Here is a 71,855-nt window from a genome sequence, read left to right on the forward strand (position 1 = left end):
CCGTTGAAGACCACAACACTTCTGTTCAGTGTTTCAGCTCAAACTATATGAAAACAGTAAATGAGACACTTATCCTCATCAGAAAAGATGAAGGTAAAAACACATACTGTATATTTGAATTACGATAAGCCTATTTTGAAGCATTTGTAGACATTTCATTTGAGCCAATGTCTTTTATGAACAAACTGTAATACCTGAGACAAACACAGTGTTGAGATTAGAGAACAATATTCTCACACGTATCTCTCTTCCCTCTAGGTGAAGATGAGGGATTTGTCAGTATTTCTGCAACAGTGAAATTCATCATTGTGGCTCTGATGTGCATTGTTTTTACCATTTACTGTTTGGCGAGTACATTTAACAGGTACAGTATGACATTATCTTGTTTAAAGTTTCATTTGAATAGGGGAAAAATATATTGCATTTATTAATAATTTACCTTCACGATGGTAACTTATGTCTCTCTCAAAATGTCTACTCAGATGCAGAGGGAAGAATTCCACAGCTGAGCTCAGTTCCTCAGTATAGTGAAGTAAGGATGGACACAGACCAGTGGAGGGCAGCAGAGAGGTGGAAGGATGGTCAAGGCCAGTATTGATCTGAAGAAGCAAGAGGTGTATAAGGCAAAGGACCAGTGATGGAATAGTACAGTCATACAGCATACTTAAAGGACCACTTCACCACTTTTCAACCTATCTTCATATAATTGGTCCTCACTAATGTTCAAGATAAAATGTCTACGTCTCATGGGAGGACTGTGGTCTGTGGGCAGTTCAGAAACCTGTCCACCAGTGACATCATCAATGGGGAATCCAAGCTAATAGAAACTGCAGGCTTTCTATTCCTGAAAGGTTGCAATGCAATAATGGAAGCCATCATTCTCAGGATAATAAAAATCAAAAACATATAGGCTATATATAAAAAGATATCTGTCTAACGATGATGTCACTGGTGGACGGGTTTCTGAACTTCCCAGAGCCCTCCTATGAGACAGAGTAGAACAAAATTAACATTAGTGAGTACCAATTAGTAATGAGACAGGAAAAAGACAGCAAGACAATGTTAAAAGTGTTGTAAGCTATGTGTATTTATTAATTGTAAAAATAAGCATTACATAGCTCTATATACCCATAGTAATCACTGTTAAGTGTGTTTGTTCAGTACCAGGGTCCTCCCATTGAGAAATGTAGACCCTGCCGTCGAGTAGACATTACTAGTTGACAGTGACGAATCGAGTAGTACTGCCTGAAGCCAATAACCCTGAAGCACCATATCCCTGGTCAAGTGGGGATTGCCTCTTGGCATTTCATACTTTTTGAATGTCAGTTGCTTCGACATGTGTGATCTCAAAACAAATTGTATTACTATTTACATACCATTGCCGTCGGGAGGAAATCACCCAACTCCATTTTATGTCTGTGTTGGTTAAAAAAAATATTGAACCAATGACAAGTAGTAAAAATTGTTTTGGACAAAACCTCTTAACTCCATTGGACCTTCAAACTGTCTGCTAAAGCAGCTAACTCCACCACCGCTCATGGAATTAATTTACAATATATAAAGTCACAATACCAGCTTTGATGAGGCAGTAACTTTGATGAAGCAAGCAGTATTGCTTTATTCTCAAAATCAGGGGCTTGTGTTATGCACCCTCAGAATGGGATATACAGTATTGCAGAATGCTTAAAAATGTGAATTATTAAGAGACAGATTACTTTATCAAATGTTTTAATTTATCTAGTTATTTAATGACTCGTACTGTAGAAATATTTATTTAAATGTTTTGTTTGTAATTGTGTATTGCTGCTGCCTTTCGTAGCCAGGTCACGCTCCTAAAAGGTGATGTTAAATCTCAATGTTAACTATAAATAAAACACAATTATTCCCCTGCCTCATATTGTAATCACTGCGTGTCTATCTATAAACAAAATAACTCGGAATAGGAATGATGACCATTTTACTTGTTTTAACTTTATTAACAAAATTATTATTCAAACTCAAAGATATAAAAAGTTAACAAATATACTGTATTATAAATGTCCCCTTTTGTTTACATAACATATATAAAAATGTAAAATGTATCAAACAAATAACATACCTTAAATGAATTCTGAACGTTTTTTCGAACTGTGAAATGTCGACAACACAAAACACTTCAATAACTCAATACCTCTCGGTGGTACTAAAACGTCTCATTGTATCCGTTTGCTCCAAACAATAACAAAAATGGACTCCGGATACAGAATGAGAATACAAATCAAAAGGAGCCTAGAAGTCCATGACAGCTGTCTCCTGTCATGGACATGTACGTGTCCAGCTCTCTGTCCAGCTGTCTCTTGTCTCTGGACATGTAGTTCTCCAGGTCTTTGTCAAGGTCCTCCTTAGTGGTGACCTCTGACTTCCACCTGGGGACCTTGGTCCTAAAGCTCACCCCTCCTCCACCTGTAAGCGCAACAGGGCTGCAATTAGCCAATGCTAACCAAGTTAACAACTGCACATGACATTACACAAAATAACTACTAACATAATTAACAGCTCACCAACAGTTCAACCCAGACATACAGGTCCATCTCAATGAATTAGAATATTGTGTAAAAGTTCATCTTCTTCCGTAATATAATTAAAAAATTGAAACTTTCAAATATTCTCAATTCATTGTGCATAAAGTGAATTTAAAACCTTTTTTGTTTGAATCTTGATGATTATGGCGTACAGCTCATGGAAATCAAAAAATCCTATCTCAATAAATTAGAAAATTTTACGAGACCACTAAAAAAAACGTTTAGATTTTTTACGAGAACTGTCGACCATCATCATGTTTGCTTTGATAACAGCCGTAAATGTATTTGTATTGTCTTATGTCTTACACCTTCCTCTTACAATACAACCTAGATTCTCTGTGGGGTTCACGTCAGGCCAGTTGGCTGGTCAGTTAAGCACAGTAATACCATGGTCAGTACACCAGTAACTAGTAGTTTTGGCTCTGTGGGCAGGTGCCAAATCGAGCTGGAAAGGAAAATTTGCATCTCCATGAAGCTTTAAAAAGCTCTAAAAAGTTGGCTGTGATGAAACCACTGTTATATCAGATCCTGTGTCCAGGTGAGACATGACCTTTGACACCACCTGAATGTATAATAATAGGCCTACAATGTCTAATACAACCACCCTAATTGTATACTGTAAATTGGATTAACATACTCTACCATACAGATTGGACAAAGTGACAATTTATTAATTAAAAAAAAGTTACATATGGCCACTTTAAACCATATGTTTCAATGTCTCACCCACTACTCGCCCAAAATGTTTCCTCATGGTGGTGCTATACAATTGAAAATAGTGCATTTATATAGTGCCTTTATCCAAGGCACTTTACATAGATTGTGCATTACAAACACCCATTCAATTTCACACACATTCCTACATGGCGGAGGAAACCATGAAAGGCACCAACCTGCTCATCTGGAGCAATTAGGGGTTCATTGTCTGGCTCAAGGACACAGTAACTCTGGGGGAGCCTGAGATAGAACTGGGAAATTGCCAGTTCCCAAGTGGCCAATACCCCTGACTGGGCCACTGCCACCTTCTTTACATTTCGGCAGATGACTTTGGAAGTTGTAGTTTTCCCTGGATACCCTGGCTCATTCAGAGTCCCATCCTTATCTCCATCTAAGTCTTTGATTAAAATCGAAGTGTGGGTTTTGAAAAAATATAAATTGAAGCCACAGTGATTTATGTCTTACTGTAGTACTGTACTGTATGTACTGTACTGTGTGCCCAAAACATTTACAAACTTGCCCAGTGTTTGGCATGCCTTCTACTGGGATGCCTTTGAGGTGTACTTCTACTCTACTTAGTCACTTTGTAGATTTGTATTATTACAAAACATGCATTAACCACTTTATCCCTATATACTTTGACGCGTTGTGAGCTTGTAAATCTCCTTATTTTCAAAAGATCTTTGATTCTGATCACTTGTGAAATAATACATTTATGAACTTACCCGAGTTGAACTTTGCGTCCTGTCTTGTCTCTGTTCTCTCTGCCCATGGTTTCTGGACTCTCTGGTATCTCTTGTCTAAATAAAGTGAGAAAAAAATTAAGAACTTAAATGATCAAGTTGGATGGAAATATTTTAGTATTATAGTAAAACACTGCACTAAATTAACCACATTGACCCTAGCGTCCCTATGCTGGGCATTGGCAAACATTCTCAGAACACCGCAGAATTACAAGCTCACAACATGCCAACTCAGCGTATGAGCCGCATGGCTTGGGGGCCGCAAGTCGTCCGGTAAGCAACCAATCCCAGGGGTCTATCTAGCGCACTGTAAAGGTGATAGACTCCCGCGTTTTCGTCCGATACCGACAATAAGTCTCCAAATCTTTGTGTGATAGGCACTTAAATCCTAGCATGAGGGGAACTATACTAGTCAAATATAGCAGATCTACAAGCTCACAACGCCTCGCTGCAAGGGGCTGTGAGCTTGTAGAAGGTCAAGTTAACTAAGTATTGAGGGTTTAAGTAGTAAAATGTCAGAAAATATATATTACAGTACATGAACTCAACATACACCGATGACTAAATATATATTACAGTACATGAACTCAACATACTGGATACATAGATGACTGGTGCTGTCAAAGAAGTCTATGAAGATATATATGAAATCTATGAAAAGGTTTAATCTGCAACAGAATTGTATATAACATGTAATGTAGTGAGTGTGTCCCTGCTTCATCTCGGCTAAGGGGTCCTTGGTCCCTGACTCTTTATCATACTTGATAAAGACCTCACGGTCGAAACGTTGTATATTTGTTTGCTGCTGTGTTGCTAATAAATATCTCCGGAGCATTCAAAAGTGAGTTGCGAGGCCCCGCTTTATTCTGTAATAGATTGTACACACATACACCATTATGGAAACTTACTGCGGTGCGTAGAGTTGCCATACCCAGCTCCCTTCCACCACAGACCCCCCAGAGAGAACACGCGGCCCCTCAGCCAGGAGCACTGGAGCCAGGGCCTGAACCAGGACTTGGACCCCCCCGGGTAGCCCAGTCTGGTCCACACCGGACCGCGGCCTCTGGACCACGCCGAATGGCCAAGTCTGGTCCACACTGGTCGGCGGTGTCTAGGGCACACTGGCTTGCCCAGCCTGGACCGTACGCCGGTCCTCCCCAGGCGCTGTGTCACACTCTGGAATAGGGTTGTCACAATGATTACATAATCGGCCAATCGCAATTGTTTGAGATATTAGCAATTATTTTTGTAATAATCGTGTCCATGTCCAAAAATGTCATACATAAAGCAATAAACGCAGATCTACAAGCTCACAAGTTATAAGCTTGTAGATCAGCCATTTCCGCCAATTTAAATCATTAACCGCAATTTTTTGTGTGACAATTAATTCAACTTAAGTGTAATCTTGACAGCCCTACTCTGGAAGAGACAGAAAAAAGGGAAAGTACTGCAGATTGCATACTGGATGAGAGCCCAGGTGTGTGTAGCCTATGCATCAGGTATTGTATCTAATTCACCATTTTCAAAGGTCTCTGTGTAAATGTTTGTTTTTCGTTTTCTTTCTGAATAATGTTGCTGTGTTATGATAGTGTGTTATGTGAACAGACACGGAGTCAGTCTGTTGATACTAAGGCTGGCCAGTAGGAGGTGCCACATTATCACACAGAGCCAAAACCAGTGTCAAATCAAAGCAAAAACAGGCCACATTGAAATAGGGAACAAGTGATACAAGGAATGATCAATGCTAGAGGGTGAGGTGGAGTCTGAAGAGCTGTGATGAGAAGTGAGTCTGCAGCTCAGACCAGTCTATAAAATAACTTTGAGCTGCATGTATTTTTATTGAAAGTGCTTCACAAATAATAGGACTGTACAGTTATAAATCAGTGCTATTGGACATCTTTATGTCTGTGTGAGGGTTTTACAAATATTTAACAAATGAAAAGTATTTAAAAAGCGCTTCTGACAAAACCTATTAACTCCATTGGATCCTTGGGTAGTGATGCAAATATAAGGACACCGGTATCTGACAATGTATGAAGTCACCATACCGACTTTGATGAGGCAGTACTGTGACAGCAGAGATATATATCTATACATTAGTATGATATGAGCACACACACACACACACACACACACACACACACACACACACACACACACACACACACACACACACACACACCTTCTTCCTGGGTTGAACAAAACGTCCAGGGTTCATGTTGAAGACCGGGTGTTCACAGTAAGGGTCAGAGGTCATGGGTGAGTAGGCCTGCAGCAGCTCAGAGAACCTACAGTGGATTCAAGCAAAATAACATCTCACAACTGAAAACACACTAGCGCTCGCCGCTGTGTTTCATAAACAGTTAGCACAATGTGTAGAAGTAAGATGTTTTGGAAGCTATATTGACGCTAAAGTCATCCAGACCAGCCCTGACAAAAAAGGATAGTAATTTATTTGCTTTCATGAAATATCTGAGATCATTGGGATTTTCTGGAAGATCGAACATGCATTCTATTGCTTTGTTTGACCACTTCAAATACTCTTTAATCTTGAAATAACGAAGAACTGAAAATAGGTTACACACAGGCATTCCGAAGCCCGCTATTCCGATGCACCGCCATTCCGACACGCTCATTAACCCTGTCCCAAACCCCAACCAGTAACCCGCACGCGGAAGCCACGTAGTCAGAATGGCGGTGCGTCGGAATGCCACTCTGTTCCCCCGAAAATTGGCCATCTACAAGCTTACAACATGTGGCAGTGCGACGTGTTGTAAGCTAGCGTGTACATAGCCTATTTTCGGTGCATGGCATGCTTCCATAGAAGACTTGCTGGCCTCTATGGAATCCAGATGACTGAAATCAGTCGTGGCGACTGAGAACTTAAATCCATGAGCCTACAGGACATGTCAACAGCCAGCACAAACACTAGTGTAAATAAATACATATACTAACAGTCACCAGCTGACACTAGAACCTACAGCACGTCAGCTGTTAGTCGTTAAGTGTATCGCTCAGGGACACTTATCACTGGGTGGGCTGGGATGCGACCAAGCAACTTCTCTATGCACTGACTAAGCTATATACTCAGCTTATTGGGTATGCTTTCATTATTACTGTGCAAACAGACTGAAATGCTCTCTCTGAACCACATGAAGTCTAGCGTTCCTATTCTGGGTAGTAGGCCATTCTGCATAAAGAACAGATCTACAAGCTCAAAACGTGTTGTCTTGAGCTTGTAGAGCAGCTGGTTTTGGCAAAGAGATTCGGTGTAGAGGGAAACGAGGTGACCATGTATAGACACCTGGGGGACCTCAACTTAAGTATGCAGTGCTTAAGGGGTTAAAAACTAAACTCAAAGTCCCCTTGAGTAAGTATTCTGCCTGTGTGTGTGTGTGTGTGTGTGTGTGTGTGTGTGTGTGTGTGTGTGTGTGTGTTTGTGTGTGTCTCACCGATCATTTAGTGGCACACTCGAAGAACCTCTGATGACTATATCTTTTGGTTGGGCCATCGTTTAGCTCGGCTCCCCCAGTGACACTGTGGGATAGGTGACATTGGTGTTACAACAAATGATACGTAGCTTGCGGAGTTAGTTCAGTCAGATATACTCGAGGGGTTTCATGCTGTGCTCAAGGGTGCATACATATACTCAAGGGGTTAATATGCTGCATTACTATGGGGGTGTATTCAGTGTGTGCAAGCATAGATATAAAAAAATATAGATGACTCAAAATCTCTAACAGTCATGACAATACAAAACAAGAAACAAACAAACACAAACAACAAAGTTATTAATACAACATCAGCGCATCAGATACTAACTGAAAACATTAGAGAGTGAAAACAAAGCAACAGCAACGTGGGTCTTCACAAGGAATCTCGTGAAATCTTTGCCCTCCCTTGAGCACATACGCTCCAGAGCCTATGTAGCAAAAATCACACCCGTGTGAAGTAAGTGGTGCAACTCTGTATGGGGGTCCCCGGGGGGGGGGTACCCTCCACTGTACTGTACTGTACTGGCACACCCAAAATCACCATATATACAGTTAATATGTGCATGTGTTTGTTTGTGTGTTAGGTTGCACACAGGTGGTGAAAAACAACCATGCTGTTTCCGTGCTCAGACCCACCCACCCACACACAGTCACTTAAGGAAGTGGTTGCACCACTTAAAAATGTAGCAGAGCCGAACGCCAAGATAAAATATGATATGCACATATTGTATTCTCCTTCTATAATAAATATTGGTTAAATCTATTCGTGATTTATCTGACTGAAAAGGTGTTACGTGTCAAATTGCCCGACTCCAGAATGTCGCTGTCGGGATCGAGGATGCTTAAGCATACAGTATCTCACTTAAACTGGCACAGATATTATACACTACTACAGTATTTACAGATATTATACACTACATCAGCCAAGAACCTGGAATAACTGTGAAATATCTATTTAATGAAACAATAAACAATTAACAATTATTTGAGCAAAAGGCTCAACTTTGTTGCCCACCGGCACTGGGTGGGCAGTGACCGAGGGTCACAGAAGTTATAGAGACCGGGACAAAACTCCTAGGAATAAACATTGCTGTAGGGTGGAAACCTTGTACGTCCAAAACCTTACTTTTTTTATATATATTTTAGAAACATTCTGAAAACAGACAATCTACTTGTAAGCTCACAACCATTTTCACAACTTTTCTGTGACACTCAGTCTATTGTATGATGAAGTAAGGCATTAATAAACAAGATTTATGCTTGACAGCAACTAAATGTACCTTCAAATGAGCCAACAACAAAGACACGTGAGGGTCAAAGGTGTTCATTTCAAAGACACCAAATTGATATGAATTATTATTACTATTAGGCCAGTGGTTCTCAACTTGTGGTCCATGGCTTGAATGTGTATTTTGGTAAGAGATAATTACCTATATGTACAAGAATTCTGGACCAAATGTTAGACAGGCTATAATTTGATTAAACATCGATTATTATTATTTTTCAATTGATTAAATCGATTAGTTAATTGCCTGTTGACCCTATGCATTAGGAGGAAGATTAATAATCAATGCTTTAGCAGCGTAAACCCCCTCAAGTATGCATGCATAGTAGGCACTGCAGTAGCACATGGCGTGTAAATAATAAATATCGTTCATCTCTACATTAATCCAAATCATTCATTACAGACATTCGTGTGGCTCACATATACATACCTTCAATAGGACGTGATGGATACAGCAGGTGCGACGTGATTACAGCTTGTACTGTAGATTATCTGTTCCTTGGCAAAGCATATGTGATAGAGAGTGTAAATAATTAAGCTAAATACTGACAGCTGGTCTGGAGACACGGGAGTTGGACGACAACATTAATCATTATTAATAGTAAGTAATCATCAAGTTACATTTAGTATTATTAGCTCCATAAAGTGCACGAGTTAAGCTAACCACCTGTGACTGAATGCTAATGCTGGAATGTCGTCCGTCTGATATTACATCAAAATCAAATTACACCTAATATAACGTGACAAATCACGTTCATTCAAACTAAACACGTTCAGCTCGACGGATAAAACTTGTTAAAACCAGAATTCAACTTGAATGACTTTAATTCCAAACGTAGGCCTACTTACTTTGAACAATTTGTGGCGATATATGCTGCACTTTTACCTGACTTCAGTGGTCCGTCTCCTAATGTGGTCCTGTCCTGTTGTGTTGATTAACGTCATGACGTCATAACTCAGGCATTCTCCTCCCGTCTGCAAGATCCATGCTGCTTTGAAGTATATAGCCTACTGTACATTTATCATCATATCTAAACAGTGGTTCTCAACCAGTGGTCCAGGGACCATGTGGTCCTTGAGGGGGTTCTAGGTGGTCCCCAGCTAACTGATGATACTGATAGCTGATGATGGAGATTGCTAACCAAATTGATCCTTATCAGCTGACCCATCACCTGACTGTGAGCTGTACACAACCCGTTAAGAAGAATGTTCATAAGTTTATCTTCATACACAATTAAAATGCAAAGTAAAATGAAGCCAAATGGACCCATTTGATTTCATTTTACGCTCTCAAGAGTTCAATTATTAATTAGAGAATGTAAAAAGAATTGTTGTTTTGTTCAACGTGTGCCTGTTATCTCTCCTATAATAATGGCACCACATCGATCCAGCATGGAATTGTGGAAAAAGCGATAACAAGGCTATGCATCAATCAAAACAGTGCAACAAAGCCAACGTGACACAGGGAGAAAGGTAGTGGAGGTATTGATGGCCCGTCTTAGGACCAAACAACAGTCCATGCATGGTGAAGTTTTGTTTAACAGTGATTAGGAAGGTTTATTTAGCAGATTTTATTTTTGGCTCTGGTCTTAACGAGGTGGTTTACCACAAGCTGTCCTGGCCTGCCAATCAACCACAAAGCACAGCCATATACACACACACACCCGCACCCGCGCCCACGCGCACGCACACGCGCACACACACACACGCACACACACACACACACGCGCACGCATGTACGCAAGCCCACGCACGCACACACACACACACACACACACACACACGCGCACACACACACACACACACACACACACACACACACACACACACACACACACACTGTATCTATCTCATACACACAAACTCAAACTATCTCTCTCCTTCAATCTCCAGCTATTTCACTCACTCTCCCTTCTCTCTCTCTCCTTCAATGTCTCTTTTGCTACACTTATATCTTTCTTTCACTCTCACTCAGTGTCCCTTTCTCTCTCTCACTCTCAGCTACACACCCACACACACACACACACGCACGCACACACACACACACACACACACACACACACACACACACACACACACACACACACACACACACACACACACACACACACACACACACACACACAGGCAGACGCGCGTCATAGTTGGCTCCGATGGCAGACAGCCATTGGCTCTCCCTTGGCCCAGACAACTTACAAACACTGTCTCTCTCTCTGTCTGTCACTCCCACCCTCTCTCTCTCTCTCTCTCTCTCTCTCTCTCTCTCTTTCTCTCTCTCTCTCTTGCTCTCTCCCTCTCCCTCCCTCCCTCTCTCTCCCTCTCTCTGTCTGTCTCTGTGTGTCTGAACAGCAGGATGTGAAGGAGGCTGATAACAGAGAGCAGTCTGGGGCTGAGCAGAGTTTAAAGAGCTCTACTGACATTCTACTGCAGACTGAGCGGTAAGTAGAGTCCAGTATAGAGTAGAATGGACCAGAGAGACAGCAGACTAGAGAGGAGGAGAGGATACTAGAACAGAAATGGAACAGATTAGAAGGTACAGTAATACATTTGAGTACAGTAGAGTACAATTCATTACTACCATTAGAGTTATAGTTACTCATCCAGTTTGTTACTGGTGGTGGAGCTAAAGTATAAGTCAGTTAACCGTGTTTTAAAGACTGGTCAGTACAACCCAGGTTCAATTTGTCATGTCATGTCATTTAACAGGCTAAAGATTTTAGAACACTGGTAGTGTAAATTAACCTGGGTTAAGAAGATTTAGATCACTAGTGGTCAGTAAACCTGCGTTAAGAAGATTGAGATCACTGGACAGTTAATCTGGGTTAAGAAGATTTAGATCACTGGTCAGTTAATCTAGGTTAAAATTTAGAATGCTGGTCAGTTAGCCTAGGTTAGGTTTAGACAGGTCAGTGCTGATGCGTATATCAGTATTGCCCATAGTCTAACCTCTGTGTTTGTGTGTGTGTGTGTGTGTGTGTGTGTGTCTCTAGGCATGTCAGTAAACAGCAGTGATGCGTGCGTCAGTATAGTCCACAGTTTGCTGGTTCACCGTCAGGGCGGGGAGAGCGAGGGCTTCGCCAAGCGGGCGATCGAGAGCCTTGTGAAAAAGCTGAAGGAGAAGAAGGAGGAGCTTGACTCCCTCATCACCGCCATCACCACCAATGGCATCCACCCCAGTGGCTGTGTCACCATCCAGAGGACACTGGATGGACGGCTGCAGGTAGGGGGCTCTCCAGTATGCAAACCTGTGTTTCCTCCCCAATTACACCAGTGAGGGGCGGGGGGCGCTCTTTCATAACAGGTGCATGCGCCAGCCAGATAATCCCATACATACAACAAAACAGAGAGTAGCCTACAAAACAACAAAATACAAAACGTTTTAGTCATTCAGTCCGACTTCACTGCAATATCCTTTTCATAAATTATATTTGTACTTATATAATAATATCTAGAGAAATTCTAAGTTTCAAACACCAAAGTAGTAATAGTAGTAGTTGTGAATTAGCAAACTGGACATTTGGACTGAATGTTTCCTTTATCCTCATGTTGCGCTAATGCACGCAACTGTTGTTTCTCATAAGTGCGTGTCCGTTGGCCTTCAACAACACAGCCATCGCCAGGCTCCTTCCCAGCCCTTCCCACCCCTCACTGGTGTAATTCTGGGCAGGAAATGCTAGATCGCCTCCAGTACACTACACTACGCTATGCTATGCTGCACTGTCGTATGCTATGCTTATGCTACACTAGGCAATGCTATTCTACTCTACAAACAGCAGGAATTACTTTGTTATACCTCTCATAGAGTAGGAGAATCGGAGCAATTGTTGATTAAAAGAGATGAGCGAGAAGGCACAATTCTCGATCTACCAGTCGACCTTCATACCTACTCTCAGTATGGTCATGACATGTGGTTCGGGATGACTGAAAGAACAAGATCGTGGATACGAGCTCAGCCTGAATGGGCTCTATATGCACACACGCAATTATGATAAGAACTTGGGGACCGCTTCCCTACTTCATATTGTTGGCTCACTGGAAACACTCTGATACACCAGTGGGTTTCAAAGTGTTTCATTAAGTGGGTTCCAAATGGCCTCATACGGGTCTGTAACTCTGAGAGTTATGGGGGTCCTTGAAATGAAAAGGTTTGCGATAGGTGGGGGGAGGGGGGTGTTATGCTTGTCTGAACATTGTTCTACTTCTACTCTACTACCCTAGGTAGATCATGTTTTTTAGCTGCAGGCCATATAGGGATGGCCGTCGCTCAGTCAAACACCTTAATCCAGGTTAACTGACCCATAGGTTAACCGATCTGTGTTCTATTGTCTCTAAATTTGCTGGCAGGATTGTCATGGACAGTGGTTGCCATATGCTTATTACGAGCAACTGTGGGCTTTGTTTTTCTGTAAAGTCACTGTTAAATATTGGTGATTGTGGGTTGGCTTGCTTCCAGAAATGCTGTTTAAACTAGTTCTCTCGGGGGCACAGTGGCGCAATCGGTAGCGCTGTCGCCTCACAGGTAGAAGTTCTGGGTTCGATTTCAGCTGGGGACGCTGTGGGCGTGTTCTCTCCTCTGCGTCATCAGTACCCATACCCTAGGTGGGGTTGGCAGTATATACTCCAGGGATATTCAATTGGCGGCCCGCGGGCCACATGTGGCCCGCGGAGCGCCTCCTTGTGGCCCCTGGAAGAATTTTGAAAAAAAAAAAAAAAAAAAAAACGTTTTTTTTTTTTTTTTTTTTTTTTAGAATAATAATAGGGATAATAAAGGTTACAGGTATGGTGTGTGTGATATTAATTGTGAGATTACCATAATGACGGTAATCATTAAAGGACCACTTTTCAACCTATCTTCATATAATAGGTCCTCACTAATAATCATGATAAAATGACACGTTTTTTTCTACTCGGTCTGTGTCACATAGGATGGCTGTGGGCAGTTTAGAAACCCACCCAACAGTGACATCAATGGAGAATCCAAGCTAATAGAAACTGCAGGCTTTCTAGTCCTGAAAAGTTTCGAAAATGGAAGCCATCATTCTCACAATAATAAACCCTGTTATAGGGTCCATTTGGTTCCATTTGTACACTCTCAGAGTTACAGACCCATAAGGGTCCATTTGATTCCAAACCATTTCCCTGGGGACCCCCTGGAACTGCCTCAAGGACCCTGGGGGTCCCCGGACCCCGAACCCCACTTTGGAATCACTGCTCTATGTAATGTTTGTGTGTGTGTGTGTGTGTGTGTGTGTGTGTGTGGTGTGTGTGTGTGTGTGTCCGTCCAGCTGATGGTCGTTAATGTCAAAGCAATGCTGTTTATGCACTGTCAAATAGGTCTAGGCCTACATCTATTCTAAGGTGGCATATACCTGTATAGACATATTACCCTGCTCATTACTGTGCGGAAATATACACAAATCTTCGTGTTTGAGCACAAAAAGCATTTTGAGAACCCACAAATTTCCGCGCTTCGCGCGCACAATGTGCGGCCCCCCACACACAATCATTCTACAGTTGTGGCCCCCGGCCTAATCTAATTGAATACCCCTGATATACTCCCTGTGTCCCCTAGGATAGGTAACCTCACAAAAAACATGCAGTAATCCTGTTCTCTTTAGTGCCTCCCCCTGGCCAGCCATGGCGCCTGATGGAGGGGAAAGGAACTGGTTGGAATAACGTGTTCCACACTCGCTACATCCAACCGGGGAAACTCCCCCCTGTCAGGTGAATAGAAGCGGCTTGGACTCCTCATGCTTTGAAGGAAACATGAGTTCAGTCCGTTGCTCTCCCCACGTTGGCAGAGGGAGTGTAGCGCACAGGATTACATTTGACAATTGACACTTGGTGGTGGGTTACAAAAATCGTGAGCTAAAAATGTATAAACTAAACAGCCTTGTATAAACAGCCCTGTGTGTGTGTGTGTGTGTGTGTGTGTGTGTGTGTGTGTGTGTGTGTGTGTGTGTGTGTGTGTGTGTGTGTGTGCGTGCGTGCGTGCGTGCGTGCGTGTGCTTTTAGTAATTAATATATCCAGTTCTTTATTCAGTCCTGTAGTGCTGTGCAGTAGTGTAATGTTATGTTGTGTTGTGTTGTTAACTTGACCTGTCCTGACTGGAGCCATCTGGTTTCACACAGGCCAAGGAGAGATTGTCTGTACTGTACCTCCTCATCTCCTCCGCTGTTATTGCTGTCTTTCCTCCTGCATACATAGTACATAGTACATAGTTCTCACGTTCCATGTAGCGTTGTTGGTTGGTCGTCTGGGGGTCAGAAGCTTCGGATGCACTCCTTGTTGTTTTCCATTATGCATTGCAATGTTTTCTTTAGCGTAGGACACTTCTGTAGCATAAGGTTCGGGTTGCTAGCCCAAAGCCCCAAACTTCCACAAACTTCCACTAGGCTTCTGGAGTAGCCTTGTGTGGAAATAATGTTGTGATGTGTTGTCATTTATCTTGGCAAGAATTGGACAATATGAATTATGAATACATCTCATGATCATGATACAGGGGTCAAGTCATTGTGATAGGTTGCAATCATATTTAATTGTTGTGATCTTATGTCCTATAGGAACATACTATTAAGGTACTGTAATAGTATAAACCAGTGGTTCCCAAAGTGGGGTCCGGGGACCCCCAGGGGTACCTGAGGGAGTTCCAGGGGGGACCCATCTATTTTGTTCATAAAGTGCTAAAGTGTTTAAAGCAGTGGTTCCCAAACTTTTTCATGTCAAGGACCCCCAAATTGACACTACTTAGCCCGTGGACCCCCATTTGAAAAGATATGCCAGGGACCCCCATAAGAGAAGACGTACACATTTAGACGTCTACATTTAGACGTCTACATTTAGACGTACACATTTAGACGTACACATTGACGTCTACATTTAGACGTCTACATTTAGACGTCTGTATACATTTAGACGTCTACATTTAAACGTCTACATTTAGACGTATACATTTAGACGTATACATTTATTTGTTATCCGTGTTGCGAGGATGAGGGGGTACCTGGAAAAATATCTACCCCAAAAGGGGTACCTGGTCCAAAAAAGTTTGGGAACCCCTGGTATAAACAACACACCTCCCTACATAAAACAATAGATAGTTTAGGCATTTATCAGATATTCTTATCCAGAGAAGTAAATTACATGAACCCTAGGACTAGGCCAGTGGTTATTGCAAGTGGCCCCCCAAATACAAAAAAATGCTTAAAAAAACCCAAAAACAAGTCATGTTATTTTTTCTATAAAAAACACACGTTGTTCGTTCAAATCCATGTGGTACATCAAGATTTGTCGAATACAATTGGTCCGTGTTCAGGGGGAGGGAAGCCGGGCGAGGAGTGTTTGGCGAGAGGAGTAGGCCAAAAGCCCTACATCCTCCCGGTGGGGGGCTATACTCGCTGGCAGGTGACTCAGCAGGCAGGTGACAGCAGCAATGACAGTCTGACATCCTTAGCTGATAAGTGACTTGTAAAGGGTTTAGGGTTGGATCCTGTGCTGTGGGCAAGGGGGTACCATGTCCTTGATCGCCTTGTAGGTCATCACCAGTGGGTACCGGGGCAGCAACCAGTAGCCAGTGGGAAAGTAACGCAGGAAGGCAGGAGCTCATGTTGGATAGTTGTGTAGCTGTGTAGTGTTATGCAATGTTATGAGTTATTTCAGTCTCTGTCATGTGGAAACCTCATATGTCCGAAACTGTTACTTTTCAGGGATTCAAATTCTAGCAGATTTACAGGTGCATCACGTCGTCGTGAGTCGTGACACATTTTGAGCTTGTAGATCTGGTACCTTTGCTACTTGTTTTGTGTGACACTGTAGTATGACGAAGTAGGGCATTCATTAAAGGAAAAAAGGTAAAAATATGGAGTTAAGAGATTTCGCATGTTATGTTGTTCTATGTGTGCACTTAATGCATGAGTCTATGTACAGTAAATGCCTAAATGTGAATGTAAATTGTTAGGTGTGTAGTTCTGTAGTGCTGTGCAGATGTGTAATTTGGTGTGTGCGACTGTGCGTGCGTGCGTGTGGGTGAGAGAGAGAGAAAAAAGATGCCGCGCACCGCCAATTGCCACATCATGAATCTTAATGTCCGTACGTCTCAAGTCAGTATTTTTAGAACCTTTGAGTGCTGACGCTCACCAAAGCATAACTAACATAACATAACATAATTTTATTTTTGTTTATTAGGATTTTTGGTTTACAGTGCATTTCAAGATTGTATTCAGTATAACAGATTGAAAAGTATAGCTAAAACATACAAACAAACAGTGGCTGATGACTATACCGCACTCCCAGGACAACTCTAACAAGATCACTATCATTAATAACGAACCTTTCTGCTATGGAAAACCAAGCACATATTTATGTATACTTACACAAACACCTAATACAGTGCTGTCTTGAAATCACAGACATGTACGGTAGCTGAAGGAAGCAAGCTGGGGTTAAAAATAACATGTTCTGGCTGATTTGAACAGGACATTTCATGCTACAGTAGGCTGAGAGGTCAAACTCTATTCTCCATCTTCATCATCATGCGCACACGCCCACACACGTCTGAGGTCTCTTTCCTGAGACCTTTCAAGGTGTAGTGTGTACAGTACATGCCATCCTATACGCATACCAGGACTACCTTTACTTATTTTAATACGATACAGAAAAAGGCTTTCACACTTTCAACACGAGTCCCTTTGCTGCAGCTCAAAACCTCTACTCTGCAGCGAGTGGAGATGGAGATCAGTGATCACACAGGATCGTAATAAACATAAAATCCTCCAATAAGTTGTCTGCTATTTTCAATACTAACGCATTACAATGTCAGTAGCCTAACTGTAACGGATGCGACCCACCACGGATGCGTTAAAGAGTACCAAAATGGACTACCATTCATTTTTAAGTGAATAGGTACCGACGTGAATGGGTCTACACCATTATGATGTGCAATTGATTACTTATTACATTAGTGACGATTTTTGGGGGTTGCTATTTTATTTGTCTAGTATGTTGAAATCGTATGAATGTTATTGATCTTAAAGACATGGCACTGATAGATACAGTATGTATATGTTCTTATGCATTCTTGTCAATAGAAAGAAAACCCAACACTTATATTTCAAGCAGCAACCTTTGAGCGACTGCATGATGCAAACATAATTGACACATGGCATTAAAGATGACAGAGATATTTGAATGTCAGCAATCTGACAGAAGGGTGCGAGAAAGGTAGACAAATGTGAGAGAGAGGTGGTTGGGGGTGGGTGGTGGCAGTAGGGATGATGCACAACTGTAATCATAATGCCACACTACTGTTACATGGCTCTCTATAGGTAGTAATTTCACTGCATGCACCACCATTATTGTAAGGGCATGCCTCCTGGAGGAGATTTAACTGCGTTTTACTGAGCATAGCCTTTTACCCCCCCTCTATGTGTATGTGCATGCATAAAGTGAGTGTCAAATGGATTGATGAAGTGAGTTTAGCGTCGTTTAACATCATTTCATGCAATCAGATAGGACTTTTCTGTCTGGACGTATGGGCTGTCAAGGCCACTCAGTAGGCGTTCTCCACTTCCAGCATAACTTCCGGACATGATGATGATGTCACGGCGCATACCCATAGGCTCTATGCACTGCAGCCAGCGGCTTCCTTATTTAGTGTAGCACAGTGGTTCTCAAACATTTTAATTTCAAACACACCCATAACTCTAATAGTTACACACCCATAAGTCACTCCCGCCTGGACCCTACTTTGAGACCCACTGGTGTAGCACAGTGTTTCCAGTGAGCCAACATGCACAATATTCAGCACCCTGACTCTGTTTGACCAGAATGGAACAAAAGCTTAGCATATTTTGTAGAACCTGTGAAAGAAGGGGCCCAATTTCTTTCCAATTTAGCTGCTGTGCTAGAGCCTATTCAGTGTTCCAATGGCAATTAATCCTCCCAAAACATTTCTGTGTTTTTGCCCCTGTTACGTACCCTACTTGCTCAACTGCCAGCGAGGAGCCCCCACTGGCAGGACGTAGCGCTTCTGTTCTACTGACACCCAGTCTGCAGGAGTCATTACAAACACTGACAAATATTGTCCAGCATTCTTCCTCCAAACATGACCAAATGTGTTTGTGTAAAGTAGACAGTCAGCAAGCCAGATGCACCGCTGTGGATTTGAACCCCAGACATTGTGATGGTGGATATGCAAGTGTTTTAATTACCCCTGTGCCACCAGGGTCCAGAAAAGGATCGTGTTGTATCTGGGGTTGGGATCCGGATTTGAACAATTTTGGTTCCTTAACGATAACCTTTTAACAATCCAATTTGGGTCAATTATTTTCCATTTGTACACTCAGAGTTATGGTGGTCCTTCAAAATAAACTGTTTGAGAACAACCAATATTGTAGCAGACATGAAGTCTCTGACAGTGTGGTAAAACCGGTTCCTCAATGTTTCTTTTGTACACTTTTTGTATATTAAATCAACCACTTGAACCCCAGCATCCATATTCTGGGTGGAACATTAGCCAAAACATTACCCCCCCCCCCCCCCACAAAACAAAAACAAAACATCATATTTGAACTGGGGACCGCCCCCACGCTGACAAATACTTGAACTTATTCTCACAACATTTGCCTCTTTCTCAGGTAATGTTTCACAATTTGGCCAATGTTCGAAATGCTTTTATAGTATAGTGTTTTGTATTTTAGCGGTATTAAAAAGATCTTAAAAGTCAAGACTTGAAATGTGCAGATACGTTGCATTCATAGTCTACACACATTCAGTGAGAAAACAATGTTGTGGACCCCCCTCCTGATCCACAGGCCGAGAATCACTGCAATAAGGAACACGTCCTTTTAGTTTCCAAATAAGGGATGATTCAGGCTGGCAACCGCAGTCTAGAGGTACAACCAGAACCATGTTGAAGTGCCCTTGAGCAAGAAACCGAACCTGTGCATTTGTGTGGTATTGTGTAGTTGTGTCGTGCTAGTGTAGTTGTGTGTGTCTTGTAGTTGTGTAAAGTTGTGTAATGGCTCTGGGTGTGGTGTCTGTCTAGCAGACTCACTTCATCATGTAAACATCACATTACTGTCTGTCTCTCTGTCTGTCTGTCTGTCTGTCTGTCTGTCTGTCTGTCTGTCTGTCTGTCTGTCTGTCTGTCTGTCTGTCTGTCTGTCTGTCTGTCTGTCTGTCTGTCTGTCTGTCTGTCTGTATGTCTGTCTGTCTGTCTGAAGCATGCACGCACGCACGCACACACAGTCTCCATGGAAACAGCTGTACATACCTGTATGTACAGTCTGTCTACAGGCCTGTCTGTCTGTGAACAACTGTTTGAAGTGTAAAGTATTTTTAACTGTTGAATGGCTGGTGTTTTGACTGTACATTTAGTAGCGATAGAGAAGTGGAGAGAGAGAGCAGGGTGACGAGAGAGAGAGAGAGAGAGAGAGAGAGAGAGAGAGAGAGAGAGAGAGAGAGAGAGAGAGAAGGGGGCGCGACTGGGTTGTTTTGTCTGAGACACAGGAAAGGGGCGGCGTTAAGTTAAGCCAGGCTCTCTCTCTCTCTCTCTCTCTCTCTCTCTTTCTCTCTCTAACAATCTCTCTCTCTCTCTCTCTCTCTCTCTTTCTGTGCGGGGAGAGAGAGAGAGAGAGAGAGAGGTAGAGGCAGACAGAGAGGGAGTGTACATGTCTAGTTTTTGTGCTGGTTTTCATTCCATAGTCTGGTGTGTGTGTGTGTGTGTGTGTGTGTGTGTGTGTGTGTGTGTGTGTGTGTGTGTGTGTGTGTGTGTGTGTGTGTGTGTGTGTGTGTGTGTGTGTGTGTGTGTGTGTGCATGTTTTGCATTTATGAAAATGCTGAATAGAACTAATGTTTCTACTGCAGTGCACTGCACCATTCTACAGTATACTTTAATATACCAATTCATAAGCCTCCTCCTGTGTTTGGGTCAAATCTAACTGATTTACACATTCCATTTCCTTGAATTGAGTGTTTTATTCAACTCAGGAAACATTATCATCTCTGTTGGGTGGAAACCTCATATCTCTAAAACTTTATATACTTTTTCAGGATTAGAATCCTATCATTAAAGGCAATAAAGCGGCCAAAGAATCACAAGAGGCAGACCTACAAGTTCAAAACACTTTGTGACGCGTTCCGAGCTTGCAGATACGTTATTTTTGATGCTTTTGTGTGACACTGTAGTACGATCAGTACACACACACACACACACACACACACACACACACACACACACACACACACACACACACACACACACACACACACACACACTGCTTTTTAGGTACTCTGATCAAGCGCATCAGTCCCAACCATAGGGACTCCGAATCCCCCGTTTCTAAACAGCAGATCCAAAACGACAGGTGGTAGCTGGGGTGGAGGAGGGTGAGCAGCAAAAGTTTAAGCAGACAGCAGCGCAGCAGTATCAGTGTGTGCAGCAGCCAGCAAGCAGGATGAGCAGTGCAAACTTCCAGTTTAAATAGCCGGTATGAAGCTGGAATGAGTGTTGTGTGATTGGATGAGTGAATCATGTGAATGAGAACATGATGCTGAGTTTAGAGTTTTAGAGTTTTATTAGGATCCCCATTAGCTGGTGCATAGCAGCAGCTAATCTTCCTGGGGTCCACACAGAACATAAAAACATGACATTCGACATGAATGACATTACAGGACAATGATATATAAATAAATAAAATATATATATATTTTATCAACAATTTCCTCATCCACCTTCTGATTCCACATTTTCTTGGAAGAGAAACAAACCAAAAAGCATATAATTATTTATTTATGGCAAAAGAAATTAAATAATAAACTTAACTTAAATAATAATCACTATTATGGGTCCATAAAACATTTATTCAGCTCTTTTGAATGCATGAATTGCATACACTATTCGGTGATATACTTTCTGCCTATTCGGGCCGAAACCGAATAGAGGGTATGCGCGTGACATCATCATCAAACCCGGATCATGACTGCGGTGTGTGTATGTGTGTGCGTGTGCGTGCGTGCGTGCGTGCGTGCGCATTCGAGCGCCCAAGGTGGCCCAATGAATGACCGCCGGCAACTGCACTGAGTTTCCTGACTGAACTTGCTCTGCGCATGTCTGTGACAGGCATGACACTCATATTTTCAGAAATATAGCGTAAAGCTTTTAGATCTGCAATTTTCGGTTGTTTTTGCGTGACACCTCTGTATGAACAAAGGATTAAGTTAAGACATCGTCAATTCGATTAGTTTTTTCTCCCTAATTGCTTTTTCAGTCGAAAAAAATGTAGGCCTACTCTTCGATTATTCAATGAATCAAAAAGGTAACCGATAGAATAATAATCAATAGTAGCAGCCTTATACCGGCGCACATGTATCTAAATGTAGATGGTGCTGTGCTGCTATTATGCTAAATGCTATACTTTACAGTACTACTGTACACCTCTACCGCCCACACCTGAGGTTGCAGGAGGTGAGACATGATGTCATGAATGTGGTTCAACTTGGTTGGGTTACAATTACACACACACACACACACACACACACACACACACACACACACACACACACACACACACAGTCACACACAGTCACACACAGTCACACACACACACACACACACACACACACACACACACACACACACACACACACACACACACACACACACACACACACACACACACACACACACATGCGTGCCCATGCGCACACCAACACACACCCACACAGTTCTTTCAGATACAGTGACTCATTTCGTCTGTCTCTCCTCTCTTCAGTTCTTTCTCTCTCGCTCCTTTGAAACAAAATTAAATGACCTCACTGTTTAGGGCAAGCCTTCATGGTTGACATGTCTTGTCTGTCTGTCTGTCTGTAGGTAGCAGGAAGGAAAGGCTTTCCTCATGTGATCTACGCTCGGCTGTGGCGTTGGCCGGACCTCCACAAGAACGAGCTGAAGCACGTCAAGTTCTGCCAGTACGCCTTCGACCTCAAGTACGACAACGTGTGCGTGAACCCGTACCACTACGACAGAGTGGTGTCTCCTGGCATCGGTAAAACCCATCAGCATCACTCACGTTTCACTCAAACCACTTCCATCACTTCCGTCAGTTAGTTATCATGGTAGCAAGCAGGGCAGCAACCTCAAAGGTCAGCTTTTGACGTCGGACTGATAGCAACACCACGAAAGCACGAGAAGAAATTTACTTTTTATTTATTTCTAAATTATTCATGCCCCCCAAAAAATCAGCATGTCCCAAAATAAATGCATGATCCCCCACCTCGTGACGTTATGTGGCAGCCACAGTGGGCTTCATGATATAGACAGCTATGTGTGTCCCTGTGTGTACTGTACAGTACAGTACTACACCACGAGTACAGCACCACCTAGTTCAGACGAGTCAAAATTTTACCTTAATTTAGCCAGGAGTAAAATCCCTTTGACATTAAACATGTATTTTCCAAGGCAGCCCTGGTGCACAACAGGCAACAGTACATATTAAAACACAAGCAACACAATACAACTATGGAATAGATCAAATCAAATACTCTTAGAAGTCACCCTCCTTGGGTAGTGAGTGTGTTGCAATACAGGACCAATGTTAACAAAACATTACAGTCATGAATGAATACATGTACTGTAATCCCAACTTTACAGCACACATGTTAGTACCTTGTCTTGCGTATTATCATATTATGTATCTGCCCTTGGTTGGATAATCTTGGCTGTGAAGGAATGTCCATGTGATATATGCAGCATATATATATTTTTGATTATAGTAATAAAATATTATATTTACCCATATGAGTATAGTATTAATTAGCTATACATTACATTTACTACTATGAAGTAATCGCATGCACGCACGCACGCACGCACGCACGCACGCACGCACGCACGCACGCACGCACACTTTGCTGGCAGGTTAGTTCTATCAAGGTCTCCTGTGTTTGTACTGCTGTTTTATTGTTTAGTCTGACGGGTGCTAAACCTCCTCTCCTTCTCCTCTTCCTCAGTTGGTCTCAACATTCAGAATAATGGTGAGTGTTTTTCTTTTCTTATATCATATTTTAGCTACCCATCAAAAGTAACTCCTCCTGTTTCAGAGTGTTTTCATTGTTGTCAATGCTTTCAATTCTAGAACCATCGTAGGCTACGATGGTTCATCGTCCTACAATACATGTAGCCTACGATTCGTTGAACTAATATATACCTTTATTGAAAGGATAAGCCCCTTGAGATGTCACATCTCATTTTAGAGGGGGTCCTCAGCACAGATACATTGTACAATACAGTTCACAAAACAATACAACAGTAGTACAACCATACACACAGATAGGACAAAACAAAACAAAACAGAACAAAAGCTCTCCCAAAGATAGCTCCCACCCCACTGTTTCAACCCTAAATAGTAGAGTTCATATGGGGAAAAAATATACCCATTGCACAGTAAGACCATGTTGCTAAGCAAAAAACAAACAAGCAATACCAGCATGCATAATCGATGCATAACAGCAGAAATCAGTATATTGAACCTCACAGACCACCCGTCCACAGCCCTCCCCCCTCCCCACATACAAACCCATATACATAGAAGACAGCACAGTTAAAGCATAATAACAATAATAATAATATTCTACAAAATAAATAATACAATAAAATACAAAAAACGTGGAAAAAACTAAGGTACATTCATTGTTTGGCAAATATGTATTTCTAATAGTGGAGACAGTTTAGGAGAGACACATAGTATGGACACAAATTAGGTTTATGCTTAATTGTTCAAAACAAATCTCTCTTTTTCTCTGTGGATATATTTCAGGCTCTCAGTGTGTTCTCATTAAGGAGGAATTCATGTCAGAGTGTGTCCACCGATCCCCCATGTCCCAAACCCTGGAGTCCCCTCCGATCACCCGATATCCCAGCATGCCACTCTCTCCACCAGGTGAGTCACGCCTCCACAGCCACAGATCTGAGATCAGATCCCACCTGAGTACCACCTCTGTCTCTCCTACACTCTGTCCCTCTCAGTTGTCCAACTGTCTGTCGTTCGTACACTGTCTCCCTCTCAGCTCTCCAACTGTCTGTCCCTCCTACATTGTCTCTCTCAGCTGTCCAACTGTCTGTCTCTCCTACACTGTCTCCCTCTCAGCTGTCCTACTGTATCTCTCCTACACTGTCTCCCTCTCAGCTGTCCTGCCCGAAAGAAAGAAAGAAAGAAAGAAAGAAAGAAAGAAAGAAAGAAAGAAATCAATCAATCAATCAATCAATCAATCATTATTTTAATATTCCTGTTGTTTTTTTGTTCCCTGCAGTCAGCGTGTCCATGATGTCAGTGGGTGTTCCCACGGGGGGCGGAGAAGCTCACCACCAGATGTCCTCCCCTCACAGGCAGGGTGTGGCCACCAGCCCCCCGCCCTCTACCAGCCCTCCTCTACACCTCGCCCCCCAGTCTACCCCACCGCCCGCCCCCCACCTCCACAGCCCTGAGTACATCAGCACTCCGAAACACAACTCCACCACGCCAATGTACCAAAGTGAGTATCCCGACTTCAAATCTCCTTCTTGCACAGCGTGGGCAGTGGTAGAAGAAGTACTCACGTGTTTTACTTGAGTAAATGTATTCAATACCACAATTTATAAATAGTCAGTTACAAGTAATGGTTTTGTACTCAAATTTTACTTGAGGAAAGGTACAAAGGCATTGTCATCAAAGTTTTCAAATGTATGAAAATGAAAATAGCAGATCTCTCCAAGCTCACAACGTGTCCTAAAGTGACATGGTGTGAGTTTATAGATTGTTTATTTTCAAATATAGCTGATATACAAGGCTGAAGTGGTTACGGTATATTTTGTAATCAAGAGTATAGAGAAATACACTAATACTGAACCCTTCTTGCTGTAATTCCATATGAACTGAACAGTCATTTTCTGTCACCCTACAGCAACGTGGACGGGCAGCAACACGGCCTCCTATACCCCCGTAGGACCCCAGCAGAACGGACGAATGCACCAGCAGCCTCCATTACATCATCATCCAGCGCCCAGCACTCACTTCTGTATGACAACACCACTGTTTCACTGTGATTTCCCAAGAGCTAGTCCTCCCTATCTGGGGCCTGTTTCACAAAACCTAGATAACAGATTAACCTGGGATTCTACCATGGATGAATTTATCTTCGTTTAAGGCACGAAAGCTGAGTTATCTCGCCAGCCTGGTCCAGACAGGCTAACGGCCAGGTTTAACTCATCCTGTTGCCTTTACTGTTCATTAAGCAGTCAATCTGATTACAAACCAATGACATTTCCACACTTATTCTATTCATATGTGTTTATGTTGCTTTATTGTATTAGCCTGCATTAAAACAATATCATAGTTACACATTGTAATTAAAATACCAGTTATATATATACCTATATACTTCATTCTACATCAAATAAGTTAAATATATATGCTGCACAACCTCGTCATGACAGCTTGTGAGCTTGTAGATTGGCTATTTTTGCTATAATAAATATTTTTGACAAATTAAAAAAATGCTATTAAACATTGTGACCGTTTAATAACCGATTTTTATTCTAATTATTTGTGAAGTCAGACCATATTTTATTACTTATGGGTAATAAGCTATGTTGCCAGGGCTAGGCCTATTAGTGGAATATATTACTGCATGTCATAATCACTCATTATGAGATTTTTATTTTCACTGCTATTTTCACAGTTTCTGTCGACTGTCAGATTACCAGATTGCCTGGACTACAGCTTCTTTATTGATCTATCCTGATGAGTTACTGGATTACTTTTGTTCATTTGCATTAATTTACAAGTAAGACGCGCGAACGCGGGACGCAAACGCAGCTTGTAAATTTCCATCCATCCATCCATCCATCTTCAACCGCTTATCCGTAGTCGGGTCGCGGGGGCAACAGCTCCACCAGAGTGCTCCAGACTTCCCTCTCCAGAGCAACATTAGTGACTTCCTCCTGGGGGATTCCGAGACGTTCCAAGGCCAGTGAGTCGATGTGTTTCCTCCAACTGCGCCTTGGTCTGCCCCGGGGTCTCCTCCCAGTGGGACGTGCGTCGAGGACCTCCCTAGGGAGACGCCCGAGAGGCATCCTAACCAGATGCCCGAACCACCTAAGCTGGCTCCTTTCCAGGCGAAGGAGCAGCGGTTCTACTCTGAGTCTCTCTCGTGCGACTGAACTTCTCACCCTGTCTCTAAGGGAGATGCCAGCCACCTGTTGAAGAAAACTAATTTTGGTCGCTTGTATTCGCGACCTTATTCTTTCAGTAATGACCCACACTTCATGACCATAGTGCGTGAGTGCGTGCGTGCATGCGTGCGTGTGTGTACGTGTGTACGTGTGTTTTTTGTGTGATACAGCTGCGCCCTCTGGTGGCGGGCGGGTGGTGTCACAGCGTGACACACAGACAGACAGTTCTGCCTGGGTTACATAGTAATCGCTCATTGCGTTGAACAATGAACATGTGGAGAGTGAGACACAAATGGATGTGTGCAATGCATGTACAGTACAAGAAGTACTACATTATATTGAGCGCTGCAGACATGCCACTTGAATTTAATGAGCTATGCTTGTACTGTGCACATCGTGATTGATTAATACAAAATTAGGCTTGCGTCTTCAGAACTTGTTTGTCCCGTTATTACATTTTTCAAAGCACGCAACTCAATATAATTTAGGAAACAATAGTTTAAACTTAAGCAGTTAAATCCTCTACAAGTGAGAATCAGTCCTCACAGGAGACTATTTCTTGTCTACAAGAGTAATCCACTGCCCACGTCTTTGTTATGGTCTATTTCACTGTGGGTAATGTAGTGCTGACTGAGGTTCAATTAATCCATGTACTGTGGTTAATGTAGTGCCACTGCCGATTCATATTGTCTCTGTTGGGTGGGAAACTGTCCAAAACTGTATACATAACAGATCGACAAGCATGAACAGCGCTTGTAGATCTGCTACTTTTGATGCTTTTGTGTGACGCTGTATTATGATCAAGTAGGGCTTTTAATTGACGAAAAAACACAATAAGTTAGAATCTGAGGAATAAGAGGTTTCTGCCTGACATAACGGTTGAGATATAGTGTTTCTCTCTCCAGGGTCCCAACATCACAGCACTCCTGCTTTCCCCCAGCCTGTCTCCAACCACCCAGGTATGCACACTCGCAGTCTCGCACACACACGCACGCACGCACGCACGCACGCACGCACGCACGCACGCACGCACGCACGCACGCACGCACGCACGCACACACACACACACACACACACACACACACACACACACACACACACACACACACACACACTCTGCCGCTCTTGTATTAATCTGTGTGTGTGTCCCAGGTCCAGAGTTCTGGTGTTCCATCTCGTACTTTGAGATGGACATGCAGGTGGGGGAGATGTTCAAGGTGCTGTCCAGCTGTCCGCTGGTGCGTGTGGACGGCTACGTGGACCCGTCCGGAGGAGAGCGCTTCTGTCTGGGTCAGCTGAGTAACGTCCACCGAACTGAAGCCAGCGAGAGAGCCAGGTCAGTGCACTAGCTCAGCTTTGCTAGGGACCCCCTGGAACCCCCACAAGGACCCCTGGGGGTCCCTGGACCCCCACAAGGACCCCTGGGGGTCCCTGGACACCACTTTGAGAGCCCTAGCTGTGTGCACAAAGACAAGATAGAACCCAAGAGAAGATATTGGATGATCCATTAGCCACCTATATCGTCTAGTCTAAAGGATTAGGTGGTTAATGGATCTAGACTTAGTAAACTGGCCCTGGGTTGTCTCTGTACTGCTATTTTCTGTCTGTGGTGAAAACCACACTGCTATTGTATGGTGTCATGTGTGTTGATGTCATATCCTGTCCAGGCTCCATATCGGACGGGGGGTTCAGCTGGAGTGCCGGGGGGAGGGGGACGTGTGGATGCGTTGCCTTAGCGACCATGCAGTGTTCGTCCAGAGTTACTACCTGGACAGAGAGGCTGGACGAGCTCCTGGAGACGCTGTCCACAAGATCTACCCTGGAGCATACATGAAGGTGACCTTTAACCTCTGACCATTAACCTACCCAGCTGGAGCTGAAAGAAAGATCGGTTCATTTAGGAAGATAGTCCATCCCGATTGGACACAAATGGTTTCCGAAGTCGGGGGTGGCGTCAGGCGACAAATCTCATCCTATGGTTAAACTGGTGCTGCTACTGGAAGTAAACCGGAGATGGCATGTCTTGCTATCATCACTTTTGAGTAAAAAAAAAAAAAGATCTCTGACATGAGGCAACCTGGCTGGCTATCTGGCTCCCTCTGCTGGTGTTTAGGGGGAAGTAATCACCTAACTGTTACATACAGTAAATGCACATCTGTGTTTGCATCTGTTGGACAACTTGGACTTGATGCAATGGTAATAAATTTGACATGCTAATAATGACATGTAAGTCATTATTAGCCTTCACCAATCGGCCTATAGACCAGGAGCCTATCTCCTGTTTCTCTCTCGTGAGGAAGCTTGATGTACAACTACAAGTATACCCTACACACGCACGGCCACTGAGCTGGTCCTATATACTGTACATGTACAGACCTTCATGGTCTGGCACCTCCCTATATATCTGCCCACATCACTCCCCCCGACTCCACTAGGGCACTCAGATCAGCAGACCAGATGGTCCTGAAGATCCCTCCCACTCACCTCCTGAAAACAAACGGCAACCGGGCGTTCTCAGTCGCTGCACCCAGACTCTGGAACGCCCTGTCACTGGTTGTGAAAGCTGCACCTTCTATGGACATTAAATCTCGTCTAAAAACACACATGTTCTCCCTGGCCTTTTACCACCACATGCCCCTCCCCACTTTTTAATAATGTGTTGCTGTGCTCTCCCATTCTACAGTCTTGTTCTGTACTTCTTTTATTTTACTTGTGAAAAATGTTTTTACTGTATCTTTTTGTGCATTTTGCCTACAGTATATGTTTGTTTTTTATGTTGTCCAGCACTTTGGTCAACCTTGGTTGTTTTAAATGTGCTCTAGAAATGAAATTGACTTGACTTGACTAATTAGCAGGTAACAGTGCAACACTATCTCTCTGTTTCTGGCACAACAGCGCCACTTTTGCCCCTACTGGTACTCATAGTCACATAGGTGAAGATGAACTGGTACTCATAGTCACATAGGTGAAGATGAACTGGTACTCATAGTCACATAGGTGAAGATGAACTGGTACTCATAGTCACATAGGTGAAGATGAACTGGTACTCATAGTCACATAGGTGAAGATGAACTGGTACTCATAGTCACATAGGTGAAGATGAACTGGTACTCATAGTCACATAGGTGAAGACGGACATTGCTGTTCCTTGGAGTGGTTGCACCACTCAAAAAACCCCCCAACAATTAACAGTTTATGTTGTGCGACGGGCAGCAGTCTCTGGGTTGTTTGACAGTCTCTGGGTCTTTACTCTTTGGGTATATTTGTACATTTCCACCTTCAGTCGATGCTTCATATCCATATGAGTGAAAAGGCCGGGACGATCGGTTTATTTTTCAAACACAGTTCTTATATGAAGAGATCTAAAATCCCCCTATGGAGATTACAATGCAAATAAAAAGTACACAAACCTGTCAACTGGCGCCCTCTACTGACAGTGATGTTTGGTGCTCTATTCTGTTCTAAAGTCTGTTTGCAGGCGTTTTGATCTGCCTCAGTCATTGTACTGTGGGTAATGTAGTTTTTGTGTGGTTGCAGGTGTTTGACCTGCGACAGTGTCATAGACAGATGCAGCAGCAGGCGGTCACAGCGCAGACAGCGACGGCTGCGCAGGCTGCTGCTGTTGCTGGTTCAATTCCTGGGCCATGCAGGGTAGGAGGCATCGCCCCAGCTGTTAGTAAGTATCTCTCTCTCTCTCTCTCTCTCTCTCTCTCTCTCTCTCTCTCTGTGTTCTCAACATGTTTGAATTAGTTAATATCTCTTCTTATTATCTCCATAATCATATTCTGCATTTTTTTCGTAAATGAATGCCCTACTTGATCGTACTACAACAGCGTCACACAAAGCAGATCTGCAAACTGAGTCACTGAGATGACTCTCCTCTCCTCTCCTCTCCTCTCCTCTCCTCTCCTCTCCTCTCCTCTCCTCTCCTCTCCTCTCCTCTCCTCTCCTCTCATGTAGGTCTGGCAGCAGCAGCAGGTATAGGAGTTGACGACCTGAGGCGTTTGTGTATTCTGCGTTTGAGTTTCGTGAAGGGCTGGGGTCCAGATTACCCGCGGCAGAGCATCAAGCACACCCCGTGCTGGGTGGAGGTGCACCTGCACCGCGCGCTGCAGCTCCTGGACGAAGTGCTGCACACCATGCCCCTGGCTGACCCTTGACCCTGGAGCCGTATAGATTTCTTACTACAGTTTGTTTTATTTCAAGGACCCCCAGTTTGATTATGCATTAGATAAAATCCTCAGTATTTAATTGAACTCTGACAGTGTACAAATGGAACCAAATGGACCCTAACGGGTCCTTACTTGGCCTGTTGAGGCCTGTTTACCTTATTTAAATGGAACCATGATGTCAAAACGTTCTGATACGGCTGATTCTCATTGTACCCACATAAACCCTATTTTATAATCTGACGTACGATGGTGTTGCTCGTTAGAAATAGCCGAGCTTGTAGATTTGCTATTTTCACTATTAAAAAAACAATCCTAAATAAAAGCCCTAGACTTAGTTTTTTTATTTTTATTAATGAGCCAGAGAATAGCAGCCCGATTGGATATTGACATTCGCTGTACCGCACCGACGAAAAGAGAGCTGAGCCAGAAGGCAAATCAGTTGATCAGCAGTCCATCTTTGTATACTCTCACCTATCATGAAATGTGGGTTGTGACTGAAAAGAAGAATGAGACCACAGATATACACGCCCATGAATGGCTTTTCTCAGGGGGGTGGCTGGCATCTCATCTCACTTAGGGACAGGGTGAGGAGCCTCCACAGGTAGGTTTTCATCTCACTTAGGGACAGGGTGAGGACTGGAGCCTCCACAGGTAGGTTTTCATCTCACTTAGGGACAGGGTGAGGACTGGAGCCTCCACAGGTAGGGTTTCATCTCACTTAGGGACAGGGTGAGGACTGGAGCCTCCACAGGTAGGTTTTCATCTCACTTAGGGACAGGGTGAGGACTGGAGCCTCCACAGGTAGGTTTTCATCTCACTTAGGGACAGGGTGAGGACTGGAGCCTCCACAGGTAGGTTTTCATCTCACTTAGGGACAGGGTGAGGACTGGAGCCTCCACAGGTAGGTTTTCCAGGCCCATCCAGCCGGGAGGAGGCCACAGGGCAGGTCGGGAACCAGGTGGGGGGATTATATCTCCATACTGAACTGGGAACGTGTTTAGGATCCCCCGGTCAGACCTGACTACTGTGCCCAGGCCAGCTAGGGGAAACAGAAGTCTTTTAGGATCCCCCGGTCAGACCTGACTACTGTGCCCAGGCCAGCTAGGGGCTCTCTATAACTCCACTACCTGACTTGCAGTTGAAGATGGATGAATGGATTATTTCACAGTCCTAATGTTTTATTATATTTTGTATAATTTTGAGTAGATAAATAAACCACTTTCAACCTCTTGGGCGTGTCATTACAGGCCATCGATTTTCAAACATTTTCAAAAATGCAATTTGTTTAAAAAAAGGTTCAAACAAATCTACATACAAGCTCACAACGCTTTCTAAGCTTGTAGATTGGATATTATAACCATACAGTGGAGTATAAAATAGTGCTTACGTGGTTCAGCTTTAGGTGAGCTCAAGCCAAGCTCCGTCTGTCAGTGGCTAGTGAATGACTTCTTTTCTGGGAAATATCAGTGTTATTAATGACATTATAGGCTACAGCATTTCATTTCATTAAGAAGTAGGCCTACACTATAGGACTCAACCAGCAAATGTACTACAGTATACTATTCATGTGAATGCATTACTTGTACAGGGTTACTCATCTCAAAACATATGCCCCCGCATAGAAGGCACTACTGCTTATGTTTCATCATGACATATTGAAAGGCTGCTAAACTAGTATTTTACAAACAATAATATTGTAGGCCTATTTAGGGTTATAGCTTTCTCTTCTATTCCATTTAGGCAGCTCTCTCTTTTTATTTGATGCAATGTGCACTTAATTTGAGCGTGAAAGTAACACAAAAGTAATATAGCACATTACCTGTAATAACTCAGTACTATATATATTTTTTTTAATACGAAATTGTCATCTTTAATGACATGCCCAAAATAGGGATGACATGTTGAAACTTGAAACTAAGTGGTTAAGACTATTGTTGAGCCGAATGCGAACGGAAATAAAAAGCCTATCATGTAATCATAATAACATCAACATATTAGGGGAGTGATTTTTTTATTTTATTTTTTACACAGCTTGTCCAGAATGCATCATGGGTGGATGGAGGATATGAAACAGAAATTGGGGAATTTCTGACGTTAAAGAATTGTTTCTTGCTGCTCATAAGTGCCTGCAGTGGATGACTTTATCAAATTATACTTTGGAATCTGATTTAGCAATGAAGAAACACTCCTGCTTTTACCCTGAAGTAATCCTATTATAATAAGAATACAGACTTGAAGTGATATTGAGTGTGTACGCTGCACACACACACACACACACACACACACACACACACACACACACACACACACACACACACACACACACACACACACACACACACACACACACACACACACACACACACACACACACACACACACACACACACACACACACACACACACACACACACAGCCTATACTGTATGAATTATGTAGTCTGTTTGAACAGTTTTTTCAATCAATGAACAAACAATATTACATGTTAATAATTGCTATGATGTTTATTCAATATTAAACTTTTTCCCCCATTGAAAACATATAATTCTAATTTCTTAATCATTTAAATTTAGGTTTGCTCTGCTGCCTCTCATAATATATTCATGAATAACATAATCCTGGAATATATGAGCTGCCTTTCTCTCTATTTATGACATTTTACTACGGTAAATATAAAAGCAGCATTGCCAGTAATTCTTGACCCCCCTCCCCCCTCCCTCTCTAATGTCCCCCCCCCCCTCTCTCTTTCTGCTTCCTGTTTACCAGTCTCTTTGATCTCATTAATATTCCGAGGCAGAGCGGACAGGGCGGGGCTTCTTCTCTCTCGCTGTACCATTCAGCCTCCGGCTGCATCTCAACCCACTTTGACAGCATCACACACACACACACACACACACACACACACACACACACACACACGGTGGAGTGGACGGACGCTACGTTCCAATCGGACATATGAGCATTTCGTCGACATTCCTCGTTTGAATTCATGCTCCATCTCCGCCCGAGTGTTCTCTATGGATAGGCCTACTATTAAATAGAGACCGTTTAGTCTTATAGAAGGACAAAATCATCCTCATCTTTCTGCGCTGATCGTCTCATCCTGCTGATTCACCAAATGGCTGAAATCACTGAATTACGACATGGCTATGGTGAGTACAGGCCGCTGCTTCAATCTAATGCGTGTGTAGCCTATACTTGTTGTTTTTCTTCTTTAATTTAATGTCGAAATACACGGATACCAATAGGCCTATTTGGTGTGCAAGACTGCTGCTTAAAAATACATGCCTACACCAAATAATATTGTGGGTTTTGTATTGACAGAGGTGATGAAGCTATATTAGGATATTGGCTAGTCTATTTAGGCGAATAGCCGAATATAATTTAGGCCCAGCAGTCGTCGTTCATATAACTGTGTAAACATTTTGGATAAACCTCTCAGAATTACTGTTGAAAAATATGAGAAAAATAAATAAGACCATACTGCTAGAATGTCTTATTAATTTATTCTTCATTATCATCATTAGTGATTATATAATTGCTGAATCACCAGTCTGGTAGATATCAGTGAATGTTATTGATATTAAAATATATAGAAGGCTTGTAAAATATATGACATGGTCCATGTCTAAATTGAAATGAGCACCATGCACTGTTCAGCGGGTGTGGGTGGGATGACGTCATGTCCCTATTCCCTTTGTTGAACACTGGGGTGACATCATCATGAGCACTGGTGTCGCTCATATTTATTAACAATGTTGCATACATGTATGTAAACAATGTACATCTATAACATAGTCCTTTGTTAGCATGTAAACTAGATCCAGTATACATGCCTAAAATGCTGGAATCAGTATTGGTGAGTATATACTGTAGCTATGCCAGTCTATGTCATTCCAACACCACATCATTTATCACATGATGATATGGCATTTTACAGCAATCAATGAATCTGTAGGCTATTTTGAATGATCATGCAGTTGATCAATTAAATTGTATATTCCTAGATCAGTGGTTCTGACTCAACCTTTTAATTTAAAATGGACCCTTATGGGTCCCAATTGGTTCCATTTGTACACTATCAGAGTTACAGACCTGTTAAGAACCCTGAGAGTCCCAAAACAAACATTGATGTAGGAGGAGGAACATTGTGACATACTCACGCGAGCACGCACGCACGCACGCACGTCGCACGCACGCACGCACGCACGCACGCACGCACGCACGCACGCACGCACGCACGCACGCACGCACACACACACACACACACACACACACACACACACACGCGCGCGCGCGCGCACGTGCGCACACACACTCAGGTTATAGCAGATATCAGGTCATCACTCATCAGGAAGAGAGTGAATTTGCCAAATTGTCAAACATTACGTAAGGAAGAAGCAAACATTGTTTGTGTTATGACATTCATAATATTTATCTGTGTAACCGAGGCAAACTAAATGTAATGCGCTCATCAGGGTGGGCTCCCCACATTTATTTTGAGGGGTCACGGCCTGACAAGTTTGGGAACCCTGATTTGTTTATAGACAGTGAGCAGGTCAGAGATGTATTTATAGGAGCTGAACTTGGTAAACATTAAGTAGTACTTTGAAGTCAATTTAGTATTGAATCAGGTGTCACTGATGACTGAAGTGTATTAATGTGTTCCAGTGAGAACTCTGGCTGTGCTGAATTTTATGAACTGGGTTCTTCCAACAGTCTTTCTGGGTGGGAATTGCAGAACAAAACAAAAAAGTTAATTCCAGTAATCTGGCATGTTCAAGATGATTGCCTGGACCCTCGGAGACGAGAAGGTTCTAAACGTAATTATGTTTTAGTATTTTAAATTATCAGAAAGGGACCTTTGATGTAAAACCAAACGTTGACTCGTTAGACCGCTGCCTTCATCAAGACAAATGTTTGTCCTGATGAAGGTCTAACGACATTGTACTCTCAGTCTCAGACGAGAGTACAATGAGATGCCAAAAAAAACCCAAGACACAGCAACTTAGATTGATTGCCTGTATTTGTGTGAAATGGGAGCCCGCCCCTTTAGGAGACCAGAAGCAGGTCAAGCAGAAAATTAACTTTATTAGAGACCTGCCTGTGTCAGCAAGCAACACGCTCTCATGAGAACTGGCAACAGTGATTTCAGGACAAGGTCTGACAACAAAAGGCAAACACGTACAGTATATACGAGACAGGAAGCGTGTACCATTTATACTATTGGTGCACGCAGGATGTCATATCTGTTTTCTATTTAGGACCTTTGGTACTTAATGAACCAAAGTAATGGATCTTTCTCGGAACTCAGTCTTGTCTTTTTTCAGCTGTAGAATGTTCCGGTGTTTTTTATTAGCACATTGTCTCTGGCATGTCATTAGGCTTAATAGGCTATTTATTATTATTACATTTCCAAAAATCTTTCTTTTCTTTCTTTCTTCTTTTTCAAAATGGGTTGAAAATAGCAAATCTGCTATCACTGTATGTGATCATTATAACATATCCACGAATCAATAACCAGACTTGTATAATTCACATCCTCTTTGCACTTCCTGTTGACATTTCGATTGACAGCTCGACAGAGCAATGACAGACCAGTGTTACGACCTTGACTACTGACCTTGTTCCAGGATGTCACCTACAGTATGTAAAAGCCTGTAATGGAGGTTGCAATCTGTAGCTTTCATTTCCTACCCGGGATCTGAACACAGGTCCCATGCACGAGCGCTGAGATTTCTACTGCTGAGATAATGCAGTGGACAGAAGATACCGTTAAGGTTTTATATATTTAACGATTAATTTGTTCTTATTTGTTTTATCTGGTTCTTAGCTGTAATTTACCACTACTACTACTACTACTTCTACTACTACTACTACCAACATTACTACTAAAGGGTACATTAGTGATCACCATGGGGAAATTACTTATGCATTGACCCTAAGTGTATTGCACTTCTGTCTGTCTGTCTGTCTGTCTGTCTGTCTGTCTGTCTGTCTGTCTGTCTGTCTGTCTGTCTGTCTGTCTGTCTGTCTGTCTGTCGTTCTTTCTGCAGTGCTGCAGTAATTTCTGAGTCGGATGATGGATTCTAGTGTAAACAGACTATAATGCATCCGTCACAGTTGAAGTGACCATCATTGGAAATATTAGTTTCTGATTGGCTGTCAGGTGGTGTCCATTAATGTTGGAGCTTTGGACACCTGAATCATCCATCAACAATGTTATAATACATGGACCCATAACGTCAATAAGCAAACAGTAGCAGCATTTTGTTAGGCTAACTAAAGTACACCAGTCCAGTTAGCCTACATTCAAAACACAGTGAAATAAACGAATAACTAAAACATACTGTGTAAATGACAGCAGTAATACAGTTCGAACACGCTGAAATGAACCTATCTACAATATAAATCAACACCACAGGGAGGGAGGGCAAAGGGTGTGTTGCTAAGCAACGGGCTCAGCTGGTTTTAACCACCTTTCAAAATATGACATCATCCCATGGTGATGGCTGCTTCTATCACATGCACACAAGCACGTCGCACACAGTGTGTGTGTGTGTGTGTGTGTGTGTGTGTGTGTGTGTGTTCCTCCTGGGAGACAGCAATCTAACAATAAAGTGCTGTGTTACTGTGGCTATTGATAAACAAAGACATCTCTCTCCCTCTCCCTTCCAGCCATGTCTCCGGTGTTGGCGGGCTTCATCGGCGCCGGCGTCCTGGTGGTGCTGGTGGTGATGCTGGTGCTGATGTGGATGGTGTGCCAGCGGCGCTTCCCGCGCTGCTCCTCCTCGTCCCGCCACAAGCTTCACGGTGAGCGCTACGGCGACTCGGCCGAGGACCCGCCCTACCGCTTCATACACATGCTGAAGGGCATCAGCATCTACCCGGAGTCGCTCAGCGGCAGCAAGCGCATGGTGCGGGTGGCGCGGCGGGCCGCGGCGGGCCTGGGAGGGAAGGGGGGCGGGGGGGAGGAGGAGGGGGAGAGGAGGAGTAGCGGCAGGGGAGCGATGGTCCTGGTCGACACCGAGAACAACGTGCTGCAAATGAGCAACCTGTTGCCCCCCGGCGCCGGCGCCGAGGAGGGCGCGGCGGCACTGCCCGTGACGACGGACGACTACTGCCTGGAGGACAGCACCTCGGACAGCTCGCCCTTCACCCCGCCCACCTCGGACCCCGAGCCAGGTAGCTATCCACTTTGAGATGAATCGTTTCCATTCATATCCGTATATATGAACTCATCTTTTGAAAGATGTTCATACATTTTCTAACTGCATGGAAATAGCCAATCTACAAGCTTGCAATGCATCGCCATGCAAGGCATTGCAAGCTTATTTCCACTCTTAAAAAAAGTTTTGAAAGAATAACATTATTACATAATTATGGCCTATTTTGATTATTGCCTTTAATTTTGTTGTATAAGATATGTCATATCTACCCTTTTTGGTTTACAAAGCTTAAAAGCAACCCCAAAAACACAATTAAATTGGTACTTATTGGCAATTATTATACCACAAATATTATACTACATACAAGTAAAATGTCATTATCTGGACATAGAGCAAAGCCTGGGCACCCTCAGCCTGGCCGTGGACTACAACTTCCCCAAGAAGGCGCTGGTGGTGACGGTGGTGGGAGCACAGGGCCTCCCGGCCGTGGACGAGTCGTCGGGGAGCTCGGACCCCTACGTGAAGATGACCATCCTCCCGGAGAAGAAGCACCGCGTGAAGACCCGCGTGCTGAGGAAGACCACGGAGCCGCTGTTTGACGAGACATTCTCCTTCTACGGCGTGGCGTACAGCTCCCTGCCCGAGCTCACGCTGCACTTCCTGGTGCTCAGCTTCGACCGCTTCGCTCGCGACGACGTCATCGGGGAGGCGGTGGTGCCGCTGAAGGGGGTGGACCCCAGCACTGGGCGGGTCCACATCAGCCAGCCAATCACCAAGCGGAACGTGCAGGTCAGGACAAAAATAAATAAAAAACGTTTAATTTAAAGGACCCTACGTATAACTACCATATGGTGATACACTAACTCTGAAAGCACACTAACTCTGAAAGTACCCCGTGTACACTCTACACCCCATTTTTTTAGATACTTTTGAAAATGTTTCTCTTTCATAGTTTATTCATATTTTATACTAACGTGTGTGTGTGTGTGTGTGTGTGTGTGTGTGTGTGTGTGTGTGTGTGTGTGCTTTATTGCACATGCAGTGTGAGACTCGTGGGGAGCTGCTTGTGTCTCTATCCTATCAGCCAGTGTCTCATCGTCTCAGTGTGGTGGTGCTGAAGGCCAGACATCTGCCCAAGATGGACATGAGCGGTCTGTCTGCAAGTGAGTACAACTTGTCTCACATCTTGACTGTCCTGAAACCAGTCTCACATTGTCCTGGTCCAGACCATAGACTCCACTGAGTCGACTGTTCCTCTGGTGTGGCATCATGTTTTGGACCTGCAGAAAAAGCCACAACACTGTAGTTCATTGTACTCATTTCATCAGTAATACATTTACCGGTCCGGTAATACATAACATATACTACTAACATTTTGCTATAAAGCTCTGTAGAATCATATGGAATATTTACAGAGAAAGGATGGGTGGGGGCAGGGGATTCCACTACAAAGTTTCTCGAGTTAACACGTGTACTTTGAGAACAGGACTTCCTTTAGGTTAGTTTTGAGTTTGGGTAGGGATTTGAGAAGAGAGTCATCCTACATGTTGGTGCTGCTAGCAAAGCTGTTCTAATGAGATTAAACGTAGATATTTCACTCTGCTTCGAAAGCACAAAAGGTGGCTGTTTATTTCTTTCTTTCTAATGTATGTATAACACATGCACGTACATGTGCATACACCGTGGACGTGGATCGCGAGACATGCCCAAAGCATTTCCGGGGGTCCCCAGCCAAAAACCTTTTGCTATAGAGGACAGTCACTGATTGTACCTTTAACTGCAATTCGATCTAAAACAAAGAGACAGATCTGTTTGCCAAACTCCTCCCTGGCAGGTGAAGAGAAGCAGCTGGTGTCTCCATGTGTATCAGACGAGATGTGGTTGCGACACCCTCCTCAGTGGAGGTTTTGGCAGACACAGGAACCACACGGGACAATCTTTTCCAAAGTCATGCTTCACCAAACCTACAATATTGTTTTTCTGCATTTCATTTTTGCTGTGTTGTTTTGCAATGTTTCACAAGGCAGGTTACAACACTTATTTTGTTGTTTTTCTTCTTTGTAATTATTTGTTTTGTCCAAAATATTGTGTGAGTTGGCTTCATACGACGCTTAAAAGGTCTTTAACCCATTCTGGGTGGGAACCCCTTTTGATGTTTTACCCCCCAGGCCGGGAACCCATTTTTGGGTTCTGCACAGTATGTACAGTATTCAAAAATTATTATAATTATATTTGATGCTGCTATATCAATATTTGAAGTTTTTCATAAAACTTAGGTCAGGATTTAGAGGCGTTTTTAGAATCGGTCTCAGGCCTAAATGGGTTAAATAAATACGTTTTGAAATGTCTATGGGAAAAATGCATTGGGATTCATTTCCTGGGCCTGGCGTCGTCATGAAAGGGGGCGGGACTGCGACGCTCTATAGTCATACAGTGTGTGTTCAGTCATATCTGTGTGTAATGCCAACACTGTTGCTGCTCTGTGTCCTTCCAGACCCGTACGTGAAGGTCAACGTGTTCTACGGCCGCAAGCGCATCGCCAAGAAGAAGACCCACGTGAAGAAGAGCACGCTGAACCCCGTCTTCAATGAATCCTTCATCTACGACGTTCCGCCGGAGCTGCTGGCCGACATCTCCGTGGAGTTTCTGGTCGTGGACTTCGACAGAACCACCAAGAACGAGGTTCTGGGCCGCCTGGCGCTCGGCCTCCACTCCCCCAGCCCCTCCCCCAGCCCATCTGGCACCTCCCACTGGAGGGAGGTGTGCGAAAACCCCCGGCGACAGATCTCCAAGTGGCACAACCTCAGCCACTACTAGCAGAGGCTCTGAAAACTACAACCATAGAAGAAGAAGAAGAAGAAGAAGAAGAAGAAGAGGAAGAAGAGGAAGAACGGGAAGGACTTCCTGTCTGTTGGGACTGACTCAACAGACACCTCAGACAACACACACACACACACACACACACACACACACACACACACACACACACACACACACACACACACACACACACACACACACACACACACTCAACTCACTGTTTGTCTGTCTGTCTGTCTATCTGTCTGTCTGTCTGTCCGTCTGTCTGTCTGTCAGTCCGTCCGTCCGTCCGTCCGTCCGTCCGTCTGTCTGTACATCCATTACATGAATGATGAACATTACCTGATTCCAGATCAGTTCAGACTGTTAACCCTCGCCCCCGTCCCCGTTCGCTGCATGTCGCTCTGTCAAAAAAGAAAAACTGAATACGACTGATGATGTCACACCTGTGACCTCACAGAGATTGACAAGGAGCAAAAAAGAAAAAGGAAAGATTCCAACAAATGACAATGTTTTTTATTTTCATTTTGACCCTTCATTCAATAACTCTGGACATGGGGGAGGGTTTGAATTGACGTTCGGTCGGACATGTGTCATGTGTCGCTTGAAGTCGTACTGATGATATGATGAACGTGCAGTTATCTGACAGCATGCCGTGTCAAATTCATTCATCTAAACTAGAGCCCGACCGATCGCACAGGTTTAGGTTTGATCCCGACATTTGGGGAATTTTAATCAATGGTTAAAAAAGGAAAAAAAAGAAAAAAGAAAACATAACTCCGAAAGTCTACCACATGAAACCAAATGGACCCGTCCATTTGGTTCCATCTGGTACACTCTCAGAGTTACAGACCTTTAAGGGTCCATTTGGTTCCATCTGATACACTCTCAGAGTTACAGACCTTTAACCTATTTTGGGCGGGAACCCCTTTTGGTGTTAGCATTATGCATTTTTGAAAAATCGAAGAACGACTGACATAGAAACATAGCTTCTTCAGAAAAGTGTCAGGATTTAGAAGACATTTTTAGAATCTGATCTCAGGTCAGAATGGGTTAAGGGTCCATTTGGAACGCTGAGGGTCCCTGGACGCTACTTTGAGAACCACTTTCCTTTCACCGATTATCAATGTTTTGACTGATTTTGATTTGAAAACATATTGCAAAATAAATTTTCAAATCATTTTCTTTTTTCATTCATAAGCAAACTAATAAAACAACAATGTATTAAATAATATTTAACTTTAATTATACATGAATGAACAAGCAAACAAAATAGGGATACCATGTAGAAAATGGTAAAACATGTATAATTGCCAATACCGATGTCATAAAAAAACAAGTAATGGCTGATGTATCGTTCAAACTAATATATTGATTTGGACAATATATGGGTCACACCCACATATCGGTCGGGCTCTATCATAAACTCAAACAGCCTGCTACTGTGTGTAATAATTAATACATTTACAAGACAACACTATAACTCTGTATGACATTGATATGTGAGTGGTTTTAACATAGTGTGTAAAGATGGAATAATGATGACTCTCGGTCACCATGGCAACAGGAGACAGTTCCTTAGTTTGTCTTGACTGTTGGGAGAACAATGTTTTAACATGACCAGGGTCCTATAAAGGTAAACCCTTCATTTCCACATATCATAGATTTACCTTTTTATATCATTTTAAATGATCCCTCTTCAGTTCACGATGAAGAATCCAATGCGATTATAGATTGTGTCACTGTGAATGTTTTCTTTAAAGCAGTTTTTCTCAAACTTTTTGGAGCGGTGCAGCCGCTGTGTATGTCATGCAGCCTTGTGTGTATGTCTGTCTGTCCGTTTGAGCGCGGAATCATCCATTTGAGCACAAAATGTCCGCTTGAGCACGAAATGTCCGTGACGTGACCGTCATGTTGGTGTCATCATCAGACATCATTGTGATGAAAGGTACCACTCACTTCACACGAGTGTGATTTATTTATGAATGTCAAGGACCCCTATAACTCTGCGAGTGTACAAATGTGCACCCGCTCAGAGCTGACCTAGGGGTCCAGTTGGAACCCACTCAAGGAACCCTGAGGGTCCCGCCTAGGCCCCACTTTGAGAATCACTGCTTTAGAGAAATGAAGGTCATTTACTGGGTCAGCCGCCAGGAGGCACTGTTGTATCTGTTACTTGTAGCCTTGTATAGTAGACTGTTTTTTTCCAAACATGATATGCATTCCATAATACCAGGCTCCTGTCAGGTCCAGTCAAAATAACCACACAGTCCAAATTAAACATTTCTCTCCATAAAGCCACGGTGTTGTCTGTTGGTGTTATGTACCTGGCCTAGGGGGTGCCACAACAAGATACACAACAAAAAACAGGGGAGACGCAGTTGACCAAAGAAATTGAATTTATTAACTAAACTAAAATAGTAAATGTAAGGAATAAATCATGATTGAACAGATGAAGTGTGGAGATCAGTATTCAGTGGTGTAGTGCGTGTATGCATGAGTGAAATGTATGTATGTATGTATGTATGTATGTGCGTGCGTGCGTGCGTGCGTGCGTGCGTGCGTGTGTGTGTGTGTGTGTTGTATGGATGCATGGTGGCGTGCAGGAGGCAAATGAAAGGAACAGATCTGGGGAAGGATTGGGGAAGCAGGCATTTAAAGGGCGTCGACACCCTGGCCCAGGTGCGAGCCACTTAGGCTGATCATCATGATTAGCTCTGCTCCCCAATCCTATTGGATACAAAGAACAGAGGTTACTATAGGGCAAACAGTAAACACAACATATACCTAAACCAGACAACCTAAGAGTAATATATATAACACACAATATAGGGAACTGTCACAGTGTTCTTTATTTTTCCAACGGATTTATGAAAAGATATAATCGATCGCACAAAACATTATTAACCACCCTGTAGGCTACTCTTAGAGAACTGGACTTGAGTTCCAATTGTAGTTTGATCACTTTTTCCGTCAAGACCAAATCTCTTCGACAAAAATAGCCGATCTACCAGCTCATGTGTTGTGACACATTTGTGAGCCTGTAGATCGGATATTTTTGGCTAATGTTCACCCCAGAATATGCCGGGGTTCAAGTGGTTACACGGAAACTACGTGGAAATAGCCAAATCTCACCTGTGTCCCCAAATATTGATGCCTTAAAATGGCTGTGCTGCGTCTGACATTTCAGCGGTCTTCATCTTCCCAGGTTTCAGTGGTCGAATTGTTGACCATGTGAAGCATAACCTTGCAGTGAATTCCTGCAGGATCTGTGGTACAAGACTGGTTCTGTGTAATAGACATAGTGTATGTAATGTTTGGAATAAATCAGCCATGTATAAAAGTCTACATTAGCTATACTGGACAAGATGATTCAGTGAGTGATAGGAAATCAACACATGAATCCACTTGTCATAATAAAGCACAGAACGTAATCATAGAGGCTAGCAGACGCTCTCTAATGAAGTGAGACACGTTGTGTGATAGGGCCTGACAGATGTTGGAACGTCTCGGGATCCCCCAGGAGGAAGTCACTAATGTTGCCCTGAGAGGGAAGTCTGGAGCTCTCTCGTGGAGCTGTTGACCCCCCAACTACGGATAAGCGGTTGAAAATGAATGGATGGATGGATGTTTTCCTACTATTGCTTCTATCAGACCCTTTCACATTTAGTTAGAAATATGGTAAGGAAAATGATAGAACATATAGTTCGTACAAAGAGAGATGTCCATTGTTCATCGTGCACTAGGGTTAGTTTTTCTGGGGGAGATGTTGGTGAATCAAGCAGCTGCCTTCACTGAAAGGTCTCTATATTTCCCGCCTTGAGGACCAACAAAACACTTTATTTTCCAATACTTTGTTTACATTGTAGCCTACTTAGAGACAGCTGTCCTGGACTGCACCCAACATTTGTATTTGTGATTTTCTTTTGCATTTGTGATTTTCTTTTGATTCAACAGAAAGTATGTAAAATATGACAGCCATGTTGTAGATTTGTACAGCAACTCCTCCCAGGTCTCCCATAGTGTGTTCGATTGGACGGCCACTCACCCTGACTCCAGTGCTGGATGCTAACTGTGTGTTGTACAGTACTGTTTAACAATCTTTGGATGTGCAAATAAAAAGTTAGCCATCACTGTGTTGCTTTTCTCTCTAAATGCTTAAAGCACTGTTTCTCAAACTTTATCATGTCCAGTGCGACCCAAATTAATATAGACTGATTATTAAAGCGGGTCATGCTTACATGTTTGGAATTTTAACAGCTGAAATCATTCCGATATTAACCTGCGGGCCGCATTAAGTGGCCCCACATGTGGCCCCCAGGCCGCCAGTTGCCCATTTGGAATTGTAACAGCTGAAATCAATAATATATCAGTATTCTGATATTAACCTGTGGGCCGCATTAAGTGTAGGTGGGGGCCACATGTGGCCCCCAGGCCACCAGTAGCCCATGTATGGGATAGGGGATACATAAAAATATGTGATATGTGGTTGTGGCCCTAAGTGACCGCTATTATTGCTTATGCCTAGAACCACTAACTCACTAGCACTACGTACAACTAAAGTTGTCAAACAGTTGTTGGCAAGGCAGGTTTATTTGAATGGCACATTCATATAAGCATCGAGACATAAGACATAGCAACTTAAGAATGCAAAATAAATTACAACAAGCACATTAAAAAAGGGCCTTTTGAATACAATTCAAAAATAGGTTAAAATTAAGCTGAAAACATAATTACAGAAAAACTCAGTAAAAGGCAGCAGCAAACAGAAAGAATGTCAGCTTATTATAATTTAAACACAATAGAACAATATAACCTATATGACCTGAGGGGTCTGGCTGGTTCATGATGTAGCACAAGATCATAAATGTATTTTTAAACCATTGAATACTTCACAAACCAGCCCTGTTTGGACTTTGGATTGAAATCAATTACTTGGCAGACGGGGCCATGCAGTAAAAATATAGAACCGGAGTGATATATATGATCCACTTTCTATTAGTCGTATACTAACGTATACTGTAGGTCCTCTAGGGGGTTCTAGATAATATAAAAAAATACCACAAAATATCTGTACCATTTATCATTTCTGATTGGGTGCGCAGCATTTTGAGAGAATTTTAGACGCACCTGAACACATGTTTGCCATTCCGCTATATGCGGTGCATGCAGGGACGCCCCCCCTACCCTTTAATTATTAAAATAGTGATTATTTCTTCAGTGCAGTGATCAAAAACATAAAATGGGTATCCCGAACTTAAAATGGAGAGACAAACAGACCCCTATTACTGAACAAACTCTCTATTAATTAAATTACATTTTGTATTTATATTTTATGTATTTATTGTTTGCTGACATGCAGGTCTTATACCATCCACCAGGGGGTGCTGCATCCATCACTCCTACTTCCCAGAGCCTTGGGATGAATCTACATCTGGAAGGGAAGGAGATCAAGTTCAATCAGTTTGGATATGACATTTTTCCTTGATCAAGATGCATCGTCATAAAGGGTAATTCCTTGTGTAACATTCAATTGTTTTATCATTAACATTTGAATTAATGAAACATGTTAACTCTTTAGTCAGTCTAGCTCTGCATGACCTAGTGCCCTAGTTCCATCTTCCTCAATGTATGTGGCATTACAGGGATGTAAGTTGTCGTAAAGGAATGTGAATCCCTACTCGCCTTCAAAATCGCTCTCAAAGAGCACTTACGGGTGGCTGCAATTATAAACTGGCTAAAAAGTCAGTCATCATGCTGTTCAGCTTGGAAAGTCTTCCTGGCAGCACTTTGGTTTCCTACATCCTACCTCCTGCAGTGATGCCTCCTAAGCTATTCCTTGTGTCCTTTGAACAGGCCATAGAGATTCTAACAGATAACAGACGAAACTCAGACGAAATTTCAGGCACATGCACTGAAATTCTGAATTTATGTCAATTAAAATGCATGGTCGCGCACTTGCATATTATGCAGCAGCATACATTATGCATGCGCACATGCACATTCACCCAGAATTCCTGAATGAATATTTTGCTAATTTCTGCTTTGAATTGATCCATTCATAAATACATGATCAATAAATGAGTAAAGGATTCTAGTAGGCCTAGTATGCATATTTAAAATACTTATAGGATATATATATATATTTTAAAGCAACCAGAAGTTGCGTCATCACTCCAAAATGGCAGAGGTACTGCATGGGCCCTTATGTCCCTGCTGGTCACTAGTCACTACATCATTGCAGGTCTTTAGTTCATTCCTGCACTTCAAAGGGGTTGTGTCAAATGCATGATGTAGACTGGCCCAGGGTGGGCAGGGTGAATATATGGGCCTAATGGGGGGGCATCCCTGCACGCGCTGCATAGCGTAATAACCCCCCGAAATGATAGAAAACTATGCGATCATCATATCAGATTATCTATCTATCTTCTCCTTTAACCAACAGTAACCCAATTTCCATCAGCACCCTGTCGGCTAACAGCACTAATGGCAAACAGAGCTCAGATTATCTACATTTCTCTAAAATTGCTGCACACCCGAAATGATATATGGTAGGCTACTGATATTTTGTGGTATTTTTTTTATATTGGCTAAAAATAAATATTCTCCATAACATATGATTGATTTGATTGAGTCTGTCCAGTGCCTCAGTGAGGTGCATAAAGTTCATGCTAAAATGTTCAGGCCAAAACAAACTTATTATGGAATACTGTAATCAAGTAATTGTTATTTTTTATTGACTGTCTTACGTCAAACTGTGAATATCAGCAGTATTTTTATTGCAGATGATTTAAGTACAGTGTCCTTTGTCCTTTTGATAATTATGCTTTTATATTGTTTATGCAGTATATATTAATCTGTCCGACAGCAACAGTTCCCTAAAAGATGAACTTCCAAGCCAGTATGTATTAATTTGTCTGACAGCAACAGTTCCCTAAAAGATGAACTTCCAAGCCAGTATGTATTAATTTGTCTGACAGCAACAGTTCCTTAAAAGATGATCATCCGAGCCAGTATATATAAATTTGTCCGACAGCAACACAGTTCCCTAAAAGATGAACTTCCAACTTCCACACACACACACACACACACACACACACACACACACACACACACACACACACACACACACACACACACACACACACACACACACACACACACACACACACACACGTTTTCCAATGTGAGTCACATGGTTTGACCAAAAAAATGTGTTTGATTGCTGATTGCTGGTGGTGTTCTGTCCCCCCCCCCCCCCCCCCGCCATCAAACAAATATGTTTGGTCAAACCATGTGACTCCTGTGGTGGCCTAAAAAAACAAATAAATTACCAAACATTTGATTGATAGGTGTTTGGTACATGTGAATGAGGCCTGATATACAGTGCAGTGTCATACACAGAGCTGTATATGAATCACAGTGACAGGACAACAGACCTGAGATCGTGTGACCTACTTCAGAGTAAGTAGGTGGAGCATTTGTAGAGGGTGTGGCCAGTGACGCCACCATGCCTTCAGGTAAATGGTTGCTTATGATAACAGCTTGCTGAAAGACACAGAATAGACCTGCAATGTTAAAAACATGTATTCAATACCAGCTACAGTATATGCAATGCTCTCGAACCCTACCACTGTTATGAAATAAATGTGTATTGATGATATAAACATTGTTGTTTTTGTTTGCACAGAGCTTGGGTGAATTCAACAGCTAGGGTGGATCTTCCACACCTGCTACCGCAGCCATGAATTATGGGAAATGTGGGGGCGGGTCAGATTTAGCTGTTCAAACACCTATTTCTGTCTGTCTGTCTGTCTGTCTGTCTGTACAATTTACAATTTACAATTTACAATTTAGGCATTTAGCAGATGCTCTTAATCCAGAGCGATTTACATTAAGCAAGACCAAAAAATTGTAATACATCACATACATAAAAAGTAGTTATCATGAATCATACGTAAGCTAAGAACATAATGGAATATAATGGAACTATATGCATGTATATACTTTATAGTGCTGCTAAGTCTACATAAATATGCTATAAGTCTACATAAAATGCTATCTAAGTCTACATATAAATGTCGGGGCTAGGGCAAGTGCTACGGGCCATGGGGGCAGGGTGGCACAGTCGGTAGGGCTGTCGCCTCACAGCTAGAAGGTCCTGGGTTCGATTCCCGCTCGGGATGCTGTGGGCGCTGGCGGCGTGTCCTCTCCTCCGCGTCATCAGTGCCCATACCCAAGGCGGGGTTGGTGAAAGGGCCTTTCTGTGTGGAGTTTGCATATTCTCCCTGTGTCCCCTAGGGTAGGTACCCTCACAAAACACATGCAGTAATCCTGGTCACTAAACTGCCTCCCCCTGGCCAGCCGGGGCGCCTGATGGAGGGGAAAGGAACTGGTTGGACCAACCAGGGAAACAGGAGCTATGAAGAAAGCATGAGTTCAAGTCCGTTGCTCTCCCCAGGTTGGCGGAGGGTGTGTAGAGCCCAGGATTACAATAGATAATTGACACAGGGGTGAAAAATGGGTTACAAAATCGTGGGATAAAAAAAAATGCTACGGGCCATGATGGAGTCTCAAGAGGTGGGTTTTCAGTCTGTCGATCTGTCGGTATGTCGGGCTGTCTGTCAGAGTATTCTATATAGTTCATGTCATGTATATTGTGTTTGTGTTCAGGTCTCACCAGGATCGGGGTTTGTTGGCAGCACGTGGCTTTGCAGCCATAAACAGACACACAGATGGAAATGATGAACACCAGCAGATTGAAGACACACTGCACACCTGACACACCCATCGACAAGCTCTGGAAACAAACATCATATTAAACAAACACAACCACAACGGTCATGGTGTTGGATTTTGAGGGCTCCTATGTGCCCAGCTTTGTGTGTTTGTGTGTACCACATAGTGATGATTTGATTGGCGGAGCACAGAATGTGATCTATGATGAGGTATGCTGATGTATGACGATAAGAGCGCCTCTCACTTCACACGATTATTTTTGTATTACTTAGAAGCAGGGGTTTGTATTGTTTTGGACTGTCACTGCCAGTTAAGGTATAGCGTCTGTAGGAAAATATCTGCCTCCTGGTGGCGCTATAACAGGACATTGTGAAATTAGGGGGATGTTTTCCATGGCCTAATGGGAATGTGCGTGCAAAGTTTCACAGCAATCGGATGCTGCGTTTATTATTTGAGACATTTTATTCAAAGCAAGCCACTCTTAGTCAATCAGGATGGATTATGATAAATCTGACAAATGCGTGTTGATCACTTGACTATAGAGATAATGTGGATTGTGTATACTGAATTGCGTGATGTCTTAATCTGTAGGTGTAATAATCAAGAAATGTGTTTTTGCCTTCTGGTGGCATAAAGGACAGAGGTTTTTCAAAGTTTCACTGCGATCGGGCCAACGGTGCCAGAGATTAGCTGGTCACAGACAGATGGACACACATGCGAGCGAGTGAGCGAACACACACACACACACACACACACACACACACACACACACACACACACACACACACACACACACACACACACACACACACACACACACACACACACACACACACACACACACACACACACACACACACACACGGTGCAAAACGGCCTGATGGAGACAATAAAGTCCTACCCTGTACATTGTGTACATTTGTTTGGGATAGGGCCAATAATCATTAGGGCCCATCATAATCCCTCCAGCATCCAGACCGTAAAGGATGGTGCCAACACATGACATCATAGCAGCCACAATGTTCATCCCCATAGAACCTTTAATCTGAAACAGAACAGCAAACGATAAACAGCTAGTAACAAATGGAATGACTTGTAGAGCAGTATGGGTGTGGTTGAGGGCGTGGCTTACTGACCATGCAGCGGCTCATCGACCTATCAGCAGCCACCGTTAATGACCCTGCAATGATGTACTATAGGGAAGAAGAGAAACAACCAATCAAATGAATAATTATATTTCAAAATGAAATATTTATGACTAACAAAACATAGGCCTACAAAAATGCATCATGGCAGTATGGTTATATTTGTGAATACTTTCAGCTAATCAAATCCTGGTTACAGTAATAAGTACGTACATATTAACTTAGTTACAGAGAGTATTAAGTACAGTATTTCATAAAAACCTCATGACTTGAATGAATATAAACACAGTAATGTATACAGTATATCGATGGTGGAGGATGCAAATGTGGTACTTACAAATAAAGGTGCCCAGGCGAACACTCCAGAGTACACTGTTAAAGTGTCACCAAAGAAACACAACATCACACCAAACAGGAAGAGCAGCACGCCCACCATTATCTGCACTGTCTGCAAGGAAACACACACAGGTCAGCAGGTTAACACAGTTCCCCAAATTGTTTATCATGAGATGCACAAATGTGATGTCTCCCAGGACGTGAACATTTCACTACTCACTAATAATGCTAATGACGTGTACACGTCTTTAGAATCAAAACCACGGGGTGCCATGGGTGTGTACAGACGTCTTTAGGTCTTTTTTATTGATATCAAACCATTTTATTAGTTCTCTAATATTTTTTTCTTAATTCACAAAACTATCTTGTTTGAAATATGTCTTTTTGAGTGGTGCAACCACTACTATAGATAGCTATGTGTGTCCCTGGGTCTGTCCGAGCACGGAAATAGCTTTTGGTTGGTTTTCACAACCAAGTGTCACTGTTGCGCAGCCTAACACACGTGCACGTGCACACGCAATAGATGTGCCACGCAATGGTAGGCCTCACACTCACACATACCGAACGGAATAGAACACATGACTCACTCTAGGATACATGATGACGATGCACACAAGCAGACGGATACAGAACCACACCAGTGTTAACATCGTCGACTAAAACTATGACTGCAGGGAAACTGGATTTCTGAAACTTCTCACTTCACACGGGTGTGATTTTGATTTTTTTTTAATAATATTTTTTAACAATATGTAACCTAGTAAACAAATACTCATGACCAATAAAATGTGTCCACGACCCAAAACCCAAAATGAAGCAATATAAGAGATTATGTGCTTTATATTACTGTCATTGTTGGCAACAAGGCGTGGTGAACCTATTTTACAGATTTTTATTACGCCAGCAAGTAGGCTGACCCTTATAACAAGAAACGTAAGTGATTCCCAAACGTTTCACCCACATAATGACATGCTCAAAATAGACATAAAGGTTTACAGTAATAATATTGGCTCCACTTTATTTTATTTATTTTTCATTTCCTAAAGAGGAATGTTTGTTTTTTACATACACTAAAAGTTTTCCACCCAACAGCAACAATTTACAAGGCATTTTCTATCTTCTGTCTTTCTATCTTGTCACTCAGTGTAATGCATAAGACAGATAAATTCCATGTGCAATAATTATTACTGTAATTATTAGTACTGACTTATCAATTAGCTGATTTCTGAGGTATAAAGTCTGTCTTTCACTCCTGGAGGGAGGTCTGAATAACAACATTAATGTACTTAACTTAAAAAAAACAACAATCAACAATCTGTTTAAAAGCTCTAAATGTGAGATTTCATATCAAAGAGGTCATTTCACAGTAATACCCTCATAAATATTGTAACGTATATTTACCCCCAGAGCTTGTGGGCTGCTCCATTTGAACTTCAATAGACTGTTGTCTGGACTGGACCCCGGAACCGACCCTGTCCCACCAGACTGCATTTGGACTGGAACCAGAATGAAGCCATTGGGAATGTTCAGTACCGGTATGTTAGTAGACATGGATGCTGGTGTCTGTTGTCTGTTTGTCTGTTTTAAATTCTATTCGTTCTTGGAGGACGTAAGTGTCTTGCTTCTATGTGAACATAGACTTCCCTCAAATCCACTGCTCTTACGTATGACAGAAACTCTGTTAATCATTCAACTGTAGGGCGTTAAGGCGGAACTATTCCTATAAGGAACTACATGTCTTCCTTGTACTGTTATGAGTTCTGTTTTTAATGTCAATCATTAATGTACTGTAGAGCGTTACCGGGTAACCTGGTTGTTATCATTCTGTACTATACTGTATCAGTAATTCACTGTATAAACTTTTAAATGAGCCTATGTATATATCCTATATTGTCTGATATGCACGACTCTAAGGGTCACTGATAAAAAATTGCATTATGTTATAAATAATTATTTATACTCAAGGCAGACTGTTTCAATGTTGAATTATTGACATTAACATTTGAGTACATGGATAGAGGATAGAATATGTAATGCAGGTACTCAAAAGTCAATATTAATTACTATTAACTGAAGTTAAATTGATTTCCTTATATATATATATATATATATATATATATTTATATTCTAAATCTATATTCTAAATGTAAAGGTCAGTGATTTCACTTAATTTACAGAACACAAATGTTTGTTCGTTTATTCGTTTTCTAGCACGGCACAATTTGAGAAAAAGGTTAGTTCTCTCTCTCTCTCTCTCTCTCTCTCGCTGCGCTGTTGCGTCTGTCTGTGTCTGTGTGTGAGTGTGTGTGTGTGCACGCGCATGTGCGTGTGTGTGTGTGTGAGACACTGATTTATTGAATATTCTGACTTTCAATTCAAATGTACATACATTTAGTTTTGATTGTATTGTTGCTTTTTGCCTTGGCAATGTAAATGTAACCCAGCCAACATGGCAACCCGCAAATGGCAACCCATGTCAACTGTCAATCAAGGCAGTATAAAGGTGACATCAGTTCCTACACTCCCCACTCCCACTCCCACCTATGCAAGATGGCCGAAATGTTTGGCAGCAGCAGCAGCAGCAGCAGCAGCAGCAGCAGCAGCAGCAGCAGCAGCAGCAGCAGCAGCAGCAGCAGCAGCAGCAGCAGCAGCAGCAGCAGGTTCCTGTTCACTGTGACAACCTTTGGTTTCTCTTCGGTGAGTCATATAGGCTTGGTGTCTTAACTTGGATCAACTGGTTAACTGTTTGTTTATTTTGAAAGCATTTGATTTATGTTTGAACTTTTGGTTTAATAATTAATATTGATGTATTCTATTATAATATATATATGTCATGTTATATAATATATATTATAAAATATTTTTGGCTATACAGCCACATGTGTTTCTAATGTGATGTAGGCCTACATAACATTAATTTTTTCACTTCATCTAATTCCAGAATATGAAGAGTCGCTGCACCAGTGGTGTAGGCAGCACCAAGCCCTGGACCCTGAGACGAGCCATGTCCGTGGGCCCCACAGCCCCACCAATTTAGGCTTCCGAGGACACCCACCCTGGAGCCCATGCATGTGAAGTGTCCCAGACCGATGCCCCCCTCCCTGCACAAGACATTAAGGTAGGAACTGTACGCTATAGCTGCTGCTGGGAAGAGCTGCTTGCTGCGCAGTGAGTACAAATCTTGTTTATTGTCCTTTGCTGTCGCTGGTGTGGTTCTGCAGGGTAACCTACTGATGGTGTTGCTCTCGTTTGCGTTTGCGTTCCGGCTTCCTGCGGTTGCGTCGCGTCGGGCTGCCTGCTGTTGCGCTCGTTTGCGTTGCGTCTTTTGCGTCGACTGCCACAATTTCGGCCGGTTCTGTCAGTTCACCTAACTTGTGGACACTGCCTGTCTTCTGCAGAAGAACGTGATGGTTCACGGTAAGTATCTGTTTTTGTATTCTTTGCTGCTGGTAGGGTAGGGCTGGTAGGGTAGGGCTCCTACAAGGGTAGGTTTTTGCGTTGCGTCGCAAACAAAGCACTTTGGCACAGGCATGGAGCTCCTGGTTTACTGGGATGGGGTTCGATTCCCTGCTGCGCCCTATGCTGATTACATTTAATCTGTTAAACAGGCATCCTTTTGCACAATAGAGCGTCGCAGTCCCTCCCCCTTTCAGAACGACGAGTGGCCCAGGAAACTATTCTCCATTTCATTTTCTCCATAGGCATTTCAAAACTTATTTTTTTAAAGACATATTTAAAGACCTTTAAGCGTCTTATACAAAGCCAACTCCTATCATGACAACGCACACAATATTTTGGACCAAATGATTACAAAGAAGAACACAACGTGTTGTAACCTGCCGTTTTATCTACTTTCTAATTATTTGTTTGGCCCGAAAAATAGTTTGTCATGATTGGTCCGAATGTTCCCTCGAAAATTCCTGCCCAAGTTCGAGTCCTAAAATAAGGGCTAGGGTACAGCCTTAACACACACACACACACACACACACACAATGACTATGTGCTTGCAGGGCATATGTATTATACAATTTCAACATGAAAACATATATTTAGTGTGCACACACACCCATTGATGTTTTCACTGGGGGAAACGATAGCAAATGTTACCTCTACGGGTCTCCAGACCATGCTTTGAGAACAGCTATACTACCCGCTGCTTCATCTTTTATCAATGCTCAGCCGTTGCCACCACCATTGGACACTGCACACTTTTCCCCTAACATTATGTTGCATGTTATTTAGTCAGATCGATGCTATAACAGGTTCACTGACTATAGATGCAGAATATGACTTGGAGGATGTTGTTTTAGACAGATGTTATAGGTTAATCATGTTTACCTGGTATCCCAGCATCTTTCAGGTCTTCGGTTCTCTCTGCACACACACACTCACACGCCCACACACACACACACACACACACACACACACACACACACACACACACACACACACACACACACACACACACACACACACACACAGCTACAGCTGCAGCTGCTGCCTACGTGAGGTTTGGAGCCTTTCTGCAGACAGACAGACAGACAAACAAAAAGATGAGATAAGAGGGGAGGACAGACAGATGGACAGATTACAGCAACACAGTGTGGTACAGAACTGAGGACGTGTGCCGCTTGTTTGTTTACAAACTGTTTGTGTGCTTTTATAGGTCTGACTATGTGGCCATGAACTCACACAATGTTGAGTTGTTGATGTTGTAGATGTGCTGTATATTACACACATTACGTAAGAATCCCGCCATAGTCTGAAAAACCCCATCTCTTCAGACACATAGCACTTGCCGTAGCACTTGCACTAGCCTCGATGACCTTCAGGCGTATGCAAAGGCTTATGTAATTTAGATAGCATTTTATATGTACACATAGCACTAGTCTAGCGTATACTCATAGTTTAATTGTACAGATATTCTACTCTTAGCTTCCTTATGATTCTTGATGACAATTGTTTTATGCATTTGATGTATTACCATGTGTTGTTCTTGCTTACTGTAAATCGCTCTGGATTAAGAGCGTCTGCAGGGATGGAGCTCTTTCATTTTTATTGATAACGATCACCATATCAGGCTTATCAAGCCGGGTTCTTATCGAGCCCACTATCGAACATTTTCTATTTTGTGGAAAGACAGGAGACAATAAATTCGGAACAGAACCAGTATCTTTTACTATAGGGCCTTCAAATACAAAAGAAATAATATTAAACAAACTGTTAACTGGATAATATGTCATGTGTACCGTCACTTTAAAAGCGTAATTCTGTTTACCCGGATAGCGCTTACACTTTTAAACCGACATGTTTGTGCCAGGATGGATGATTACATTTATATCTTGATCACCTCTTGTCTTGATTGTTTAAACATGATGTCATGAGCTGCTATGCTCAATAACAGGCTTGATGAGCCCAAAGCTTATTGACACCGGGTACTCGATAAGCTTATCGGATTTTCGGTATTGGTTATCGAGCTCCATCTCTACTGCTAAATGCCTAAATTGTAAATTGTAAGAATCTTTTGTTTCAGTTTAACTTCAAATAGTGTAAGAATGATTCGTATCTTGGGAGTTAAATTAACAATGTGGATGTTGCCTTTCAAATAATGCTGCTGTGTTGAACGTAGGTTGGGGTGTAAGATGGAAATGTATGCTTGTTGAACTGATGCGATCTTGTTCAGAACTATCTTAAAGACAGTTTATTCAGTCACCTGTGTTGTCATGTCAACACACTGTATACTTCATGGCATCCATGGATTTGGTCTAACTATATTGAATGTGAGTGTGAATATGAGGACAGATCTGGTCTATGGTCAAATTATCTCCAATAATTTTCATTACTGGCATTTCACAAGCATAATTGAAATAAATATAAACACTTCAATGTTTATTATGTTTATTATACAGTCTAAAAACTCATCCAGACAACAAAGTAAACCAAAACAAAAGGTTACACTGTCAAAGTGTAGCAGGTCAGCTATGACATTCAGAACAATTTTAACACATACAGATGTACACAATACATTCAGGGTTGGATTTGATGGGGGTGCATGTCTTTTATGACCGGAGGGGATATGTTTTTATTCTTGCTTCTAGTGACATTAAAGTAAATACATGCATTTCACAATGTAACAATTTTATAATGATAATACATTACAAAAAGTATGTTAACCAAATTGCCATGGTGTCATGCAGCAAAAAGCATGTTGTGAGCTTTTAGATTGTCTATTTCCCCAATTTGTCTGTATGGGTTTACATGCCCTGTCTCTCCTATTTTCTTTTTTCGGCTCACCACAAAGTTCATAATTCAGGCTTAAGTGGTTCATTTAGATGAACGGTTTTCAATTTGTAATCTTGAACAACAACCTGTAGTCGAGGCACAGAGTTTGCCTTTCCAGCACATGCGGGTATGATGGGTACCGTACACGTTACTAAAATAATATAGACCAACTCAAAATCTTCTATTCCAAAATCTAATCTATTCTGTTTGATAATGATTACTTCATCCAGATCAATATGTCCGGTTAATAAACTCTCCTCTTCATAAAAATATGTGCTGAATAAATCTGCACAGGGGTATCCGTGTTAGTTACTTTGGTTTAACTGGTTTCATAGCATTGTATATGAGGCCTTTGTTAATTCCACGGCTTCAACCAGCTGATGGCTGCTTAGATGGTTATGATGAGCTGATAGAGCATCTTGCTCAGCAAGACTTCAGCACGTAGTCATGGGCGGGCCGGGACATGAACCGGTGGTGAACTTCTAATTACAAAGCCCCCCCCCCCATGAGCCACTGCTCAGCTATACTCATCACATATCAAGTCCATCTTATCTTAATGGACCGTTTCCTGCCTGTTACAGACGGCCAGGCCCTTTCACACAGCATCAGGGTCTGACGTTTTTGTCCCCGTTTCCTCACGTAGGCAAGTTTTTTGTTGTTTCACTCGGCACGTTTCTTGCCAAAAACAGCCGTCACGGTCCTGACTATCCTCCGGACGCTGGCGGCGCCCCTCTTCAGGGCGTGGGACCCTTTGATGAGGTCAGCGAGTCCGTGGAAGACCAGCAGCACTCCGTGGTAGGTCTCGGCGGCCGAGATCTCGAAGAAGCCACAGTCCTGGGAGAGCGCGAGCATGTGGCCCTCCTCGCTGGAGACCGTCCGGTGACGCTGCAGGTCACGCTTGTTCCCCACGATGATGATGGGGGTGGAGGATGAGGAGGAGGGGGTGGAGGAGGTTTTTCCGGAACATCGTAGGTGCTGCACCTGCCGCCGCACCACGTCGAAGCTGTCCTGGTCACAGATGCTATAGACGAGGACGATGCCGTCGGCCCACTGCAGCTGTTTGTCGCTGATAGCTCTGTCCTACAACGACAACAAGACAAGAACGTTCAGGAGACATGATGGAACAAAATAACTCTTTCAATTAATACAATATTTTTTATATAAAAAAAAACCTGTATACTGACATATTAACGACCCAATTAACCACTTAAGCCCTATTTTATAATTCGTCTCACAACAGTGTTTGCATCCCCAAAATAGTGCAAATAACTGATAACTGTGACAACCTCACAACACGTTGTGAGAAGGAAGTGGCCTTGCATTGTGAGCTTGTAGATAATCTATTTTCACAAATTTGCTTTTGAAACTTTTCACCTAAAATGATGACATACCTAAAACAAGGATTGATAATGAATTGATTCATTTAGAAAAGTATTGATTAAAAATGTATCAAATTTAAATGACCAAAGAATGTAGTATTATAGTCAACGGATTCAACCTGGTAACCCTATTTTGAGCATGACATTATTTTCAAAACTGTAACAACTCTGCCACAATAAGGGCTGGCTTACCTGCGAGTAAAGACAGTCCCAGATGTTGAAGGATACTTCTCGTCCATCAATCTTGTCGACGTGACTGTATATTGATTCTGTAAGCAGAAGGAAAGTCACAGTGTTGAGTGGATCTGCCCACTTTTAATGCAGGACTTTCGCAAAAAACAGCCTGTTAGGTTTTAGGAAACAATCTGAAAATGTGATTTAATTACATTACATACTGAAACTAATATTGAACGGAAATGGTTCGAGGACACGATTTCTAGTAAAGTTGGAAGGATATTAGTAAATATTATTTATATTACAGAACAGTGTAACAGGAGTCTTACCTATATCTCCATACTCTCCAATGAATCTCCTGGTTAGAAATCTGACAGTGAGTGCTGAAAACACAAAGACACGATTCATTAGAGACAATAAACATTATTATTCTTTAGGAACAGATATTTATCGTATAAATGTAATACAAATATATAATGTCCCCAGCACCAAACAAACTAAGAAATTGAGAGTATCGAATAAACATTCGCGTACAGAGATGAACAAATCGTACCTGACTTTCCAACGTGATCAGCTCCATATAACAGAATGTTGGCTTCCACTTTCTGATGGTGATGATGATGATGTCCTTCCATGGTCTTCACACTCTGCTGCTGACCTCTGGATCTGGTGTGTACCACCACCATTGGTCTTACTGGGAAGGCTGGTCGTTCAGACGTACTGGTTGCTTGACTGGTCGCTCAGACTGCTCATTCAGACTGCTTTTACAGCCCCGGGTCACTTATTTATACAGTCAATGGGAGGAGCCACATAACAGAAAAGCCAATAGATTTAAGGACATTAACTATCCACTTTAAGACATGAGGCCAATTCTACAAATGCCTTCTAAACCAGTAGTTCTCCAAAATGGACCTTAAATGATATATATATTTGGCTGCGGAAACCCATCTGAGAATGTTTGCTAGGAGAACCCACAGAAGATAAGATTTATGTTTAAAAATAAGAAAATCCCAAATTATCCAAAAATGTTTACACTTTCAAGATTTATTCAAACTTTTCTAAGATAGCAGATGTACAGTACATACACCAACTGAGCTAATAACTCAGCTATCTTGATGTGTGTCAGCTGTTCAGATATGCTTTATAAGACCTGACATACAGTGAATATAACTGCCTGTCAGCAAGTTACAGAAGTGTGTGGTTACTTAAGCCAAATACAGTACGTTCTCCTTCTGACGTCTGAACATTTGCTCAGAGGGGGAGGTCATATAACTTCAAATTCAGAACTTCTGATGGGTGGGCGGTCTCAGAAGCTTTCCTCACCCCCAGATGTCCTGACTCTCCAAACTATTTTACAAAGCTGTCCAAACCGGATGTTTTTTTCTTTTTCTGTAATTGGAAAGAGCATGCCAACTGGGAGATCTCTGGGAGATCTCTCACCTTCACCAAGGGAGAGAGAGAGAGAGAGAGAGACGAACTATAACACTAAGTATAAGTAAGTATTGTTGCACCACTCAATTTCCACAGGTGTGATTTTTTCCATGCTGCCTGGCTCGCTGGACATATGGAAATGTAATTATCATAAAAAACATTTGCTGTTGAGGTTTACAAGTAAGACGCGCAAACGCGGGAAGCGAACGCAGCTCGTACATATTTGGGGTTTTTTAAGTTTTTTTTAAGTTACGTTTTTTTAAGTTAAGGTGTGTGTATGCGTGTGTGTGTGTGTGTGTGTGTGTGTGTGTGTGTGTGTTTTTTGTGTGTGATACAGCTGCGCCCTGTATCACACACGGGCAGGTGGGCAGGTGGTGTAACAGCGGGACAGACAGAGACACACACAGACAGACAGACAGACAGACAGACAGACATGATCTGCTAGGTCTCATAGTTAGTGCTCACTGCGTTCGCAACAATCCTTCCATGAATCATTAACAGAATTACGGTAATCAAGTAAAAGAGCAGATGAGATAAGTTGACAGTCTGATGCTCTCATAGAAGCAAGACACTTCCGTCCTCTGGGAATAGAATAGATTAGAATTTAAAACAGACTAGATATAAGTACAATTAGGTTAGGCACCAGAATCTACAGTAGGCTACAGTATGTCGACTAATGTAATGAACATTCCCACCGGCTTGGTTCTGGTTCCGGCCCAAATGCAGTCTGGGGGATCGGGTCAGTTCCGGAGTCCAGTCCAGACACCAGACTATTGACGTTCAAACGGGGAAGCCCACAAGCTCTGGGGGTAAAAATACTTTATACTATTTATCAGAGCGTCGCTGTGAAATGATTTCTTCATGAAACCTTAGGAGTAATCTCATAATTCATACAAAAACAATAAAGTGCATTATACACTGAAGAACAATAACAGTATAGAATTATTTACTAAATATAAATATAAGCATAAAGGTAACTAGAAAAGTCCCAATTTTGAAAAATTGCAGTCGCTTGCCTTAACCTACAATAATTTAAATTTTTAAATCGGTAATTGTACCCGTTCTACCTCATTTATAAGATTTAACATTCAAAGGAAATTCCAACATGTGCGGTGTCTAAAGTATGTGTTTTTTGATGGAGAATTCAAATATGACATTATTCTTTGGATAGCAAAAAAACTCTAACCTACATTAGGTTAGAGTTATTTTGTACTTCTAAATTGCAAATTTTTCCCTCTTTTTAGGATTTTTAAAGACATAAAGGAAATAATTTATATTGACAAAGTCAAATCAAATTAACATATTTATTAATAATTCAAGTGCATGTATATCACTGGATAAAATTATGATGATCAATAATTAAATTATCTTTATTGTTAATGGCATTTAATGTTTGTTATAAGGGACAAGATGAGGTAAATTTCCCCTTCATTAAAAACAAACCTGTGTGTGTATAGGAGGGAGATATCATGGGGGGGCAAAATGTGGGTATTTAAACATATTCCTAAAAAAAATCACACCCATGTGAAGTGAGGGGCGCTCTTATATCATCATCAAACATGGACAGCATTCAATGTTTGTAGTAGGACAATGTTTTGAAACATCTGATGTTGATCCCATTGTTTGCATTTTTATATATTTTGGAGATCTACTGATCCAACCGATTTCCACTCCCTGGGTCCACACGCACACGTCTGCATTTGATTGTTCCCATAGGCCTAGGTGTGGCATATCTTGCCAGCCAAGTTTATGGCCTGTTAATGTTTGGAGCACTAAACGTGACGTCATGTGGCAGACAAGTCTATGGATATTTAACACAAAGTCCCCACCATTGGCGTTGATCTACTCCAATTAAAAGCAATTAATAAATGTTACGCTTAGCGCCAATTCCGTAGCTCTACGGCAATTGGGCTTTTATGGTGCTTTTGATTGATCAAGTCATAATGCTACTCACGTTAGCGTCGGGTTGCTAGCTGGTGCTGTCAATAACACAGGATCGCGCCATCATGATCATTGTGCCCATAAACACCCATTCTATCTGTTTCTTTCAATCGCCTGTATCTCCTATTCCTTGTCCCAGATGGTATTGGTCAAAACAAGGTTTATTCCATGGCCCAGAGCAGACTCTGTGATTCCATTAGACCGGATGGTAAACAAGGAAGAGATCTTGCATCGTCACACATACCCTATCATAAGTTCATCACTTCCAGTCTTGAAATTCGGCTCTTCAAAATAGGAGCTGAACAGGGAAAAATGCTGGTGTGAATTATATCACTTAATAGCCAATTATATCAATAAATATATTGATATAATATTAACTGTTATATTTGTTTAGAGTATGATGTTTGTTTTAAGGAGTGAGGTTCCCCTCACTTCACACAAGTGTGATCTTTGAGGGCCGCTAGCCACTCCTACTGTATATACAGCTTTTGTCCCCACACGTCTGCCATTGACAATGAAGCAAGAACAATGCCTTCTATTATAGCATGCCAACTTTCCAGGAAGAGAAATCTTTCCGTTCCTATTTAGCTTGGATTCCCCCATAGATGATGGGACTGGTAGGCAGGTTTCTGATTTGTCCATAGCCCTCCTCTGTGACACAGGCTAGTAGAATATTAAAATCACATCCGTGTGAAGTGAGGGGCGCTCTTATCATCGTACATCCTCATGCATCATCTCATACTGGCCAATCAGAATGCCTGCTGTTGCCACAAATAATATTTGACCAGGAGTATCAGTTGACTCAAGTACTGGGGCGTTGAATACTTAAGTTTGTCCACCATTGACTGCATCAAAGGCTATAGAAATAGTCAAAGCGCCAGCTAAGGCTGCAATAAATAACAAAATGTAAAAGAAAATCCAGATACTAGTATGGCTCTTCGCATTCTTATTTTTCTTCGACTTTGTCTTCTTTTTCTTGGTCACGTTGGGGTCCAACGAATCCATATTGTCCTTGACTGTGACCTCGATGCCGGCTGCCACGGAGCGAGAGTCCACATACTCCACATACTCCTTAAAATATTTCCTTAAAGCCTGCTCGACATGTTTTTGCTGAATTTTGCCTTTGAGCACAAGCCTGTTGTTGCTGTCTATGGAAGCAGTCACGCCGCCCAACTCGGTGGAGAGGAAGGTCAGGAGGGGTTTGGGCTGACAGCGCAGCAGTCTGCAGATGTCCTTAAAGTTTACGACGGTGGTTTTCTTGGTGCCCGTCTGCACCATCTGAGGCTGGATGCCCAGCTGGTCGTAGGTGTCTCGTCCCTCTGGTTCCACTGTCGCCTCCATCATCACCACCTCTCCTCCACTCTCCTCAGAATCCGCCCCACCGAGTGTGGACCACTCTGCTCTATCCTTCTCATTCAGCTTGAGTAGAGGGCTGAAGGAATTCTCCTCATTTCCTAATGAATATGCAGTCCTTTTCTTATTGGACATTATTGACATATGTTTGAGAACTGATGATAGGCTGGACTCTGGTCAATTTCTTAATCTCTGTCAGAATTACAGAGGTCTAGAGAGGGATGGTGCTCATCTGACCAAAGTTACAGTTTATATACCCAGTCTGTCAGCAGAGTCGTGACATTTGACCTCTGTGGCAATCACGTGATTTCGGAACATAATTTATGGCTTTACCATATATGGGCAATGCATATAACCCATTTTAGTTGTCACAGATGCAAGTGGGAAATGCATGCCCCACTGTTGTCACAGTGTGCTCCATATGGAGATCTTGACCGCCTATCCGACCGACTTGATGCTGGGCACGGAACTCCCTCAGGTCGTTGGCAATGCGCAGGCTGAATTTGAAGTTGGTCGGTCAGATGATTCTTGAGATACGTGAACTATAGACTCACAAACACATGGACAGACAGAGGTTTCTCTCCTTTTGGTTACCGTCCACAAACTTTGTCTTAAACACATTCAATTCCCACTGACAATGAATGGAGAATTTTACGTCATAGTGTCTAGGCATAGTGTCTATTTTACGTCATGATGATGTACAATGATAAGAGCACCCCTCTCTCACACACACACACACACACACACACACACACACACACACACACACACACACACTCAAGTAAAAAATGTGAATACAGGACATTAAAAACCTTTCATCTGTTCATCTCCTTTTCAATGTGGAGCAAAGCAGTGCAGTACGATGCTTCCCTCTGCTGTCTGTATGGAGCATTGTTCTACAGACAGGAATGTGTTCATTATTATATCTCTATCTGTGTCCTGTTTCATTCTACTACTTTCATAACATTAGAACATAAATGTTCAGACTAAAGGTTTGAACACATGGAGACTCGGTGTGTTACATGACATCTAATGGTTTGATTGGAGCTTATGAGTCACTGTGGAAGATGTGGTCCTCATGAGTAGAGGCAAAATGTGCTATACACAGGGCAGGTTTCATGGTTGTAGGTAAAGACGAGGCATGAAATATGTCTGATCAAAGTCAACATTTTCAATCGAATCTTATAGTAAGATTCACTACAATCTCTTTAAATGTGTACACATTTTTGTTATATAAACATGGATGAACACACAAAAGATATTACTGTGTAACACTTTATTTACTTAAATACAACAGAATATTAGTACAGTCATTATAACCACATACAGTATTGTACTTTCGTTTTTGAATAGGCATAAAACATTCTGGTCCCTCTGGCCCCGTCCATTAAGGTGCACAGTGTACATACAGTATAGGGTACATTTGGCAATCACCAGTGCCAATGCAGTGTACTGTATATACAAGGTACAGTTGACTATCATCAGTGCCAATGCAGTGTACTGTATATACAAGGTACAGTTGACTATCATCAGTGCCAATGCAGTGTACTGTATATACAAGGTACAGTTGACTATCATCAGTGCCATGATTTGTATAAAAGGTCAGTATATCGAGGCAGTGCACAATAATCAGGTCAGTAGTGCAAATTGCGCAATGCAATGAGCTTTAAGATACATTTTTATAAGGATTCCTGATTACGATTAAAGCTTATTTTGTGGAATATACAGTATGGTTGCTCTTGGGCAGAAACCTCTCATCTCCATAATTTAATGTTTTTATGTTTTGTTTTCTTCCATAAATGAATGCCCTACTTCGTCATACTGTACTACAGTGTCACACAAAACTACTAGATCCACAACAAGCTCAAAATGCTGGTAGATGTTTTTTAATCCTGAAAGGATTTTTGAACAATATGAACTCTTTCCACCTGTCAGCAACAATATGGCAAGTAACTATATTAGTCATTGTGGAAACCAGTTAAAGCTGCACTCTGTAACTTTCCTGTAACCCAGATTCAAACTGGTGTCTCCTGCGCAAGCGCTGCATTTTATTTATTTATTTTTACCACTGAGCTAATAATAGACCCTGCCCACTTGCTCAGGGGAGAAACTGAATGTTGACCTCCAGGCAATGCAACTTGTCAAACCAGACACAGGATCTAAACGTCTCAGTAGATGAGCAAGGGAGACCAAATACAAGCACAATTGTGTAAGTTATATATTGTATTAACAAACTCTTACTGTACAGATTGTACAAAATAACATTGTATATACACACAAAAGTTACATAGCACAGCTTTAATATCATGTAAACATGTTGCATGATTGTGAATTGGAGTTTGATGTTTTGCGTGGTCCTAGCCTCACTGCCGCTGTAACAGAGTCATTGGCACAAACTGTGGCGGAGATTTGATGTCAACCAAAATCGGCCCCCTACCAGGGGAAGGGGCGTTATGCTGCATTCACACTGGTGGCTACAAAGCTACAGTACCCTTCACTTTCAATGGAAGCCAGTGACGTGAAGATACAAAGCTACTAGGTTAGTGAGGCTACCGTTCATTTTCAATGGAAGCCAGCGACATGAAGATACAAAGCAACATGCTGTGTCGCTTTGTGTCTTTCGTATAGCTGCCAGTGGGAACGCAGCATTACTATTCTGGCATGTTTGTCATTTTATGTGACATGATCAGTGTATAATGGTTGATTTTATCTTCTCCGCCACAACAAAAGCATCGTGTCACCAAACAAACTTCTATAGAAACCAGACAGTAGCTCTGTAGTGGTTCTCAAATGTTTCCATTTCAAGGAGCCCTGTAACTCTGAGTGTACCAATGGTTCCACTGGTACACTCTCAGAGTTACAGACCTGTAAGGGTCAATTTAATTTGAGAACCAATGCCGTAACTGATCACAAATAGACGGGTGGACACCTGGGACAAGACAGGATTTGACAAAAATATGGGAACAATTTCAGAAAATGTGTGGTAGGTTAGTGGTCACGGTTTTATATTCACACAACACAAGAAAGCACGCAGTGCAAGGCGACGCTTTAGACATTCACATCTGAACCACATACAAACACATGTAAACTCAAAGACATGCTTAGAAGCACACACACACACACACACACACACACACACACACACACACACACACACACACACACACACACACACACACACACACACACTGTCGGGCATAAACCTTGTATTTCCATGTTACCATTTTTCATAAATGAATGCCCTATTTGTCATACAACATTGTTGTGCAAAAAGCTATGTTTGAAACATTTTTAAAGTGGTTAAGTCTGCCTGTGGGTTTTTATAAATATTTAACCAGAGACACCAACCCTAGCCATATGGCTAAATAATAGTGGGTTCACTGGAACACAGGTCATTTAGTTCCATTCCCTGTCCTTTTGGACATGCAAGGTTTCTACCCAACAGCATGGATATACAGATACAAACACCGGAACAATATACTCAAGTCTAACAAACCAACCAACATACGTAACAATGCACACAAAGGCATTGACATCATGGGGTGTGAAAAGGCAAAAGCTGCAGTACCAGCCCTCTTTGAGTACAAAAAAAAAAAAAAAAAAAAAAACATTGTCAAAACACAGACATCATAGTAAATCTTGGGCACAGAATTCTTCTAGTGTTGAGTGCCAGCCTCATTGCTCTGCACCGTTCACTAACACAGAGAAGGTCTCCCTTTATAGTATAGAGGTACATTTGGCTTGCAAACTAGTTCTTAACAGTGCTGTAAGTGATGTTTTGGTCAAAACACACCAATTTAGACCTGAGGCCTAATCCTAACCTAAGATTTCTATATACATAGCAACATGTACAATGACACAGATGCTTTCCCAGATTGAAGGGTATAAAAACGTCTAGGCCTTCCGGGTCTAAATGGGTTTACTAAGCTGATAAATGGGTGCCCTCTCCTGAATGGATGGAATTGATGTCCCACCTCAAAATATATTTTCTGTTTTCTAACAGAAAATGGAGAATATAGAACAATTTAAGCCTTATTTAAAAACAAAAATATCACTTACAGCACATGTAACTCATTCAGTAATATGTTGTGGCACAGTGTTTTACCGCCATGAAAAAAGGGCCAAAAATGCAAATGTCTCTGTTTTGAGGTCAAAAGAGCATTTCATAAAAGTACAGCAGGAAGCCAGTTAGTCAGAGAGAACAGAAGCCTTGAAATATCATGAGACTCACAATTACAAAAATAAATATGTTGAAGAGCTGCAATTTGATTAGGGGGACGTGGGTCGTAATACATATGTGTGGTTAAGAAAAGGCATTCTTAATAAATACATATTGACTCAATTTGTCTGCTCTCTGCGTTTAAGAGCTCATATCTTGTTTGTCGAGGTACAACATTCTTTCAGAATATTAAGTGAAAACTACTTTGGTGGGAGGCCAAAAGGATGGTGAGAGAATGGTGATTTTCTTTTTTGGAGATAATAGCTTGTGTAAAAACAATCACTTCTTCTTCATGACCATGACTTGTGTCCTTCATTTTTTATGTGCAAAGATTTTCTGCCGTGTCTATCACACAAGTACAACCTGTTCTGCAAAAACAAAACAAACAAACAAAACAGAAAAGAAAAACAATATTTTCTTTTTTTCATGGTCAGTCACAAAAATACACTGTTACTGGAATAATACTTTGCCCAGCACACTGTCATTTGGCAGGCCACATGAACAACATTAAAAACCATAGGTTCATCAATAACAAACCTAACTAACGTTAAACAACGTGAACATTTAAAACTCAATGCATCGTCTCTCCAGTGTAAAAACCCCCAAATTTCAAGACCAATTTGCGTTTTTCCTCTCAGCCGGTCCTCCTCCTCCTCCTCCTCCTCCTCCTCCTCACTGCTCCTTCTTCTCCAGGAGGGAGGCACGCACACGCTTGCGCACGTAGAAGGCGGTGAGCGCACTGCAGCAGGCCGTGAAGATGAAGAGGGCGACTGCGTCGTGGGCCAGGTCCCCGTGCAGCCGCTCGTAGAGCGGCCTGCGCTCGGTGAAGTCTGTGCGCAGCGCCTCGATCTGCACCAGCGTGCACAGCACCAGGAACACGTGGAAGATCTGGTGGCCCTGGCCCACGAAGTCACACCTCCCCGGGAACCAGCGCTCCGGGTGCGGGTAAGCGAAGAAGTAGGCGCTGGCCAGGAAGAACAGCACCTAGAGTAAAGGGTTGCCAGATGTGGAAATGATAAATGTATCATACCCGAAGGCTTACATTTATTGTATTTTAAATGAAACTATCGTGCACAGCCAAAAAATATATCATTGCTGTTTGAGCAATATCTCATATTTTAACTTATTGTGTTTTTTTCGTAAATGAATGCCCTACTACCTACTTGATCATAATACGGCATCACACAAACATATAAAAATTGCAGATCTACAAGCTCGATACTTGACACAAAATGTTTTAATTCTGACAAGTAACAGTTTTGGGACAAATGAGGTTCAAATAGGACCCAGGAAGGTTTTATTAGTGTCATTCTAACACTGTCACAGACTTTTTGTATCATTGATAGCATTGTCTTGTATTTCTATGCATTTGTTTTCTCTGGTCTAGTTTTCTTGTTTCTATGTTTCCGTTTGCCCCAGCTGTATGTGCTCTCATGTGTACAGTATATGAGTATTCCCCAGTGAGTCCTTGTTCAGTCATGTTTTAGTGCCTGACATGTTCTTGTCTTTGTTCACCTGGGTCACCTGAATTAAATGCTAATGCCAGTCTTAGGGTTCATCTTACTACCCGCCTAGCTGTCTGCATTTGGTTTCTCACCACACCACATCTATCACCACATACAGACAGAATTGTAATAATAATAATAACTAGAAAAGTCGCAATTTTGAAAAATTGCAAAGTGTTGTTGCCGCAGTTATTTACATAGGCCCCTCCCACTAATATTGTCAGCCAATTACAATGTCACGTTATACCCCTGTGATCATGCGTAAGTAAGTCGGAGGGGATATATCCCCTAAAAATCATATCCCCTAGAAATCCCCTAAAAAAGTCTTCTGCCCCTGCAAGGGAATTCATGTCTTTATAAACGATTGTAAAACATAGATTGGTTACGTAACCAACAACAGCCAATTAGCTACTACAAACGTGTGGTCAACCAACAACATATTACACCTTATTGTTTTCACCTGTAAACCTGTGATGTGACAATAAAGGAAATTCTTGTTTTAGTGCATTCATGCCCCTTTTCTGGTCATTTGGGAATGTTTTGGCATTGTTGATCGTAGGTCGTGCAGATGGTAAATATCACACTCATGTGAAGTGACGGGCGCCCACTGTGGCTGCCACATAGCCTCGCTCTCAATATAGTAAGGTCAGTTTCTTCCACTGTTTTCTACCAGGGAGGGGAGGGGCGGAGGGGACAGGGGCTCTGATCGGTGAACCAATATCTCTCCAGCGTTTGCTCCATGAGCGTCCGCCCCTCTAGACCGGAAAGCACGCTGGCTGGGCCAGGCTAGCTGCCACATGACGTCACTTCTTAAAGCATGTCTGTTTAACTGCTTAACTGCTTAAAGCAAACATTAAAAGTCCATAGACTTGGCTGGTACATGACGTCACGAGACTGTTTCCTTATTATTTTTTTCAAACGTTAAAAGTCTGCAGACTTGGCTGCCACATGACAAGACTGCTGTTTTTTCCCCCAAAAAACATAAAAGTCCATAGACCTGGCTGCCCCTCAAAAGTGATGGTGTAAATACGGTAAGGCATGGCAACACTGACCTGGAGGCGGTGGTAGGACACGGCCTGGTCGGAGCAGCCCTGCTCCTGCTGGTAGCAGCTGTAGATGCGGTGGAGCACCGGGCTGATGTCCAGGCAGTAGGCCAGCCCCGAGGGTACAACCTGGAACAGCTTGTGGGCGAACTTGGGCATGTCGGGGCTGGCGAACTTGCCGTAGCAGCAGCCCAGGCAGGAGAGCCAGGCGAAGAAGGCGGCGGCGGGCAGGAAGAAGCCTCGCACCCGGGCGTGCCAGTCCTCCTCGATGGCGTAGTAGTAGTGTGCCAGGGCGCTGCCGTACTGGTATACGGCCACGCCCACGTAGTCCAGGAAGTAGAAGGTGTAGTGGGACAGCTCCGACTTGGCCGAGAGCAGGTGGGCCAGAGCGCTGCGGGAAACACAGTCATTTAGGACAGGTGGGCCAGAGCGCTGCAGGAAACACAGTAATTTAGGACAGGTGGGCCAGAGCGCTGCGGGAAACACAGTCATTTAGGACAGGTGGGCCAGAGCGCTGCAGGAAACACAGTAATTTAGGACAGGTGGGCCAGAGCGCTGCGGGAAACACAGTCATTTAGGACAGGTGGGCCAGAGCGCTGCAGGAAACACAGTAATTTAGGACAGGTGGGCCAGAGCGCTGCGGGAAACACAGTCATTTAGGACAGGTGGGCCAGAGCGCTGCGGGAAACACAGTCATTTAGGACAGGTGGGCCAGAGCGCTGCGGGAAACACAGTCATTTAGGACAGGTGGGCCAGAGCGCTGTGGGAAACACAGTCATTTAGGACAGGTGGGCCAGAGCGCTGCGGGAAACACAGTCATTTAGGACAGGTGGGCCAGAGCGCTGCGGGAAACACAGTCATTTAGGACAGGTGGGCCAGAGCGCTGCGGGAAACACAGTAATTTAGGACAGGTGGGCCAGAGCGCTGCGGGAAACACAGTCATTTAGGACAGGTGGGCCAGAGCGCTGCGGGAAACACAGTCATTTAGGACAGGTGGGCCAGAGCGCTGCGGGAAACACAGTCATTTAGGACAGTGCTTTTCAATCCTTTTCATATCAAGGTCCATTATTTATACAGCATTTGAGTCACGGACCACCATTTGATGATATTTTGCCTCTCAGGTCCAAGACTCGTTGGA

General features: G+C 42.6%; 6 protein-coding genes across 15 annotated transcripts in view; 2 read left to right on the plus strand and 4 right to left on the minus strand.

Moving 5' to 3' along the window:
- Window positions 1-2,257: 2,257 nt before the first annotated feature.
- Window positions 2,258-7,532, minus strand: LOC308318667 (uncharacterized protein; the record flags this gene model as incomplete). The annotated part of the gene is made up of 5 exons (XM_080768291.1): window positions 2,258-2,442; window positions 4,004-4,078; window positions 4,930-5,197; window positions 6,204-6,309; window positions 7,474-7,532. 5 exons carry the CDS (start codon window positions 7,530-7,532, stop codon window positions 2,258-2,260), a joined length of 693 nt encoding a protein of 230 aa, XP_080624417.1.
- A 3,578-nt stretch (window positions 7,533-11,110) lies between these two features.
- Window positions 11,111-32,410, plus strand: LOC308319013 (mothers against decapentaplegic homolog 4-like). Of its 3 annotated transcripts, none has more exons than XM_080768802.1 (12): window positions 11,111-11,238; window positions 11,791-12,020; window positions 22,672-22,846; window positions 23,811-23,834; window positions 24,617-24,739; window positions 25,110-25,331; window positions 25,740-25,853; window positions 27,915-27,968; window positions 28,162-28,345; window positions 28,677-28,845; window positions 30,547-30,685; window positions 30,970-32,410. In XM_080768802.1, exons 2-12 carry the CDS (start codon window positions 11,793-11,795, stop codon window positions 31,167-31,169), a joined length of 1,632 nt encoding a protein of 543 aa, XP_080624928.1. In that variant the 5' UTR covers window positions 11,111-11,238; window positions 11,791-11,792; the 3' UTR covers window positions 31,170-32,410. The 3 variants fall into 3 exon arrangements, with proteins under 3 accessions (XP_080624928.1, XP_080624930.1, XP_080624929.1); XM_080768804.1 differs by having other exon boundaries at window positions 30,547-30,681; window positions 30,970-31,125; XM_080768803.1 differs by having other exon boundaries at window positions 11,194-11,333.
- A 1,651-nt stretch (window positions 32,411-34,061) lies between these two features.
- On the plus strand, window positions 34,062-43,449 carry LOC308318191 (synaptotagmin-11-like). Its single transcript, XM_080767633.1, has 5 exons — window positions 34,062-34,333; window positions 37,860-38,366; window positions 38,742-39,139; window positions 39,393-39,513; window positions 40,845-43,449. Exons 1-5 carry the CDS (start codon window positions 34,300-34,302, stop codon window positions 41,165-41,167), a joined length of 1,383 nt encoding a protein of 460 aa, XP_080623759.1. The 5' UTR covers window positions 34,062-34,299; the 3' UTR covers window positions 41,168-43,449.
- A 306-nt stretch (window positions 43,450-43,755) lies between these two features.
- On the minus strand, window positions 43,756-53,040 carry LOC308317856 (membrane-spanning 4-domains subfamily A member 8-like). Of its 7 annotated transcripts, none has more exons than XR_013964305.1 (8): window positions 52,792-53,040; window positions 51,392-51,502; window positions 51,046-51,102; window positions 50,811-50,954; window positions 49,851-49,970; window positions 48,629-48,718; window positions 46,542-46,604; window positions 43,756-43,900 (listed from the first exon to the last, which is right to left on the minus strand). XR_013964305.1 is itself a non-coding variant. In XM_080767175.1 (8 exons), the coding sequence occupies exons 1-7, from the start codon at window positions 52,939-52,941 to the stop codon at window positions 46,573-46,575; spliced, it is 723 nt and encodes a 240-aa protein (XP_080623301.1). In that variant the 5' UTR covers window positions 52,942-53,040; the 3' UTR covers window positions 43,756-43,900; window positions 46,542-46,572. The 7 variants fall into 7 exon arrangements, 4 of the variants coding, with proteins under 4 accessions (XP_080623301.1, XP_080623302.1, XP_080623300.1 ...); XM_080767175.1 differs by having other exon boundaries at window positions 48,610-48,718; XR_013964306.1 differs by lacking the exon at window positions 43,756-43,900 and having other exon boundaries at window positions 45,943-46,604; window positions 50,827-50,954.
- Window positions 53,041-57,864: 4,824 nt separating this feature from the next.
- LOC308318169 (ras-related and estrogen-regulated growth inhibitor-like protein) lies at window positions 57,865-59,970 on the minus strand. The gene is made up of 4 exons (XM_080767598.1): window positions 59,779-59,970; window positions 59,555-59,608; window positions 59,244-59,320; window positions 57,865-58,752 (listed from the first exon to the last, which is right to left on the minus strand). Exons 1-4 carry the CDS (start codon window positions 59,909-59,911, stop codon window positions 58,333-58,335), a joined length of 684 nt encoding a protein of 227 aa, XP_080623724.1. The 5' UTR covers window positions 59,912-59,970; the 3' UTR covers window positions 57,865-58,332.
- A 7,089-nt stretch (window positions 59,971-67,059) lies between these two features.
- paqr7b (progestin and adipoQ receptor family member VII, b) overlaps window positions 67,060-71,855 on the minus strand; it is a 12,856-nt gene continuing 8,060 nt past the window's right edge. For both annotated transcript variants that reach the window (XM_080767095.1, XM_080767096.1), the window contains exons 4-5: window positions 70,727-71,108; window positions 67,060-69,153 (exon numbers count right to left, since the gene is read on the minus strand). In XM_080767095.1, coding sequence (XP_080623221.1) covers window positions 68,842-69,153; window positions 70,727-71,108 — 694 coding nt within the window. In that variant the 3' untranslated portion in view covers window positions 67,060-68,841. The remainder of the gene's footprint in view (window positions 69,154-70,726; window positions 71,109-71,855) is intronic.

This window comes from Protomyctophum bolini (assembly GCF_963924005.1).
Source record: "Protomyctophum bolini genome assembly, chromosome: 7".
NCBI lineage: Eukaryota > Metazoa > Chordata > Actinopteri > Myctophiformes > Myctophidae > Protomyctophum > Protomyctophum bolini.

Coding starts and splice junctions, on each gene's coding strand:
- LOC308317856 (XM_080767175.1), bottom strand. CDS start 52,941: ATGTCTACTAACATACCGGTACTGAACATTCCCAATGGCTTCATTCTG. Junction 48,719..49,850: donor GCCAACAAACCCCGATCCTG/GTGAGACCTGAA, acceptor TGTGTCTTTCAG/CAAGCTGTTATCATAAGCAA. Junction 46,605..48,609: donor AGTAGGTCACACGATCTCAG/GTCTGTTGTCCT, acceptor CTTCCCTTCCAG/ATGTAGATTCATCCCAAGGC.
- LOC308318169 (XM_080767598.1), bottom strand. CDS start 59,911: ATGGTGGTGGTACACACCAGATCCAGAGGTCAGCAGCAGAGTGTGAAG. Junction 59,609..59,778: donor TGATCACGTTGGAAAGTCAG/GTACGATTTGTT, acceptor TTGTGTTTTCAG/CACTCACTGTCAGATTTCTA. Junction 58,753..59,243: donor GGGACTGTCTTTACTCGCAG/GTAAGCCAGCCC, acceptor TTGTCGTTGTAG/GACAGAGCTATCAGCGACAA.
- LOC308318191 (XM_080767633.1), top strand. CDS start 34,300: ATGGCTGAAATCACTGAATTACGACATGGCTATG. Junction 34,334..37,859: donor TGAATTACGACATGGCTATG/GTGAGTACAGGC, acceptor TCTCCCTTCCAG/CCATGTCTCCGGTGTTGGCG. Junction 38,367..38,741: donor CACCTCGGACCCCGAGCCAG/GTAGCTATCCAC, acceptor ATCTGGACATAG/AGCAAAGCCTGGGCACCCTC.
- LOC308319013 (XM_080768802.1), top strand. CDS start 11,793: ATGTCAGTAAACAGCAGTGATGCGTGCGTCAGTATAGTCCACAGTTTG. Junction 12,021..22,671: donor CACTGGATGGACGGCTGCAG/GTAGGGGGCTCT, acceptor GTCTGTCTGTAG/GTAGCAGGAAGGAAAGGCTT. Junction 22,847..23,810: donor AGTGGTGTCTCCTGGCATCG/GTAAAACCCATC, acceptor CCTCTTCCTCAG/TTGGTCTCAACATTCAGAAT.